The 70,774-nt window shown below is 45.8% G+C and overlaps 5 protein-coding genes across 7 annotated transcripts; 3 read left to right on the plus strand and 2 right to left on the minus strand.

The window, feature by feature from the left end:
• Positions 1-7,738: 7,738 nt before the first annotated feature.
• Positions 7,739-11,933, minus strand: ak6 (adenylate kinase 6). The gene is made up of 5 exons (XM_084456804.1): positions 11,681-11,933; positions 10,864-10,956; positions 10,286-10,344; positions 8,891-9,036; positions 7,739-8,283 (listed from the first exon to the last, which is right to left on the minus strand). The coding sequence occupies exons 1-5, from the start codon at positions 11,715-11,717 to the stop codon at positions 8,094-8,096; spliced, it is 525 nt and encodes a 174-aa protein (XP_084312930.1). The 5' UTR covers positions 11,718-11,933; the 3' UTR covers positions 7,739-8,093.
• Positions 11,934-11,989: 56 nt separating this feature from the next.
• On the plus strand, positions 11,990-34,464 carry rad17 (RAD17 checkpoint clamp loader component). 2 transcript variants are annotated; one of them, XM_084456801.1, is made up of 17 exons: positions 11,990-12,103; positions 12,447-12,548; positions 12,731-13,024; positions 14,021-14,095; positions 14,397-14,562; positions 14,697-14,833; positions 14,936-14,988; positions 15,194-15,319; positions 16,286-16,355; positions 16,515-16,626; positions 16,948-17,145; positions 21,062-21,162; positions 27,698-27,844; positions 29,660-29,788; positions 30,531-30,651; positions 32,109-32,166; positions 33,560-34,464. In XM_084456801.1, exons 2-17 carry the CDS (start codon positions 12,507-12,509, stop codon positions 33,825-33,827), a joined length of 2,097 nt encoding a protein of 698 aa, XP_084312927.1. In that variant the 5' UTR covers positions 11,990-12,103; positions 12,447-12,506; the 3' UTR covers positions 33,828-34,464. The 2 variants fall into 2 exon arrangements, with proteins under 2 accessions (XP_084312927.1, XP_084312928.1); XM_084456802.1 differs by having other exon boundaries at positions 11,997-12,103; positions 12,461-12,548.
• Positions 34,465-35,214: 750 nt separating this feature from the next.
• Positions 35,215-43,924, plus strand: ccdc125 (coiled-coil domain containing 125; the record flags this gene model as incomplete). Its single annotated transcript, XM_084456859.1, has 11 exons — positions 35,215-35,512; positions 36,020-36,078; positions 36,709-36,795; positions 37,499-37,576; positions 40,265-40,350; positions 40,622-40,704; positions 40,958-41,070; positions 42,095-42,199; positions 42,955-43,108; positions 43,318-43,433; positions 43,574-43,924. The coding sequence occupies 11 exons, from the start codon at positions 35,215-35,217 to the stop codon at positions 43,922-43,924; spliced, it is 1,530 nt and encodes a 509-aa protein (XP_084312985.1).
• Positions 43,925-50,532: 6,608 nt separating this feature from the next.
• Positions 50,533-55,568, plus strand: fam151b (family with sequence similarity 151 member B). Of its 2 annotated transcripts, XR_014630991.1 has the most exons (7): positions 50,533-50,667; positions 50,894-51,019; positions 51,390-51,549; positions 51,646-51,863; positions 52,055-52,190; positions 53,109-54,521; positions 54,560-55,568. XR_014630991.1 is itself a non-coding variant. In XM_084457020.1 (6 exons), exons 1-6 carry the CDS (start codon positions 50,547-50,549, stop codon positions 53,257-53,259), a joined length of 912 nt encoding a protein of 303 aa, XP_084313146.1. In that variant the 5' UTR covers positions 50,533-50,546; the 3' UTR covers positions 53,260-55,568. The 2 variants fall into 2 exon arrangements, 1 of the variants encoding a protein (XP_084313146.1); XM_084457020.1 differs by having other exon boundaries at positions 53,109-55,568.
• Positions 55,569-61,690: 6,122 nt separating this feature from the next.
• On the minus strand, positions 61,691-64,049 carry ankrd34bb (ankyrin repeat domain 34Bb; the record flags this gene model as incomplete). Its single annotated transcript, XM_084456980.1, has 2 exons — positions 63,830-64,049; positions 61,691-63,182 (listed from the first exon to the last, which is right to left on the minus strand). Exons 1-2 carry the CDS (start codon positions 64,030-64,032, stop codon positions 61,691-61,693), a joined length of 1,695 nt encoding a protein of 564 aa, XP_084313106.1. The 5' UTR covers positions 64,033-64,049.
• Between the last annotated feature and the right edge of the window lie 6,725 nt (positions 64,050-70,774).

Genomic DNA, 70,774 nt, shown 5'->3' on the forward strand with positions numbered 1-70,774 from the left:
GGAGTGGAGGCACTGGCTGGAGGGGACCAAGCAGCCGTTCGTTGTATGGTCGGACCACAAGAACCTGACCTACATACGGACGGCCAAGCGGCTTGGTCCCCGACAGGCGCGCTGGGCACTCTTCGGACGTTTCAACTTCACCCTCACCTACCGCCCGGGTTCGGCCAATGTCCGCGCTGACGCCCTCTCTCGACTGTTCCCCGAGGAGGGCACGGCCGGCAGCTCTGACGCCCCGGTCTCCATCCTGCCGCCCGCCCGGGTGGTAGGGGTGGTCACATGGGCCATCGAGGCGGCTGTCGGAGCAGCCCAGCGCGCCCAGCCCATCCCAGCCGGCGGTCCCCGCAACCGCCTTTATGTCCCCGACGCCCTGAGGTCCCGGGTCCTGCAGTGGGGGCATGCCAGCGCTTTCGCCTGCCACCCAGGCGTAACGCGCACTGTGGAGATGGTCCGGAGGCGGTTTTGGTGGCCCTCCATCTGGGCGGACGCTAGTGAGTTTGTGGCCGCCTGCGATGTCTGTGCCCGCAGCAAGGCCACCCACCGCCCTCCTGCAAGCCTCCTCCATCCCCTCCCCATTCCCGGTCGACCATGGTCTCATGTGGCCCTGGATTTTGTCACCGGTCTCCCTGTCTCCCAGGGCTACAACACCATCTTGACTGTGGTCGACCGGTTCTCTAAGGCGGCCCATTTTATCCCTCTCCAAACTCCCCTCGGCAGCTGAAACGGCAGAGCTCCTGGTCCAGCATGTGGTTCGGCTCCATGGGATACCCCAGGACGTCATCTCTGACCGTGGTCCCCAGTTCACCTCCAGGGTGTGGCAGGCCTTCTGCAAGGGAATTGGGGCCACGGTCAGCCTGACGTCCGGGTACCACCCCCAGTCCAACGGGCAGGCGGAGCGGGCGAACCAGGCACTGGAGGCAGCCCTACGCTGCGTGACCACCCGCAACCCCGCCTCCTGGAGTCAGCACCTCCCCTGGGTTGAGTACGCCAACAACACCTCGGTGAGTGTGGCTACTGGCTTGTCCCCTTTCCAGTGTTCACTCGGCTACCAGCCCCCCCTGTTTCCCAGCCAGTCGAGATCGCTGTCCCCTCCACCCGGGCCCACCTCCGTCGGTGTCATCGCGTGTGGAAGACTGCCAGGGCCGCTCTCCAGAAGGCCTCCGAGCGGGCCCGGCGCGACGCCAACCGACGGCGGGTGCCCGCGCCTGCCTACCAACCGGGACAGCGGGTCTGGCTCCTGGCCCGGGATCTCCCGTTGCCAGCCACCCCACGCAAGCTGGCACCTCGTTACGTGGGCCCCTACACGGTGGACCGAGTGATCAACCCCTCTGCTGTTCGTCTCCTCCTACCCCCCTCTCTGAGGGTCCACCCCGTCTTCCATGTGTCCCAGCTCAAGCCAGTAGCCGCCAGTGCCCCGTCTCCGCCTGCCCAGGTTCCTCCGCCGCCCCGGGTCCTCGACGGCGGCGACATGGTGTGGGACGTAGACCGTCTCCTCGGGGTTCGCCGTCGGGGCCGGGGGTTCCAGTACCTGGTGGACTGGGTGGGGTACGGGCCCGAGGACCGGAGCTGGGTTCCCCGCTCCTACCTGGCGGACTCTGCCCTCCTTGAGGAGTTCTACCGGACCCATCCAGGTGCTATCGGACGGTCGCCCGGTGTCTCCCGTAGGTGGGGGGGTCCTGTTGTGGAGCCGAGCCGCGCACGGGTCGCGCTCGCCCCGGGAGAGTCGGGTCCCGCGCTACTGCAGGTGCCGGCGATCAACAATCAAGCGCACCTGCCCTCATCAGTCCGCCCTACTACAAGAGGACGCCGGCACCTGCATTCGGCGCTTAGACGTTTCCCAGCCCTCCTAGGGGTATGTTATAGTCAAGCCGGCGATAGCCCAGCTAGGTGGTTGTGCGACTGTCGTTGTTTTGCTAATCCGTGATCTGTTTCCCTTCGTCCCTGGAAGGTCCAGCGTCCTCTCCGCTCTCTGGCTCCGCGTCCTCCCGGCCTCCGCGCCGCGTCTCCGGCTCCCACGCCCTCGACTCTCCGCTCCCGGACTCCGCTCCCCCGTGTTCCTCCCCGGATTTCCCTCGCCACCTTCCCCGCTCCGTGGCTTCACCGCCGCTCCGCCTCCTCTCAGCCACCGCGGTCACAGAACTTCCCCCGCCTGGTCCAGCGTCCTCTCCCCTCTCTGGCTCCGCGTCCTCCCGGCCGCGTCTCCGGCTCCCACGCCCTCGACTCTCCGCTCCCGGACTCCGCTCCCCTGTGTTCCTCCCTGGATTTCCCTCGCCGCCTTCCCCGCTCCGTGGCTTCACCGCCGCTCCGCCACCTCTCGGCCACCAGAGGCCACCGCGGTCACAGAACTTCCCCCCGCCTGGTAGGGCCTTGCAGTGCATTTACAACACACCTCCACTGATACCCATACGGCACCACGTTGCATCCACGCACCCCCTTCTGTTCCACATCCCATTTACACTACACACACGCATCCATACATTCCCCCCATTAGTTTGCACCTCCCCCATTATTTTGTGGCAACTGTTTTCCCCATTTTATTATTAAACGGCCTGCTGGCCAAACTCTCCCCTGGTTTCCGTCTGTCTGGGGGTCTAGCCACACGGGTCCTTGGCCACCTGAGCCAGTCGTTCACAACAGAAGTGTTTCAATTACATGCTACCTATAGATTATTAAAACCATGTTACCTTTTATTAATAAAAGCATAATTATATTTGACAGGTTTTGGACATTGTAAGAGGTTGATCTGGTAAGGATGTTGCATTTTTAATAAGGCTGAAAACGTTTATGAAGGTGATAGGCAGGCCTATTATGAATTGCATAATGAAAAGGGGCAGCATCTTTAAAAGGCGCATGACCTCTGAACTGCAATACCATTGGTGGAGATCTAGGCTTTTTTAATATATATATATATATTGAAGTTTATGCGCAGAACAGTAGGCTTAGGCTATTTACCTGGCACGTCTACGGGACTTGGGGCGGGGAGTGGGCAACGCGGTCAAGTGTGTTTTGGGTCTGCTGAAATTCAATCCCTCAAGCTTTTGCGGGTCCACCTTTGTTCGGGACATGTCCTTCCAAGCGTTTCGCTTAGAGGTGCTTGCAACCGGTTCTGTCCCTGCTTGGCCCCGTCGCACGGACAACTCAACCTGGCACATGATGGCTGCAGCATGGCTACAACATGAAGCCAACCTACAGGATACATTAGTAAGGTGGCTTTTCATTGTTGAACTTAATTATCTTGGACCAACACTAGCCTACTCTTGTCACTTACCCAGCCATGTGCAGTTGGCTGTCAGGATCCAGCCAATGTATTTGTGTACATACATCCATGCGTCGTAAGGCTGCGTTTTTTGACCCTGCCGTTGGCTGGGTAGAACACCTGCTCTCAAGACACAAAACTTACCGGCATCGTAAAATTTGATTTTATTTACATGACTAGACCACATAGTACATAGTTCACTGCGTCCAGCGACTTGTGTGCCTGTAAACTCTTGCGCGTATAGGTTAGTGTTTAATTTATTTCAAAGTAGGCCTACACATGCACACTGCACTTCTGTTTGTTGCAACAGGTCAAATAAAAAAAAAGATTAAAACTTTTAAAAGTTTCTAAGCGTGTTAGCGCAGAGAATGTGAGCCGGAGAATAGCCAGTCTGTGCGCTGGCCTGTGCGCATGCGTGCTGGAGCAAGTGGGGAAAGGCGTGTAAAGATCATATTACAGAGGCTAAAGACCCCGTATTTGAAAACCACTACAATGCCTCGCGTTGAGGAATCTCAACTGTCGATTCATCCAATCTGATTGATGAAAACAACCGTTTAGCGGCCGAAAATAGATTTTGAGAAACTGCATTCTCGTTGCCCCGATCACCGTCATTACATGGATATACTGGCTCGCGCTGGATTTTAAATTTCTTCTACAGGCCTCCGAACTACACAAAAGTGATCTCGGTGAGTCAAACTTCTTATAATATGTCGTAAATAAGGTCCAGGTTGTCAAAAACGAGCATTGTCCTTTAAACTAGACACTAAAGGTCTCTTTTGTATTCTCCACTTCCCCACTCTCAAACAAGGTGTTCCCTGAGCCTCTGTTCACCTGGACCAAGGTATGCAGGCCTCTGCTGGACGGGAGAGAGGAGTGTGATGGGAGGGAGCGGGTGCTGGAGCCTGTACTGACTGAGCTCAATGGCTCCATGTTCCACTGCACTGCTCCATGGACGCTCACACACGACTCATAGTGTTTGGTGAATGTGTGTGTGTCTATGTATGGGGTTGTTTTTATTAGTCTATTTATTCTCTATGGCTTCAAAAACAAAGCACAAAAAGCACATGAGTCTGTAACAGACTTCAAGATGAGAAAGGGTGACTTCAGTGTGGGAGGCAAATAGTTCCTGGTAAGAATCTAGAGGCTATGTGTCTGAGAATCAAAGGAAGTATAATAAATTTATACAAGTAATAAAATAAACCCACAGAAGATGATCTAAGACTTCTCTCGCTACATTAGCTGATGCAACGTGATGTAAGGAGATGCCAGGCTTGACCACCATGCTGCTCTTTCTGACCCTCACAATGAGGCTGACCTGATCAGGAAATGGAGGGCCATTTTCAGGGGTGCCGTTAGAAATGTTGGGCCCTGTACAAGAATATAATATTGGGCCCCCCAAACCAAGACCTTATGATAATAATATTAATAATAATCATCATCATTATCATCATCATTAAAAAAAATAAAACAATCATAATAATGGTTTATGGGGGCCCCTGGAAGTGCAGGGCCCTTGGAATCGTTCTAACCTCGCCCCTCCTTACAGCTCCAGTACAAGAACTAAAAGAGCACAATATTCATCCTTAGTATGACAACTTCCATGTTGTCATACTGCCTTTGGGATTAACTTTAGCTGGGCTAGTGTTGTCTGAGCTCGCAGCATTAATAGTTCAAAGGTTACACAAGCACAAATGTAAATTTGGACAGAACAACCAGAAGGTCTTCTGAATGAAATCACACCCCATCTAGTCAATATACCTTGAATATGTTTTCAATGGCCCTGTGGTAATTTAATTGTAGCAGTAAAGCTGGCAGATGGTTCTCTTTTTTCAACATTTTTTACATTATGCGGGCTGGCCCACTAGTCTATCACATATTTATGTGCTATTCGAAGGGCAAGAAATGCACTATCATGAAGTCCTTGAATAAAGAATGAATACTGTATGACATGGATGTAAAGTCTGATGCTTTAGTTTATTTGAGATATAATTTTGCTTCGGTGTGAACTTGAATTTCAAGATTCCAAGTCAATCAAGATTTCCAAATTTGGACTTTGTGTTGATGGATGCTGGTCTCACTAGCCTTTTTAGAGACTTTTGAGAAGGGGCGAACCTTTGCTCCACGGTGACAGCTCTTCTTCAGGTCTTTGGCAATGCCCGCATGCAGTTCAAAGGCTTTCACACACATCATTACTTGTTTGGGAGAACCCCAGTTGTCGTGAGAATTATTTTGTCTCAGATTTCCTACTAAAGCCTTTTTCTGTGCTTTAGTTGCAGCTGAGCTGTTCTTTTTTTTGGAATCTGCAGGTTTTCTAAGAGGTTTCTTTGGGCTGGTGAGTTTCAGTCCACGTTCAATCATTGCACGTTTCTCTTCAAAGCTCAACTGCAGTGTCTCGGTGGATGGCGTAGATGTGACTTCACGAGGCCTGCTGCTTACACTCTCACTGTTGGGCAGTTGGTCAGTAACGTGAGACTGGTTGGACTCCAGTAGGTCCCTGTACTCAAGAGAGATGACTGGTGTCTCCATACCTTGGGAGTACAGATGACATGGTGGTCGTGAGACTGATGATACCTTTTCAGCTGGACTGTCTTTCAATCCTGACCCGATTTTGGAATCTGGTGATTTTCTAAGAGGTTTCTCTGGGCCGGTGAGTATGAGTCCACGTTCAAACATCTCACGCTTCTCTTCAAAGCTCAGTTGCAGTGCCTCTGGGGATGGCGTAGGTCTGACTTCACGAGGCCTGCTGCTTTCACTCTCACTGTTGTGCAGTTGGACAGTAACGTGAGGCTGGTTATCTGTTTTGGTGGTATTCTGGGTTTGGGCTGTAAAGGCTCTCACAGGCCGGGATGACTTGATGCTAGATTCCAGTAGGTCCCTGTGCTCACGAGAGATCAACGGTGTCTCCATACTTTGGGAGTACAGATGACATGGTGGTCGTGAGACTGATGAGCCCTTTTCAACTGGACTGTCTTTCAATCTTGACCCAATTTTGGAATCTGGAGGTTTTCCAAGAGGTTTCTTTGGGCTGGTGAGTATCAGTTCACGTTCAAACATCTCACGCTTCTCTTCAAAGCTCAGTTGCAGTGCCTCTGGGGATGGCGTAGGTCTGACTTCACGAGGCCTGATGCTTTCACTCTTACTGTTGGGCAGTTGGTCAGTAACGTGAGGCTGGTTATCTGTTTTGGTGGTATTCTGGGTTTGGGCTGTAAAGGCTCTCACAGGCCGGGATGACTTGATGCTAGACTCCAGTAGGTCCATCGAAGTGCAGAGTTGCAACGAAAGGATGTTACCGAGATGCCATCTTGCGCGACCCCTCACATGGCTGACGTAGGCTACTCGCCGTTTAGGCCTGGTTCATAGTCAACGCAAGCTACGCTGACGCGGCTGTGAATGTGTATCTATGATCCAAGTATTTTGGTTCACTCTGAGCGCCCGGGGGTTGCTGCCTTGCGTCAGAGTCCCTATCGGTTTGTCCACTTCTAAAACCAAGTCTAAACGGGGGCCAGTGTCGAGTCTCTGCAGTAGAAGAAATAGTTTCTGTTTACAAAACATTCTAGGTGCGGACATTCTTCAACTAAATCATATCAAACTAGAAAAACCGCCTAGCGGCTAAATGCCTCCGCCCAAAAATGCCAGTTAACCTAACTAACCCTATCCCTAACCCTGACTAACTGGTAACCTAACCCTAGCTAGCTAACGCTAATGCTAACGCTAGCTAGCTACAGCTAGCATTAGTGTTAGAATTAACGTTAGCTAGCTAGCATTATCATTAGGATTAGCGTTAGTGTTCAAAAGTGCCTTTTGTGATGTCACGGTGACCTTGACCTTTGACATTTGAATACCAAAATCAAATTAATCTAATTAAGTCCAACTGGACATTTGGCCAAATATGTACAAAATCTGTCAAGCCGTTATTGAGATATCGTGTTCAGCCAAAAACACCTTTTGTGAGGTCAGTGACCCTTGACCTTTGATCCCCACAATGTAATCAGTTAATCCTTGAGTCCAACTGAACATTTTACCCAAATATGAACAAATTCCGTTAAGCCGTTGAGATATTGTGTTCATCAGGCCAAAAACAAATTTTGTGAGTTCACAGTGACCTTGAACTTTGACCCCCACGATCTAAGGAGTTCATCCTTGAGTGCCAGTGAACATTTGTACCAAAGTTGAAGAAATTCCATCAATGCGTTCCCGAGATATTGCATTAACAAACATCGGCCAGACGGACGGACGGCCATACGGACGGACGGCCATACGGACGGACAACCCAAAACCATAATGCCTCCGGCCAGGCTATCGCCTAGCGGAGGCATAAAAAGACAAAAGGATATGGGTGCAAAGTAAGTTTTGTGTTTTAGATTCAGATAAATATTGGAATGGAACAAATGCAAAAAGACTCACCCCTCAAGTTTGTGCAAGTGCCAATATGCTGTAACCAATCAATGGCACAGACTATGCAGCATTTCACGTTTTTATGCCAGGTATTGCATTAACATTATTTTTTCTGTCTCAAAAATAGATACAAGAACATGTGTATTTTGAATTTACCCAAATCTTGTGATTGCGTAGCATTACGGAATAGTTGCATCCATAACAAGCTTCACACTGCTCACACCATGACTGCCCTAAAAGAAAGTACATACAATAACGGGGCAGGTGACCTCTAGTGCATGTGTGTGTATGATAGAGAGAGAAAGGAAGAGAGTGTCTTAATGGTACACCATGTGTCTGTATGCCACTCTTCACCTGTACCACAATGTACCAGTATAGGTCCTCAATGGTGTTACTAGTGTATGAGCATCCATCACACCAGGTACTAGTCCCTCCCATGCTCAGACTAGTTATTGTCCTTCATCCACTGCTCTATCCACTGGACTATCTGCTCCAGGTTGCATTCCATGTCCTCAGGCTCATTGCTGGCCAGCTGGTGGACAATCTCCTCCTTGTACGCCTCCATGGCTTCCTCGTAGATGGTCTGGAAGATCTCACACTGCACGTTGTCCTGTAGCTTCTTCCCTGAGTAGCCCCTTCAGGAATCAGAGAGACGTTTAAACACACTTTGATTCAAGAAACTAAGTACAAGGGTATTACAAGGACTGAAAGAGAGTGAAACAGAGTGTGAGTAAGTGATTGCAAAAGAAAGAGAGATAGAGTACGTCAGTGAGTGTCTGAGTTCAAATGGTGCCATCAAGTGCTTCAGAGTTGACTCGCAACTAGGGATGAGACGGTATACCGTAAAACCGTGAACTGCGGTATAAAATGTCCACAGTATTAGAACCGTGACATTCCCTGTGTTTACGGTATTACACAATAATACGCTGAAACTTCACATTTCAAGTTGCTTGCAACAGTTAATTTTGTAATTTAATATAAGCTTGCTATTAATAAACTGAGCTTAATTACAATAGTGTGTATTTTCCTCACGTGTTGCACTGTAGTTCCTTCAAAGTAAAATACTTGTTGTTTTTTTTATGTGTGTTGGGGAGGTGAAATGCCGTATACCGTAAACCATAAAAATACCGTAAACCGTACCGTGTAACTAGATACCGAACCGTAATGCAAAAATCCATACCGTCTCATCCCTACTCGCAACACTGCGACTCAGCTTGGACAGTCTGTGAGGTTTGAGCCCACCTGCTCTCTAGCCTGCTGTACAGGTTGGTGTTGTCGGTGCGGAGCACGAAGACGATGTGGAACCAGCGCTCTGGGAAGAAGTCACAGCCATGATAGTCCACTATCACCCCTCCATCCCCCATCCTGTCCTCCAGTTCATCCACCACCTGCAACAAGACCATCGAATGACAGAGGGTGAGGCTGCCTGCCATCTGCATCAGACCATGTCTGCTGTGGGAAATATCAGTGGGGAATGGAAGACTAGTACAGTGGATGCCAAGTCAAGACAGAAAAACAACAGTGAGTGAGACAGAGCCATGTAGCCCCAGCAGTGTAACATAGAACAAAGTGTTGTTCCACTAGCACACTTGGCCGGACAAGATATTTAAACTACAGATCATGACATTAAAGGAGAATGCTCGTTTTTGACAACCTGGACCTTATTTACGGCATATTGTAAGACGTTTGACTCACCGAGATAACTTTGGTGTAATTCGGAGGCCTGCAGAAGAAATGTAAAACCCAGCGCGAGCCAAGTATATCCATGTAATGGCGGCGGACGGGGAACTGAGAATGCAGCTTCTAAAAAAATCTATTTTCTGCCGCGACACGGTTGTTTTCATCAATCTGTCTTTATGAATCGCTAGTTGTGCTTACATAGAGCGAGGGCTTGTTGTGGTTTTTCACATGCCTCTGTAAAATGATCTTTAGAAACGTCTTTAGAAACGTCTTTAGAAACGTCTTTAGAAACGAAATAGCTTCCCCACTTGCTCAAGCACGCATGCGCACAGCGCGCAAACTGGCTATTCTCCGTCTGTAGGCTACACTCGCAGCTCACTTTCTCTACACTACGATCGGCGTCCATCATATTCTAAGTCATCTTCTATATCCTCAAAATCTGATAAATATTCAGGCATATTGCACACCGATCGTAGAGTAGAGAATGTGAGCCGCGAGTGTAGCCTACAGACGTAACGGAGAATAGCCTGTCTGCGCGCTCTGTGCATGCGTGCTGGAGCAAGTGGGGAAGCTATTTCGTTTCTAAAGACGTTTCTAAAGACGTTTCTAAAGATCATATTACAGAGGCATGTGAAAAACCACAACAAGCCCTCGCTCTATGTAAGCACAACTAGCGATTCATGAAGACAGATTGATGAAAACCGGCGGCAGAAAATATTTTTTAGAAGCTGCATTCTCAGTGCCCCGTCCGCCGCCATTACATGGATATACTTGGCTCGCGCTGGATTTTAAATTTCTTCTACAGGCCTCCGAATTACACCAAAGTTATCTCGGTGAGTCAAACGTCTTATAATATGCCGTAAATAAGGTTCAGGTTGTCAAAAATGAGCATTCTCCTTTAAGGCTGTGTATGGTTCCTGTTTGAAGTGGCCTGAAGGGAACACATAGGCCACTCACTCTGTCCTCATCCAGAACAGGGCACTGGTACTCTTCGTCAAAACCGTCAAAAAGCTGGCCTGGAGAAACAAAATGCAAATCATCATCTGATTAGATATTTATTGTCTGTCCTATTACTGCAATGATGCACTCAAGAGAATAAGACTCTGAACAGTAGGCCTAATCATAACACACAAATGCATCCATTTAGTTTGATAAGAAAATACTTTAGGGGTGACTTTCCCAAAGGTTCCATACTGTAGAAACCCTCCAGGCAGTGGCGGGGATCTGTATCCAACTTTGGGGGGGACATTTACATTGACATTTTGCAAGAGTGTTTTTTTGGAGGGATATCTTCCTACGCGGCTGTATGGTAATTTGAATGCCACTATTACCCCAATCTAAATAATGAGGGGGACAATTTTAATGATCTCAAATATTGGGGAGGCCATGTCCCCCCTGACCCCCCCAGGATCCCCGCCCCTGCCTCCAGGTGTGGGGTCCATTAAACAATATCCAGTCTCCTGTAGACAAACTCATAATAAGTCACCAGATATAGCTAAATTTAGCCTGCCTGTGTGTGTGTGTGTGTTGCCTACCCTCTTGGGCCAGGTCGCCTACATTGACATAGGCGAGTCCTGTCCGCTGTGCAAGCTCTTTCCCAAGGGTGGTCTTTCCAACGCCAGGAGTACCTGATACACACACAAACCACCACCATCAACATTCTACCTGATACACACCCAAACCACCACCATCAACATTCTACCTGATACACACCCAAACCACCACCATCAACATTCTACCTGATACACACCCAAACCACCACCATCAACATTCTACCTGATACACACCCAAACCACCACCATCAACATTCTACCTGATACACACCCAAACCACCACCGTCAACATTCTACCTGATACACACCCAAACCACCACCGTCAACATTCTACCTGATACACACCCAAACCACCACCGTCAACATTCTACCTGATACACACCCAAACCACCACCATCAACATTCTACCTGATACACACCCAAACCACCACCATCAACATTCTACCTGATACACACCCAAACCACCACCATCAACATTCTACCTGATACACACCCAAACCACCACCATCAACATTCTACCTGATACACACCCAAACCACCACCATCAACATTCTACCTGATACACACCCAAACCACCACCATCAACATTCTACCTGATACACACCCAAACCACCACCATCAACATTCGTATGCAATACATTAACATTAGATATCGAGATTCGAGATTGATCAGACCACATTCAAACTGCATTTTAATTCCACTTTACTTCTAGACAGCCTCCCCAAATCCTTCATATCATTCGTAGTTTTTCTGAATATTTAACATGTCGCGGGTATCATGGCGTGTCGATCTGCTCACCTGTCAGAAGAATGTTAGGTCTTTTCATGATTTTCATCTCTGTGACTTTCGGGTAACTCTACACGTGACCAACAGGGTAGCAAGGAACTGTTCTCCTAACTAGCTCTTTCGGTATTATAGACGTTGTAGGCAAAAGATGCTATTGGTTTGGTATCTAAGACTCACGTGATCACATGCATATAAGAAAATAATATCACAAAAGTAAAGAAAATTGAGTAGTTGCTGAACACGCGCTACATGTGAGATGCGTTTCACGGCTAGGCTCTCTGATGGTTGTGAACAGAAATGTGACGTCAGTTTAATGCGCCACTGATCCTGAAGGACCTCTATTTTAAAGGGATATTTTGAACATAGCAACTGTCGTTTATTAGCTAACCAGCTACTGCAAAACGATCTCAAAATAGTTTTTGAAATACACCAGAGGTAGCTAGCTATGCCATTATGCAAAGTTTCAGTGCTTGTTTTGTCATCTTGCTAGCTAGTGGTGCGCAGTTACAGCGTTACGTTAGCTAGCTGACGTGGCTAGCTATTTGGTTTGTGCAGAATTTCTGATTAGCTCAGTAGCTATTATATGTATTATTGTGTACTGGACTGGTCTCGTTCTTTGTAGTTTGTCTAGTTAGTTAGTCAGCTAGCTAGCTATTTCCCCCCAGCTTGGGCTAGCTAGACATGGTAATATATATTGGTGTTTGTGTCATCATTGGTGTGATGCCAATATTGGAGTGATTCTATCATTGTTTACAATGCTGTTTTGATCACATTTCAGCTTTCTGTGTCTAGCATCGACTAGCTGAGCTTGTATCAATGTGGATCGTCACAGCTTAGGATGTCAAAGCTTTCACTGGGAGGAAAACTATCGTCTAGCAAAGTGAGTATGAGGTTGCCACATTCGTTTGTAGCGTGTGTGTGTTTGCAGGGGTGGATGAATGTCTGAGAGAGAAGTCAGTTGCAGTTGTCTGGTGTTGCAGTGCAGCATTTGTTTTAGCACAAGACAAAAGCAAAGCCGTCTGATACCCCTCCCGTGCCCCTCCCGTGCCCTACCTTCTACAGCTGAATCGTTGGGTGGAGCCGTCGTTCGGTGACCTATTTGGAGGCGCCAACCTCCCACTCCCCTCTGGCAGTGGAGGATTACGCACTGGACAGAACAAAGGGGTCAAGGCAGCCTCCTCTACCACCGATCCCAGCGGCAGCAAACGACCCCGGAAGAGGAAGGTAGACCCCAACAGCTCAGAGCTCCAGACCCCCTCACTCTCCTCCTCCTCCTCTCCTTCCTCCTCCTCCAGAGAATCGACACAGAGGGACCAGGATGACCCCTGGGTGGACACCCATGCACCTCGCTCACAGGTAACAAACTGGATGACATGATCTCCCAAGAGAAACGTGGTGGGGTCAAGTGGCCCTGCATGTACAGCTGCTGCATGAGTGACTGCTCTCCACACGCCTGAGCATTGGACAGCACCTGCATCCTGTACATTATATTAGTCATTTAGCAGGCGCTTTTCTCCAAACGGACTTACAAAGCAACTTACATATGGGCAAATAAACCACCTTGAATCCGTATTGTAGATGTGGCATTAGACCTGCGCTCAGTCTGTCCCAAGTTAAGCACACTTGTTTTGTTTTTTTGCTAAAACACAAAGGCTCAAATCCACAAAGAATTGATTGCTCCTGCTAATAGCTCGATATTTTGCTCAGCAATTGCAACGGCAATATGCTCCAGTTTAGCACAATATCCACAAAAGATTTAGCTCTAATGATATGCCCAGGCAAACGCCCATAAATTGGCCAACTGTGTGCAATTGGCGCCCATGATTGCAATTAGCAATGTACAGTACGCGTTCTTGCGCATGCCTGGCATGACGGTGCCTTCGTCTGGCTACAATAACTGCTGCCATGATCCCTGGAGAGCCCAGGCATGTCAGCCCCTATATGTGTTGCACTTACCACCAGCTGAATGCAATTTGTTCTTGGATATAGTCAGATCTTTCCCCAGTGTTTCAAGCTTTTCTCCATATTTCAAGACAAAGATGGGATCATAATGAAAACGACAGATGCACTGTTTTGCAGTAAATATCAGTTCTGTTTGTTTCTGTGCATCGCAGCTGGCAGAACTTATTTTTAAATGCCCCTCTATATATATTTTCCCCTTAATATCATTCAATATCATCCAAACTTCACAAGTTCTGAGGAGAGACAGAAGGAGAGAGTGCACACTGACTGCTGCAGTTAATACCACCCATATCAGCCCTCCGGAACCTGGAGATAGTTAATATTCACTGCCTGTATTCAGCATTGCCTGAGAAGCACCACACTAAAACATTTGTTGTGTCTTTCCTTTAGGCCGAGCTGGCCGTTCACAAGAAGAAGATTGAGGAGGTGGAGAGCTGGATGAGAGCCCATGCTAACACATCTAAGGTTTGGAAGTCTTCTATCTCAGCCCACAGGGTTGTGAGCAATTTCATCTGCGATGTCTGAACAGTTAGAGGCTATTTTCAGCAGTCAAAGATTATCCGTTAACTCAACCTTCTAGCTCTGACCTCCTACTCTCCTTGTAGATCTGGGAGAATTGGATAGATACTGTATACAGATTTCACCAGGCACAACCTAAGCCGACCCAGTCAAATCTCTACTCTCAGATCTATGCCAGATCTACGCCAGTGCCAGTGACTATTTGAGATGGGGTGTCAACTGAATACACTTGGTCCTATTTGCCCAGGGTGGCGCTGTGTTGCTGCTGACTGGCCCGTCAGGCTGTGGGAAGAGTGCCACGGTCCAGGTGCTGGCCCAGGAGCTGGGCTTCAGGGTGCAGGAGTGGGCCAACCCCACCAGCCAATCAGAGTACTGCTCAGATCCTCACGCCTACAGGCAGACCTTCGACCCTGGTGAGCAAAACCTGGTCTGAGGGTTCTCTCTTTAAATCATGGGATGCTTTTGGTGTAAGTTAAATCTACTTTAAAAGGTTCTCTGGCCCTTATGTCTCCCCTTAACACTTTGTCTTATCTTCAATGAACCCCAGACTCCAGGTTCAGTGGTTTCTACAGTAGCTCCCAGACTGGCTTGTTCCAGGAGTTCCTCCTCCGAGCCAACAAGTACAACCGCCTGGAGATGAGCGGAGAGGGAGGGGCCACCGACAGGAAGCTCATACTCGTGGAGGTACCCAATTGGACGTTGACTTGGCGACTAAGCACTTTTGTCATTATTGTTATTGCCTGTCGTTATTGGTGTGTTTCTCCTCTGACTGGCATCCTCTTTCAGGACTTCCCAAACCAGTTCTACAGGCAGCCAACGAGCCTGCATAACATACTGAGGTACGTTAAATCATTTAATGTTCACCAGCCCACTGTACTTGGGTACATTCTGAACCTCAGGGAAAACATCACAGAAAGAAAGCTTCCTCATTTCCGTGTGTGTGTGTGTGTGTGTGTGGGTGTGGGTGTGGGTGTGGGTGTGGGTGTGGGTGTGGGTGTGGGTGTGGGTGTGGGTGTGGGTGTGTGTGTGTGTGTGTTATCCCAGGCGTTTTGTGAGGACAGGCAGGCGTCCGCTGGTCTTCATCGTGTCAGACAGCCTGAGTGGGGACAGCAGTTCCAGACTTCTGTTCCCTAAGGATGTGCAGGAGGAGCTGTCCATCTACAACATCAGGTCACACACACACACACATTACATAAGTCATTTAGCTGACGCTTTTATCCAAAGCGACTTACAATAATTTAATTTAACATAGGAAAAGTCAGTGTTCTACTACTTGCCATAACTCACAAGTGCATCTCCTTTCTAAAACAAGTGACTAAGAGCATAATCTAATGCTGAAGGCAAAGTGCTAGAATAGCAAACTAAGAATTCAATAGGTGCTTAAGAGGGAAGATCCTGGTAGTACTTCTTGAAGAGGTGAGTTTTGAGCCTGCGGTGAAAGATGGGCAGCGACTGCTGTCCTGAAGTCAGTGGGCAGTTCGTTCCACCACTGTGGGGCCAGGACAGAGAAGAGCTGTGACCGTTTTGATCGACCACAGGGGCTTCGGAGTGACGGGGCAACCAGTCGCCCCGAGGTAGCAGAGCATTGTGGGCGGGGGGCGGGGTGTAGGATTTAACCGTGGCCTCGAGGTAGGAGGAAGATGTTCCTTTCATTTCCCTGTAAGATAGTACCAGAGTTTTAAACTGGATACAAGCTGCTACAGGGAGCCAGTGAAGAGAGCGGAGAAGGGAAGTTGTGTGGGAGAACATGGAGTCGTTGAACACCAGGCCAGCAGCAGCTTTCTGGACAAGTTCCAGGGGTTTAATGATTGACGCTGGGGCCCCAGCAAGGAGGGAGTTGCTGTAGTCCAGGCGGGAGATGACCAGGGCCTGGATGAGCACCTGCGCCATTTCATCAGTGTAGAAAGGGCGAATCCTCCTGATGTTGTAGAACAGGAATCACACACACACACACATTTTGCAGATGTGTTTAGTCATTCTCCATTCTGCACACACAGAATTCAGTTGCATTTCACTCGCTCTCTGTAGACTACATTCTCAGCCCTGCACATTCGGTAGAGAGCCACAGTATTTGGAAGGTCATGTGATATAATGTTCCTGCCACTAACACTGTGTGTGTGTGTTTTGCTCCTTCAGTTTCAACCCCGTGGCCCCCACCAGTATGATGAAGGTTCTGAGTCGCATCGTGACCCTGGAGGCAGGAAAGGTGTGTTTACTGGTATATAGACGTTCAATTGTCTGTGTGTGTGTGTGTGTGTGTTTGTGACGCATGTGCACATCTGTTCATCTCTCTCTCTTTTTCTCTCTCTGTCTCTCTCTCTCTCTCTCTCTCTCTCTCCCTCCCTCCCACCATCCATCCATCCAGAGTGGAGGTAGGATCTCTGTGCCTGACAAGGCTTCCCTGGAGCTGCTGTGTTCCGGGAGCTCGGGGGACGTTCGCAGCGCCATCAACAGCCTGCAGTTCTCCTCTCTCACAGGTGGGGGCGCCAGACAGCAAAAAACCACCCCACTCTACACCATTAGTAGTCATCATAGATATCGAACCCGAAGTCAGGTTTACTGATTGGAGCTGATTGGATTGGAGCTACTGGGCGTGCTAGTTTAACACCAAACTAAGTACGAACACATCTGAATCAGTTAGTCAAGGTTTTGTTGAGCAGTTGGACCATTAAATCGGGCTAGTTCTGGGCTAGAACTAAAACTAAGGATGATTACTCGTTCTATGAGGTTTTACAGGTGTGCTGTGTGAGGGGAGTTGTGTCTAATAGCTTAATTTCCCGCCCGCTGTGACTTTCCAGATCGCTCATTGGAGAATGGCGTGTGGGCAGTGAAAAAGGGCAAACCAGCGACCTCGTTGGGAAAAGCCGCTTCCAAAGCAACGCGGGGAAAGTGGAAGTCAAAAGACTGCGAGAGGCAGGGCGACGGTCAGGCGATCGGGGGGAAGGACGCCTCCCTCTTTCTCTTCCGAGCCCTTGGCAAGATCCTATACTGCAAGAGTGAGTGACATCAGTGTGATACTGTGTGTGCTGGTCTGGGTTCTGAATACCATGGGGGGCGCTCAGAAGACCTACATGCTTCAAATGTTTTACACTAATTCTTTTTTTATGCCAGGCATTATGGTTTCGGGTTGTCCGTCCGTCCGTTCGTCCGATGTTTGTTAATGCAATATCTCGGGAACGCATTGATGGAATTTCTTCCTTCTTCCATCTTCCATCTTCCTTAGCATTAGGGTTAGGTTAGCAGTTAGTCAGGGTTAGGGTTAGGGTTAGTTAGGTTAACTGCAACTGGCACTGAAATGAAAAAAGCATTATTATTATTGGTTCACATAATTGGTCATAGTGTTCACCTATTCAACGATGTATGCCAAAAATATTACTAAATTCTACTTTTGTTGTAATCTTATATCAAAGTATATAATTTCTTACTTCCTGGAAAACGGTAGGTCACGTGCAATGACGACAACAGGTACCTTAGATTTTAGGCCAATAATCTCACGACATCCACCCATCAATCAACGCTATCCTTCTATCGAATCTCTCTAAAGTTCTTAAAACCCGTCCACTTGTCAATGTTCCAATCAAATTCCTCTAAACATATGTCCCACACTCAGCTTGTTTGCGTCGGAAATACGTCAAACTACGGAAGTTAGATGATCTCAAACGTCCGTTTCAGTGCGACTTTAAGTTTTTATTGGAAAAAACAATTTACATTCAAGTCGAACCATTAAATCACCATAATTCCTTCACAAGCTGTTCCATATTTTTTGTAACCATAGATGAAAAAAACAATAAAAGAAAAACAACAACCTAATAACAGAAAAAGTAAAAAAAAAATAGAAAAAAAAGGAAAGAAAACAGGGAGTTATATAGGATGTGTCTTATTCAAATGAAATCAATAGGTTACATGCATTACATTTTTCAATGCAATCATTTATAGCACAAATAGACCAGGTTCAATAGACTCGGCAAACTCAATCCATTTACCCCAGTATCTGCAAAATCTCTCCTTTCGTATTCTCAAAGAAAATGTAATTCTCTCCATAACAAAAATATCTTTCATTATATCCAGAAAATCCTTTAAAGCCGGTGAAATAGGCTGCAACCACCTCGTTACGGCTTTTTTACTTGCCAACAGAAATATTTGAAACATATCCTTTGATGTGACTATATTCTCAGGCATGTTCCCTAGATAAACAACATCAAAACTATACGGAATCTTAACAGTTAACACTTCATCTAGGGCTTTTTGTATTTCTCGCCAAAAGTGTTGGACTACCGGGCAACCCCAAAAGATATGATAATGGTTGGCATTTATTTTGCCACAATTTCTCCAGCACATCGAGCCCCCTGAAAAGTGTTTCTTCTGAGCTGGTGTAATAAAGAACCTTGTTAAATTCTTCTAGCAGAACTCCCGCCAGATATTAGATGTTGATTTCCATTGAATAGTACAGATATTGTCCCATTCCTCCTCAGATATTATTATACTTTCCTGTTTCCACTTTAGTTTTATATACAGTGAAGACCCAATCTTGTGAGCCAAAAAAGCATTGTAGAATGTAGAAACAATTTTGGCACAACTATGCGATGCATAGGCCGAGAAAAATTGTTGTAGAATACAACGATGTCTCATTTGTAAATATCTGTAAAAGTCCCTTTGTTCCAATTCAAAACTTCCTTTTATGGTTTGGAAATCCTGTAATTCGCCATTGGTTGTGATACTACAATAAGCAGAAATCCCTTCTCCCATAATTTAAATCTATTATCTAAAGTATTAGGAATAAATTCTGTATCAACAGAACACCACCATAGAATCTTAACAAGGCTCTTTAGGTTATAGGCTTCGATAACATTATCCCATATCTTCAGAGTAAGGCCCATCCACGGATTATCGCTATCTGAAAGGTGAAACCTCTATTTCTTATCCGCTATCATTGCTTGGATTGGGACACCCTCTGACAGAGAAATCTCAATGTCTTTCCAGCGAGCTGAGTAACTGGGATTACACCAGCATATGAGTGCTCTCAATTGAGCGGCAGCATAATAGTCCCTTAAACAAGGTAGAGCCATTCCTCCCTTATTTTTTGATAGTTGGAGTGTTTTATACCTTACGCTTGGTTTTTTCCCTTAAAAACTATACCTTGCCACAAATATCTTGAAATTATTTTATCCCATTCAAGAAATTGCTTATCAGGGATCTCTATCGGAAGTGTCTGAAAAAGATATAGGAGTTTAGGTAAAATGCTAATTTTCACCGATTCTAAGCCTAAAAATGGAACTAGACTCCATCTAGCAATATCTGCTTTTATTTTTATAATCAGACTGACATAATTTATAGGTCTCAATTTATCTAAATCTTTAGGTAAAAGCACTTCAAGGTATTTCATTGAATCAGCCTGCCAGTCCAATTTGTATTGTTTTCTAATGTCATGCGCGGGGTCATAATTGTAGGAGAGTACTTGTGTTTTTTGAATATTCAGTCTGTAGCCGGTAAAAGACCCAAAGCTCTGGAGTAATGTCATCAATGCAGGAAGAGAAGACGAAGGATTATTAAAATAAATCATAAAATCATCAGCAAAAAGGGACATTTTGTGTTTAGTGTCCGCTACTTATACCCTTTATTGTGTCACTCTGTTTAACCCATTGACTTAGTGGCTCAATATACAAGGCAAAGAGCAGGGGTGACAAGGGGCACCCCTGCCTTGTGCCTCTCTCTAAAGAGATCGAATTTGACAAATTATCATTAATTGTAATTCTGGCAGAGGGTTCATCATATATACATTTAATCGCTTTAATAAAATCATTGTGAAACCCAAACCTTCCCAAGACCCTGAATAAATAAGTCCAACTCACCGAATCAAATACTTTCTCAGCATCTAAACCCAATATGATTGATTCAATTTTATGTCTATGTATGCATCTCATAATATGGAGAGTTCTACGTATACTATGTTGTGTTTGCCTTTCCTTTATAAAGCCTGTTTGATCATGAGCTATGAGCAAATTTTCCATCCTCCTTGCCATTATAGAAGTATACAATTTATAGTCAACATTAAGGACCCAAATGGGTCTATATGATGTACTTTCGCTTCTATCCTTCCCCTCCTTTGGGATTACGGAGATGATAGCTTCTCTCCAGGAAGGCGGTAATTCTCCTTTCTCCATTACCCAATTAAATGTTTTAAGTAGACTCGGTGTGAGTTGCTCTTTAACTGCCATATACCATTCAGAGGTGAATCCATCTGCACCAGGTGATTTATTAACCTTAAGTCTAGAAATTGCTAGGTGTACCTCCTCTTCTGTTATTTCTGACCTAAGGGCTTCATTTTGAGCCTCAGTGACCGAGGGAAGATTAATAGATTGCAAGAAGGAATGAATCTCACTGTCATTCTGACCCTGTGGTACAGAGTATAGATTTTTATAATAAGATTCAAATTTACTTTGGATCTCAGGTAGCTTATGGTAAAGTACTTTGGATATTGGATCCCTTATTTTGTATATAGTTGAATCTGCTTCCTGTTTCCTTAATTTTCTTGCTAATGCTTTCATTGATTTGCCAACAGTTGCATGGTATCTTTGCTTTAGGAACACAAGTTTCTTTTGTATCTCTTGAGTGCATAGGCTATCAATCTCATTTTGTAGCTTTCTAATTTCTTGCCGCCCTTCTGTTTATGTTGCTCTTGAAGTTCTTTCAATTTGAGCTGACATTGAGCTTCTGTTGTTTTACACTAATTCATCAACATGGTATTTTCCTACACATTATGAGAATCAGATTTAATGCAAGGCAATTTTTGTCTCCAATACTCAACACTTATTATGTACAGTACACCCCAAGAAATAGCCCCTTGTAATGTTAGAGGGCGGTACACTGGTGCTGCTGATATATATCATTGGCTGGGGGCTTTGTGATTGACAGGAGAGAGCTCTGACAGGGAAGGATCTGACGGATCACTACAGCCCAGTCTGCCTGCACACCTGTCAGAGCACCACCGAGACAGACTACTGGTGAACCCTGAGGTACACACACACACACAGATCACTCTCTCGACCTTTACCTCTCTCTCTCTCACACACACACACACACACACACACACACACACACACACACACACACACACACACACACAGATCACTCTCTCGACCTTTACCTCTCTCTCTCTCTCTCACACACATACACACACACACACACACACAGATCACTCTCTCGACCTTTACCTCTCTCTCTCTCTCTCTCACACACACACACACACACACACACACACACACACACACAGATCACTCTCTCAACCTTTACCTCTCTCTCTCTCTCTCTCTCTCTCACACACACACACACACACAGATCACTCTCTTGCCCTTTACCTCTCTCTCTCTCTCTCTCTCTCACACACACACATACAGATCACTCTCTCGCCCTTTAACTCTCTCTCTCTCTCTCTCTCTCTCTCACACACACACACACACACACATCACTCTCTCGCCCTTTACCTCTCTCTCTCTCTCTCTCTCTCTCTCTCTCTCACACACACACAGATCACTCTCTCGCCCTTTACCTTTCTCTCTCTCTCTCTCTCACACACACACACACACATATCACTCTCTCGCCCTTTACCTCTCTCTCTCTCTCTCTCTCTCTCTCTCTCTCACACACACACACATATCACTCTCTCGCCCTTTACCTCTCTCTCTCTCTCTCTCTCTCTCTCACACACACACACACACAGATCACTCTCTTGCCCTTTATCTCTCACACACATCTGCCTTGATAGATAATCATAATCTCAATTGATTATATAAAAATATCATAACAATGCATTCCAATTGCATTCTCTTGTCCCTCTCTCTCTATTTAATTAAACTCATTGTGCCTTATTGTCAGTGTGTGTGACTGCGTGTGTGACTGCGTGTGTGACTGCGTGTGTGTGCGTGCGTGCGTTCGTGCGTGCGTGCGTGTGTGTGTGTGTGTATATGTTACGGTCAATGTGAGAAAACGGGGAATGTGAGCTTTTCCCGGTTATTGCGCACATTCCCCGACCTCGCGGGGAATGTAGGAGAAACATGTTCGTTTCTCACATCTCCCGGGTAATGTGCACATTCCCCGACCTTGCGGGAGATGTGAGGAATTGGTTAGTATTTCTCACATCTCCCGCAAGGTCGGGGATTGTGCAGATTAACCGGGAAATGCTTGCAATTCCCGACCTTGCGGTAAATCTAGCAAAGTCCAACCGTATGCAAAACTTCTGCGCAGCCGGGTGGTGGGAGGGGGATGCTACCGTAGGCTTATGCCAAAAGACAAGTGTGAAAATCCGCATTGTTCACCAGTCTAACGTTATTTATCTTAGTAGGTGTCCAACAAAGCCCGTTGAACACTGAAAACGTTACTGTTCTGGGAACATCTGTCAGTTGCGGTGATATAAGAAATCGAGCGGAATACCACTGCAATAACTGATTATTAGTCAGATCAATTAAATCATTATAGCTCATTTCATATACAAAGGCAACACAATACGTTTTACAGAAAGGGGCTGGGGATGTAGTCTACATATAGGCTAGCCTACTGATCCTACTAATATGTGGCAGACTGCATGCGTAGCGCAGCGATTCAACATAATCGATGAGTTTGGAGAGACAGAGGGCCGTGCACCAAGAGGGGATGCTACAAGGCTTATGCCAAAAGACAAGAGTTTGATGCATCCTCAACTAGATCATTTACAGTTAATAATAACAGTCCAGGGATGACTTTTTGTCATATATTTATTCTAGAAAACACAACCTATTCTCGTAGAAACGTTCACTCAGTTCTCACATTCCTCGATTTTGGAGCAGACAGCCACGCAGGCAGGAAGCCAACATTTAGACTACATGTAATTGTCTTTTTGTATGCTCACCTCCTGTAATAAACAGCTTTTGAATGTCGATCAAATCCCGTGTTGGAGAGACTCATTTTTGGAATACATCTGAAGTGAATGGACACTGACACTGTGGTATAGTGGGAGATTGGTTGCAGACTTTTATTGAAAAAAACACAACGCAGAGCTTAAAGCAGCTCATAAAAGACTACGAAAGTCAACAGTGGGAACCTCCAAAGGAACTCAGTGGCTGAAAACCCAGTACAGTGTTGAGGAGCTGTGTACCTCACTTTGAAATATTGAATACATGGATTTGTTGTACACAAAATAAAATATGAAAAAGGGGTGGTAGTGCGCAAACCAACTCATCCCTTATTACAACAGGTAGTGCTACCATGACATTTGCTATTGCATAGCAGACCTTTTTTCTTACAAAGGCACCTGTTAGTGGTACAGCGCATGCCAGTAGTGCAGTTGCACCGCAGGAACCCTTGGCCATGTCCATCTGATAGTACTGCTGCTGTCTGGCGTAATGACACTTCCTTGTCTATGGGGACCTCTGCAATACTGAGGAATGACTCAATGCAAGGTTCAAACTGGTTCCGTGCATACAGTTGCTTGAGGACTCCATTCTTGGTCCCCAGTCTGTAACATCCATCCTCAGTTACCTGTGACAATACAGACAGCACAACCCTTAAACACAGTAAAGCATCTAGGCCTTTTTTTTCTCCCACTGTTTCAATTTCTGTCTGTGTGCAATCATACTTCTCGGACCGAGTGGCAATTTTCCTACTCTAAAGTGTGGGCTAGGCTACCCAAAGAGTGATGTCAAATACACTTGACTGAGTAAAACTAGCTACAGCTGGTCACAGCACTAAACTAGTTATCACATAACTAAGCAAAATATAGCCTATTCATTACACTAGATGAGCATCTCCTTGACCTGATTGGTTACCTCAAGCACAACAGCCAGGACGTTGCGGGGATCTGTCTTCCCACGGTCCACCTCTGGAACTGGGACTCGGATACACTGGCCAACCTCTGCCGCTTTGAAGTGCTTGGCAGAGAGCTCCTTCATCCTTTGGGCTTGGTCTTCCTGCTTCCTCTTTGCTGCTCTCTGTTGCTCTTGTCGATTCTGAGCATTCCGGCAGTGAGAGCACATCACAGGTGCCCCATAACCTTCCTCTTCACCCATGGCAATGCTGCAGGGTTGGATAGCATGACAGATCTTGCCACAGACTGCACACTTGTGCGCTCCAGAGGTTGGCTGCTGGCAGTACACACATGTCAAACAGGAACCATCAGCTTGCTCCCTATCCTCCACATCGGACACAGTTTGGTCTGACTGGCCACATGGCTCGGTCAGCTCTTCCTCTGTGGTCACACCTGAGGAGAAAATCAACACTGTGCCTGTAAACTTTCTGTTTCTCCAAACATCGTGGAGGCATGTTTTTCTCTCATTCATGTCATGCAAATAATTAGGTGTATCCCGAGACTAGTAAATCAGGATAGATCAGAGATAGTATGGTTAGGTCATATAGATCAGAGATAGTATGGTTAGGTCAATATAGATCAGAGATAGTATGGTTAGGTCATATAGATCAGAGATATTATGGTTAGGTCATATAGATCAGAGATAGTATGGTTAGGTCATATAGATCAGAGATAGTATGGTTAGGTCATATAGATCAGAGACAGTATGGTTAGGTCATATAGATCAGAGACAGTATGGTTAGGTCAGGATGTATGAGAGATAATATGGTTAGGTAGTTGAATCATGTTGGATATATTGAATGTATTTAAGGTCATGCAGCCTGTTGAACAGGGCCCTTTGACTGCTTTGGCAACAGTAGATTTGTGTTATGTGTGTAAAACTCTCTTTCCAGAAAGGTATTGATGTTTACTTTGTTTAGGATTTAAAACCGTCAATTACCCACCTTGGTCAGACTGACCACATGGCTCTGCCAGCTGTTCCTCTGGCTCTGTCAGCTGTTCCTCTGGCTCTGTCAGCTGTTCCTCTGGCTCTGTCAGCTGTTCCTCTGGCTCTGTCAGCTGTTCCTCTGGCTCTGTCAGCTGTTCCTCTGGCTCTGCCAGCTGTTCCTCTGGCTCTGTCAGCTGTTCCTCTGGCTCTGTCAGCTCTGTGGTCATACCTGAGTGGAAAATCAGGTGAATAAATATTTTGTTCTTATGAAAATTGAATATCCGATCTTGATGTTTACTTTATGATTTAAAATATAATCCATTGCACACCTTGGTTAGCGTGATGACCACACGCCTCGATCAGCTGTTCCTCTGTGGTGACATTAGAGATGGTCTCTTTGGATAGGCCTAGCTGCAGTCCATCTAGTCCGACTGTCATTGGCCTGCCATACATGGCCTCATATGGACTCCGCCCTATGCCTGAGTGGAAGCGTCTGTTCTTCGCATACTGGACAAACCACAGTCCATCAGCCCACTGGGTGGTCTGGTTGTCTCTCTGCCACATCATTAGAATGTCCTGGATGTCACGATTTGCACGTTCGACTGATCCCTGAGACTGGGAATGTCGAGGCTTACCATGCACAAGTTTACACTCCGGCCACATTGAAACCAACTCCTCTATTATCTTGTTAGCAAATTCTCTGCCGTTGTCAGATTGTAAAGTGTGTGGTGCCCCCTTGTCACTAAATATGTGCAACAAATGATAGGACACCTCTTCAGCGGTTTTTGTTTTCAGAGGGCGGAGACAGACGAATTTGGTGAGGTGATCTTGATATACCATTATAAAACGGTATTCCCTATCTGCTTTGCTTTGCATGTCAATGAGGTCTACCTGGCAGCGTGAGTTCATGTGGTTCGAGATGATCGGCTTGACTACAACCCTTTTTCTCACTTTTGAGTGTTTGAGCTGACAGTCCTCACAAAGGTTCAGGAAAAGTGTGATGTTCTCCAGGGTCACATTGCAGTAAGACTGTCGCAGCTCCTTGTCCAGTATATTACGTCCTCCATGTCCTGTTTTTATGTGGGCCTCAGCGATCACATCAAACAAGTCCTCTTTCGCCACAAGAAAAGTGTCCAACCCTCTTTTGGCGATTTTCCTCCCACTATTGTTGTCAATAAGAGTATATCTTTTCATCCACTTGTATTCCTGCGAGGATCGCGGGTTCTCACCTTCACGATTGACTCTGACGAGTGTAGCTAATATCTCACCGTACTTCTTGCGGTCGATGGTCACGGTGTTAGCATGTTTCTCATTAAGAGCAGCATCTAGCTTCTCGTTAAAGAGGTCTCTCTTACTCCTACTGTTACTCATGTTTCGAGTCAACCCCCACGTTAGCTAGCCGAAAGACAGAAAAATCTCTCACACTGGTGTGCGCCAATAACGTTAGCCAAACTGCCGTGGGTGCCTCTTTGGTGTGCGCGCCCTCTGAGGCTTCACATGAGCCCTCTCCCACCACCCGGCTGCGCAGAAGTTTTGCATACGGTTGGACTTTGCTAGATTTACCGCAAGGTCGGGAATTGCAAGCATTTCCCGGTTAATCTGCACAATCCCCGACCTTGCGGGAGATGTGAGAAATACTAACCAATTCCTCACATCTCCCGCAAGGTCGGGGAATGTGCACATTACCCGGGAGATGTGAGAAACGAACATGTTTCTCCTACATTCCCCGCGAGGTCGGGGAATGTGCGCAATAACCGGGAAAAGCTCACATTCCCCGTTTTCTCACATTGACCGTAACATATACACTATATTGCCAAAAGTATTTGCTAATCTGCCTTTACAAGCATATGAACTTAAGTGACATCCCATTCTTAATCCATAGGGTTTAATATGACGTCGGCCCACCCTTTGCAGCTATAACAGCTTCAACTCTTCTGGGAAGGCTTTCCACAAGGTTTAGGAGTGTGTTTATGGGAATCTTTGACCGTTCTTCCAGAAGCGCATTTGTGAGGTCAGACACTGATGTTGGACAAGAAGGCCTGGCTCGCAGTCTCCGCTCTAATTCATCCCAAAGGTGTTCTATCGGGTTGAGGTCAGGACTCTGCAGGTCAGTCAAGTTCTTCCACACCAAACTCGCTCATCCATGTCTTTATGGACCTTGCTTTGTGCACGGGTGCGCAGTCATGTTGGAACAGGAAGGGGCCATCCCCAAACTGTTCCCACAAAGTTGGGAGCATGGAATTGTCCAGAATCACTTGGTATGCTGAAGCATTCAGAGTTCCTTTCACTGGAACTAAGGGGCCAAGCCCAGGTCCTGAAAAACAACCCCACACCATAATCCCCCCTCCACCAAACTTCACACTTGGCAGAATGCAATCAGACAAGTACCGTTCTCCTGGCAACCGCCAAACCCAGACTCGTCCATCAGATTGCCAGATGGAGAAGCGTGATTTGTCATTTACAGAGAACGCGTCTCCACTGCTCTCGAGTCCAGTGGCGGTGTGCTTTACACCACTGCATCCGACACTTTGCATTGCACTTGGTGATGTATGGCTTGGATGCAGCTGCTCGGCCATGGAAACCCATTCTCTCTCTACGCACTGTTCTTGAGCTAATCTGAAGGCCATATGAAGTTTGGAGGTCTGTAGCGATTGACTCTGCTCTGTCATCTGTTGGATGGGTGAGTGAATACTTTTGGCAATATAGTGTGTGTGCGTGTGTGCGTGCGTGTGTGTGTGTGTGTGTGTGTGCATGCTTTTATATCTCCTCTCTGCGTCCCTCTCAGCTGGTGGTGGAGCGCTCCCACATGTCGGGGGAGTTCTTCAGCCTCTACCTGCACCAGAACTACTTGGACTTCTTCTCTGATGTGGAGGACGTAGCTCGGGCCAGCGAGTACCTGTCTGACGCAGACTTCCTCACCGCTGAGTGGACCGTGAGTCCATGCGCTTCCTGATTGAGTTCAACATGCTAAATGTTACTGTCCTCAGAGTTTGTAAAATTGGCTTTAGCTTCACAATGATTTTGGATGATATCAAATGGCAAATGAAGATTTTGACTGGAAGGTTATTTCACATAATTTGTTCAGAATGTACAAAAATGTAAATGAAATCATAAGAAATTAAAACACGCCTACACTTGAATCTAAACACCTAATCCCATATGATGGCCATAATGTTATTTAATTGCACTGCCTTCATTCCTGGGACCAGCATTGTTTAGTCTATATATGCTGCCGCTGGGAAATGTCTAATTTCATCTGTCAACAGACGTCAGATCATTCAGAATGCTGCTGCGTGTCTTTTAATGAAAACAAGGAAGAGAGAGCACATCTCACCTGTCCTGAGGTCCTTACACGGGCTACCTGTAAAATTCAGAATAGATTTTAAAATGTTATTGCTGGTGTTTAAAGCAATACATAGCGTTTTCTCCGGTTTTCTCGGAACTGCGCCCCCACAGGCTCTGCGAGTAAGTGCACTGTCGTACTGTCGTAAAGTTATCAGATTGTCTTTTTCTTTTCTGGCTTCCTCCGTGATGTTTCGCTTCGGTTTTCTCACCTCCGCCATGATATCATTAAGCTAAAAAACGCATGATATCCATAGACGCCGGAATAGTTAGCTACTACTGTGTTGTTTAAGCACAACGTAGCGCATGCGCACTTCGACTTCGAGTTTTAAAAGGTAATAAATGTCAATGTATTATCTTTCTGAGTAGACTGTTTGGACGATTCAGCTTACTTTTAGTAAATCTAATTGAGAATTAGCACCAGACATGTTTGTAAAGGTCCAAATATCGCGATGTATTGCTTTAAATGCCTAGCACCTGAATATCTTTCAGACATGCTAGTGTCATATAATCCCCCTAGACCCCTCAGATCCTCTGGCACTGCCCTCCTGGTTGTCCCTCAGGTGATGACAAATAAGTATGGGGCGGCGGCATTTAGTGTCCATGGCCCTCGCCTCTGGACCAGCCTGCCAGAGGATCTGAGGGCACCACAGACTGTACGGACTTTTAAAAGTAAACTGAAGACGTATATTTTTAGCCTTGCATTCCAGTAAACCCTGTCCCCTTCATATTTTATTCATTACTATTTTTTTTTTGTATTGTATTATTGTGTTCATTTTTATATTGTACCTTGTTTGTTTATTTTTTTCTATTGTCAAAACACTTTGAATTGCTTTTGTGTACGAAAGGTGCAATATAAATAAATGTTGATTTGATTGATTTGATTTGATTTGATGGACACAGACTTAGTCCATGATCGAAGGGGATGAGTAGATCAGGATGATGCTAGACTGCCAGACTACAGATAGTAAATGACCAGTTTGGGAACCTTTAAATGTCTAGCTGAGTACACAGTGCTAGGACTGGAGGAACTGATTAGTACTGATAAGATACTGTAAGGACAAGCGATGACAAGAATTACAATTACCTGTACTTGTTAAACTTGTTAAACACTCGTTAAACTTTCTATTCTATTGGTAAATGGTAAATGGACTGCACTTATATAGCGCTTATCCAAAACACTTTACAATGCTAGCCTGCTCATTGGGAGCAATTTGGGGTTCAGTGTCCTGCCCAAGGACACTTCGACATGTGGACAGGAGGAGGCGGGATTCTATTCTATTCTAACATGTCATGTCAAACATTGTGATCTTATACTAAGCCAATGGTGAGCATGTCCAAGGGTAAATAGAAATGTAGTTATTGTTTTCCTAACCCTGTTTTCTGTGTTGGTTGCTCTGTGTAGTCTCGGACCACCATGGGGGAGTATGGCTCTTCCGTGGCCACCAGGGGGCTCCTGCACTCCAACTCTGCACACGTGACAGCTGTCTTCAGACCCCTGCACAAACCCAACTGGCTACTGGTCAACAAGAGGGTAAAGGACAACACGCACGCAGATGCCTGCGCAGCCTGTCACTGAACAAAACTAAAATGTGTTTTGGGTGATCAGATTGCAATCGGACAGTATTAAACCATATGGAAGTACAGGTGGAAATGCACCCAGAACGTCTTGAAGACAGATTGTGATCTGATCAGCCAAACCACCTCCGGAGGTGGTCAGGGACGCATTCTGACCACATTCAACACAAGGGTAAACACATGCGTTTACTATCCCCATACAGGAGTGTGAGAGCGTTGGGTTGTTTGAGCTGGATAGAGCAGACTGATCTGCGAGCTCACCAGGTGTTACTACCAGGTGTTACTACCAGGTGTGAATGTGATCAGGTTCAATATAGAGACACAGTCTGGATACTAGAGGCGTGTTCATGTCAGGTGTGAAGGGGGGAGACGGTGTAAAGCAGCTCATATCTTAGTATGGGGGAAAATGGCTTGTGTCATTGATATGCTGTAGCACCCAGTTCATCATGCGTAAGCAAGCATGCCAGTGCGTGTGTGTGTGTTTGCGTGTGTGCGTGCGTGCGTGCGTGCGTGTGTGTGCGTGTGTGCATGTGTGTGTGCGTGCGTGTGTGCGTGCGTGTGTGCATGTGTGCGTGTGCGTGTGTGTGTGTGTGTGCGTGCATGTGTGCGTGTGTGCGTGCGTGCGCGTGTGTGTGTGTGTGCGTGTGTGTGTGTGCGTGTTTGTGTGTGTCAGTCTGATGTTGGGTCTCTCTCTCCAGCACCGGGAGAACTGTCTTGCAGCCCAGTCGCTCTTCCTCAGTTTCTGCCTCCCGCCTGTGAGCCTCCAGACTGAACTACTGCCCTACCTGGCCCTGCTCTCCAACCCTATGAGGAACCAGGGTAACACACACACACACACACACACACACCTATACTTACCTGGCCCTGCTCTCCAACCCTATGAGGAACCAGGGTAACACACACACACACACACACACACCTATACTTACCTGGCCCTGCTCTCCAACCCTATGAGGAACCAGGGTAACACACACACACACACACACACACACACACACACACACACACACACACACACCTATACTTACCTGGCCCTGCTCTCCAACCCTATGAGGACCAGGGTAACACACACACACACACACCTATACTTACCTGGCCCTGCTCTCCAACCCTATGAGGAACCAGGGTAACACACACACACACACACACACACCTATACTTACCTGGCCCTGCTCTCCAACCCTATGAGGAACCAGGGTAACACACACACACACACACACACACACCTATACTTACCTGGCCCTGCTCTCCAACCCTATGAGGAACCAGGGTAACACACACACACACACACATACACACACCTATACTTACCTGGCCCTGCTCTCCAACCATATGAGGAACCCGGGTAACACACACACACACACACACACCTATACTTACCTGGCCCTGCTCTCCAACCCTATGAGGAACCCGGGTAACACACACACACACACCTCTATACTTACCTGGCTCAGCTCTCCAACCCTATGAGGAACCAAGGTGACACACACACACCTATACTTACCTGGCCCTGCTCTCCAACCCTATGAGGAACCAAGGTGACACACACACACACCTATACCTACCTGGGCCCTTAGAAACCAAAATATCGGCATGCACACCCTGGTTTAGCCTCCGTACTGTACATTCAACATTGAGTTACAAACTGCATACAAAGAAGTCACAGAAACAGCTAAAGGTCTCCTTGATACATGACCACGAAAATGTCCTCAAGGTTGGAATTGAAGTGGCCGTCATCCACCTCCGAGCTGATGGACCTCGTCCCTTCTTCCTCTAGTCAGTGTGCTCATGCAAATTAGATTCAAATAAAGGACAGCGTGCACTCGACCAAAATGGCCACGCTTCCATTTGCATCACAGTTTGCCACACTTGAATGTCTTTCTCTACACTAGATCTAATGTACCATGAAGCACTGCTTGTTACTGAATACCAACAAACTGCATTCAGTGTTTAGTTTCAAGTGTTGGATCAAGGTTACAAAAAGAGAGATTTGTATGCTGATTGTGATACACAAATGCACTTGTTGCACATCATGCAACCGAGCTACAGTAGGTTTCCTTTGAGACTAATTCAAAGCAGCCATTAGTTTAGATTACAAGGGGCTGACAGTAGTTGGTGTATCCAACAGTAAATGAGTAGATCAGTGACACCAGGCCAGTGACTGTGAGGAGAAGCGCTCAAGTAAGCATGTCATTGTGCATGGTGCCTGTGTCCTGCATGACAAATACAACTACTAGTTGAAGTTGAAGAAGTGTTTGTGTCTCTCGCCCACACAGCCCAGATAGCCTTCATTCAGGACGTGGGTCGTCTGCCCCTCAGGAAGTTCCCTGGCAGGTGGGAGAGCGTCCAGCCCTTTACCTCTGTCCTCACCTCTGTCCTCACCTCTGTCCTCACCTCTGTCCTCACCTCTGTCCTCACCTCTGTCCTCACCTCTGTCCTCACCTCTGTCCTCACCTCTGTCCTCACGTCTGTCCTCACGTCTGTCCTCACCTCTGTCCTCACCTCTGTCCTCACGTCTGTCCTCACGTCTGTCCTCACCTCTGTCCTCACCTCTGTCCTCACCTCTGTCCTCACCTCTGTCCTCACCTCTGTCCTCACCTCTGTCCTCACCTCTGTCCTCACCTCTGTCCTCACGTCTGTCCTCACGTCTGTCCTCACCTCTGTCCTCACCTCTGTCCTCATCTCTGTCTTCATCTCTGTCCTCACCTCTGTCCTCACCTCTGTCCTCACCTCTGTCCTCATCTCTGTCCTCACCTCTGTCCTCACCTCTGTCCTCACCTCTGTCCTCATCTCTGTCCTCATCTCTGTCCTCACCTGTGTCCTCATCTCTGTCCTCACGTCTGTCCTCACCTCTGTCCTCATGTATGTCCTCACCTCCGTCCTCACCTCCGTCCTCACCTCTGTCCTCATCTCTGTCCTCACCTCTGTCCTCATGTATGTCCTCACCTCCGTCCTCACCTCCGTCCTCACCTCTGTCCTCACCTCTGTCCTCATCTCTGTCCTCACCTCTGTCCTCACCTCTGTCCTCACCTCTGTCCTCATCTCTGTCCTCACCTCTGTCCTCACCTCTGTCCTCATCTCTGTCCTCACCTCTGTCCTCACCTCTGTCTTCATCTCTGTCCTCACCTCTGTCCTCACCTCTGTCCTCACCTCTGTCCTCACCTCTGTCCTCATCTCTGTCCTCACCTCTGTCCTCACCTCTGTCCTCACCTCTGTCCTCACCTCCGTCCTCACCTCCGTCCTCACCTCTGTCCTCATCTCTGTCCTCATCTCTGTCCTCATCTCTGTCTTCATCTCTGTCCTCATCTCTGTCTTCATCTCTGTCCTCACCTCTGTCCTCACCTCTGTCCTCACCTCTGTCCTCACCTCTGTCCTCACCTCTGTCCTCACCTCTGTCCTCACCTCTGTCCTCATCTCTGTCCTCACCTCTGTCCTCATGTATGTCCTCACCTCTGTCCTCACCTCCGTCCTCACCTCTGTCCTCACCTCTGTCCTCACCTCTGTCCTCATCTCTGTCCTCATCTCTGTCCTCATCTCTGTCCTCACCTCTGTCCTCACGTCTGTCCTCACCTCTGTCCTCACCTCTGTCCTCACCTCTGTCCTCATCTCTGGCCGCACACGTTCAGACCTGTGGAATGGCTCTTTGGTTCTGTGCGTCATTCACAAGCCCCTGATCTGGCCAAGCCGCCTGTCCCACTGTTGTCTTTTCTCCCCTGTCTTTCCCCAGGTTGAAACTAGAGGCCCTGACGGACAAAGACCCAGGGACCCTGGAGACGGACAGCGAGGAGGAGGGCCCAGTCTCCTGGGAAGCCAACCCAGCCTCGGGCAGCGCCTCCGGGGAAGCGGGAGAGCAGGTGAACCCCTCTGTGGAGCCTCCTCTGCCAGACAGCCAAGGAGCAGGGGGAGAACTCCCGGCCAGCCAGCCTCAACCAACCACCGCTGAAGCTCTTATGGAGGTGGAAGACTTGCTCATAGAGGAATATGACAGTGATTGACAGAGCCATTACGCCAATCACAGGGCTTGAAGAAAAACATGAACCCATGCTCCAATCACATGGCCCTAAAGACTTCTGACACCTTCATACCGCCACCGCCTTACTTAACTGTGACTTACAGAACATGACAGAAGTGTGTTATAGGATTTTTTTGTCACTGTAATTGTTTTTGTTTGCTGTGGTGATGTTTATCATTGCTGGGCATTTCTGGTATTTATTGGTGTTTCGTCTCACAGGGTTGCTGTCAGTCCCATAGTCAGTGTTTGTCAATAGGTCTTTTCGATAGGTGGAATGTTTCTATAGGTAGCTAAACAGCTTGTGTGACTTGAATTGAAACGTTGATAAGACGCTGACATGGGAACCCCGCCAAACACAGCCCACTGGTCTTAATTACCATTTGAAACATTATCTATTTATTTGTGTTACGTTAAACATGCCCTTTTCAGCGCTTGCCCGTGATATTTCAAAACTTTTTGTTGTGATAAAACTGTTTTCGGTTATAGAGAGATAATAATTTGTGTCTAGCATACATTTTCTCACAGGACTTTAGATTATAGTTTATGCTTAACACAAATTAGACGAACAAGCCAAATTGATCCACATCCACTTATTTTGAAGAAGATATGATGGCTTTTAGTTGGACAATAAGCAATGTATTTGAATGGAGTGTTGTCTTCTCTCTGAACATAATAAAAAGATATTTTGTTTAATTAAAATAAAAGGAATTATTTTTAAATCTAGCTCATGTCAAAGGCATCTGTTTCTTGTGCAACATGAGATCACGATCTTGTTCCTGTTTCTCAACTACGTCGCGTGCGGAACAAATAGCAGCAGCAGCACACAGCGCGCGCGTGCTACCAAATCGGCTGCTCGTTTTTTCCGTATTGGGTCGCAAAAATTGAACTCTATACGAAATTACGAATGACCCTAATCATCTTGAAGATTCATACAGCGATGGAGTTATATATTTTCTCATTCGTTTTGGGGCTTTCCTCTAGCGTCGTCTTTTGATTGAACTAAACCGGGTTTGTTTTCTCGAATTTTCCGGTAGTTTAAAAGCCTGACGCGCGTAGGTGCGCACCTGTCTCAGTCACTATAATGCTGAATAATCGTAGCCTACTTTTGTGGATTCCTACAGGGATATATTCGAGAAGCGCGGTTGGCATTACTTGTATTGCTGTAGTATGTATTAGAGTTTCCTGGCTACAGTCTGCCAACTTTGTAGAAGAGGGAGGGAGCATAGATGTACCTTGTTATGCTTTTCATTCATTTTTTACTCGAGAGTCTTGTCAATGTTTTTGACATTACCCTGGCCTGTATACAGCTGTCTGTGTACTAGCCTACTGTGACTCGCGGTTTCCGTGTCTATGCTGTGTCTAGGACCAGGATGCAGAGGCCGGTGGAACAAGCTCCTGAGCTCAATGGGGGTGGCACCGGCGAGGATGACATGGCTGAGGGAGACCTTGGAGACGGGATGGGTAGACCAGGGACTGTCCCCACCAGGAAGAAGCACCTAGGCAGGGGGAATGGCGACGAGCTGCTGCCCAAATACGGGCTCCGTAGGTTGGGCAGTGAGGGAGGCGACTCAGCCTTCGCCTGGACGTCTTGCAGCAGCCTGTACTCCACGTTCAGAGAGGAGCTGGAGGGAGAGCAGATGTCCCTGCGCTGGAGGGTCAGAGAAACGGGTAGGTGCGGCCCGCGTATTTGAAGCATAAATCTTAGTAAGATAGACATTTTCTAATAATCATGGATTGAAAATACAGTATACATAATTGGTTTCACCAGCACAATCAAATGACCACTTCCTGGTTCAACAAACTAAGTTTAGCCTTTAGCCTAGTTAACGCTTAATATATATTTTTAAAGAAAGGCAAATTTCTCTCCTTTGGTGAGTGTATAATATGGAGACCTCTTCCAGCGACTTTTAGTTTGCTCTCTCTGTTGACTTTGGTGTGACAGGTGAAACCAGGATAGAAGGCCAAACAGCTGTCACCTTCACCCTGACCTAGCACACAGCATGCCCGCTGGAGAGGCCCACACACACACACACACATGTACACACACTCACTCACTCACACGCACGCACACATGCGCGCACATAGACACTCACAAACGACAGTTACGACACTCAAGAGTTTCCATGTAATTTATGTACTAAGATATGCTGTTTATTTCCTGTCCCTCTGTCCCAGAGTCCCTGAGTGACCTGTCCAGCGAGGAGCTGAGGGAGCGTCTGCAGGACGTGTCTGAGGTGAGGAACCTACGGCTCTTTAAGTCTCAGCTTAAAACGCACTTGTTTTCACTGGCTTTTGAGGCCTGATAGCCTTCATCCCCTGTCCGGTTTTGTGTCCTGTCCTTTTATTGTTCTGTGATTATGTGCACTTTATTCTGTTTTTTGTTTTAGTTTATTTTATATATTGTACAGCACTTTGGTGCAACTTCGGTTGATTTTAAACATGCTTTATAAATAAAGTTGACCTTGACCTTGACCTTGGGCGTCTGAGGTGAGGCAGATGTCTGGACGTCCAGAACTGGCAGCTTTTCCCAGTAGCTGAACGCAAACCCACTGTAGATCATTGAACATGAAGAGGAAGAATAGAATAGAACGTTTATTTTGCCATATGTAAAAAGTACGGGTACAGGTACAGTACATTGGAATTCTTGTAATCACCTAGATAGTCAGCTAGATATTTAAAGGTTCCCAAACTGGCAATTTACTATACTATCCATCGTCTGGGACTCTTGTTGAGATGTTCACTTGATCTAATGATAATGGTTCAGGGAAAAGTGAGATACTGCAGCAGGAACACACCTTTTGCTCTCATTGGTGAATGAGTTGACGGAGCCGTCTTTCTCACTCCCACACATGCTGGTGGTCTAGGAGGTGGAGCTGCTGCGCTGTGAGCTGGAGGTCAAGCATCGACACCTGGAGGGAAAGCATGAAGCCCTGAAGATCCTCCAGGGACAGGTACTCACTCACTAGTACTCACTTCCATAACAGATATTAACATTGCTGTTATGGCCGATAGCCCATATTTACCGATGTCGATATGTTCTGTATAAAAAAGTTTCTATGATATTCAAATGTAATACATACTGAAAAACACATGTAAACACTGTCTCTATTTCCAAAACATTTGGAAAAGCTGATAAATCTTTCAAAAACCACACACGACAGCAGCTAGACAGAAATAATTATCAGCTGTTCACATTGGCCCTGTTTTGCACATCGGACCGATACCGATATATCATAGGTGATACTGATATGATTGCCGATATATCGTGCACCCCTAGTCTGCACACACACTTTCCCCCTAGTCTGTCCACACACTCTCCCCTGAACGCTGTCCACACACTCTCCCCTGAACGCTGTCCACACACTCTCCCCTGAACGCTGTCCACACACTCTCCCCTGAACGCTGTCCACACACTCTCCCCTGAACGCTGTCCACACACTCTCCCCTGAACGCTGTCCACACACTCTCCCTTGAGCACTGTCCACACACTTTCTATTATGACTCGATAGCAGAGGTAATATACTTAACTTGTCCTTTCACTTTTGAGCATCTTTTCCCTTTTATATTCGAAGAATACATGTCGGAGACTTCTCCAAAGATTTCTCTCAGAGAGAAATGTGTTTATTGACACACCTACGCCACTGTTTCTCCCAGGCTATCCTTGACAAAGCGACCGCGCACACCAAAAGCCTGCTTCAGAAGAGCGAGGAGAGGACCAAGGCCTTAGAGAAGGTAAACTGTGTGTGTTTGTGTTTATTTAGGGCTGTTGCTAACCAGGCCAGGTCCAGCCTGGCTTACTGTATGTGCGTGGCTGGCTTGTTTCTGTTCAGGACTGGTAGGACGGAAGCTAGTCATGCCACTGAAATAGCTGTGAATTTAAATTACATGAAATTATGTCTGATAAATTAAGATGTGTCCAGGCAACAAGACCTATCAGCTCCAATGCTTCCAAAGCTAATCCTGCACAATAAGAGCGAGATAGCCAGTTAGCTCATGAGCTCACAACAACTAGCAGCAGCTCCCATAACATTAATGGTAGCGGTCAGTGGCTAAAGCAGTTACACTGATGATTCCTGTAAGTTAGCTATTTTGCTGCAATTGGTTCAACTTCTGTTTCTGGATAAAGGTAAGGGATAAACCCAGATAACACAAGGCTTGCAGACCTACAGCGGGTCTCCGATGGATGCTCCACCACCATTCCACCAGTAGTTAATTGTCTATATCCTAGGCCCATTGGCCGTGGGGTCCGTGGCGTGGTGGCGAGACTCCGCTCCCTCGCATCAGAGCGTTTCGGGTGTAGTGCAGTTACTTCCGGGCAATCTCCATACACCCACTGGTGAAAACTGTGTGTCTCTGAATTGTGGAGTTCATGGCATGAATAGTGGCGTGGTGGCGAGACTCTGCCCGCTTGGGTCTGAGCTGATTGAGCACAGTACAGTGACTTCTGGGCAATCTCCTTGCACCCACTGGCGAAGACCGTGGGTCTCTAGCCCACTCAGGGGCTGAGTTGTGGGATCCTTGGCGTGGATAGTGGCGTGATGGCGAGACTCCGCCCCCTCAGGTCAGAGCTGGTCGTGGACAGTGTACCTCTCTCCGGGCCCTCGCGTCATATTAGGTCGGGGGCAGTGGAGCCCTCTCCGGGCTACCCACCTGCCCCCACCGGTGAAGACTGTGTTTCTCTAGCCCTCTCAGGGGCTGATTTGTGGGGTCTGTGGCGTGGACAGTGGTGTGGTGGCAAGACTCCGCCCCCTCACGTCCGGGCCACTCACCTTCGCCCACCAGTGAAGACCCTGTGTCTCTAGCCCACTCAAGGGCTGAGTTGTGGGGTCCATGGTGTGGTGCCGACCCCTCATGTCATATTGGTCGGGGGCAGTGGAGCCCTCTCCGGGCTACCCACCTGCCCCCACCGGTGAAGACAAGTGTGTCTCTAGCCCAATCAGGGGCTGAGTTGTGGGGTCTGTGGCGTGGACAGTGGCCTGGTGGCAAGACTCCGCCCCCTTGCGTCCTGTTGGGTCGGGGGCTGTGGACCTCTCTCTTGGCTACCCACCTGCCCCCGCCGGTTGCCAAAATGCGCCCGCACACTTAATTGTTTACCAACAGTAAAAGGGTCTATATATAATGGGTAATTACTGAGACACATATTGTCCGGGTTTCCCGAACCAGTTAAAGGAGTATTAAAGGGAAAATGCATGTTTAGCCCTGTTTTAAGGTTACTTATGATCATATACAATGGTTCAGATCAAAACATTGACAAAACTAGCACTTTTGAGAAAGTCTGATATTGCTCTACCACCGTTTAAGTCATACAATGGATGTGGGTGGGCACCTTGAAAAATCATTCAAAAACATGTTAAACTCTCGATTTCAAAGACAAGTAGCTCACCGAAGGGGTAATTGGTGTCCGTTGGTGTTCTGACATCAAATTCGAATCCTGTAGGGTTTTATTGATCATTTTATGAAATCCATTGACTTGTATTGAAGCGACCGTTGTAGATGTGTAGATCAATCCGCAGAGGGGATTCAGGAAGCGGAACTACTTACGGTAGCTATTGTTATTGTTTATGTTGCTAGGCTACCTAGTTTGCGGAAGTTTACACACGTATGTGCTGCGACTAAATAGTTCTATGCTAAATATTTAAAAGTTTTGTCAAATCGTTGCAACTCTCAATTTCAAAGCAAAGCATTGTGTGGATTTTCATCTATCCCTCAGTTTCAAGTCAGCATCTGAAAACCCTGGTTTTGGAGGGCTGTTTGAACGTCCACTAGCCCTCGATATGCTCCCTAGTCCTAGAAGCTAGTAAAGGAATGGGACACACCAAGGGCTAGGGCTAAGGGGGGGTATTGGGATTGGGCTATAGTCTTCTTTAGGACCAATGCATATGATGAAGTGTGTGTGAATAGTATAGTCTTCATTAGGACCAATGCACATGATGAAGTGTGTGGGAATAGTATAGTAGGAGAGGATGAGAGCTCCTATGGTGAGCAGGTTATTATTGTTGATTGTTGTTGGCAGTAGGCCTAATGTGTGTATTGCTAATAAAAATGTGTTATTTCAAAATGTTCTTTGCGCTCCTAAATTTCTTTCTGTGCTCCACATGTGCTCCTAGTGAAAAATGTTAGCTGAGAGCCCTGTTACAGCCACACACAAAAACCCACAGGGTAGCTCAAATAAAGGCTTGGTCTGTTGACTTTTAACAGTGTACCTGACATTCAGTCACCTGGTGAGCTGATACACAGCCTGGGGCTAGTGGCCAGTACACACTGTAGCTCTCCTACTTTCTGTGATCATTGAATTAAATAGAAATAACAATGGTGTAAATTCAGCAGATGTACATACAGGGCATCCCATCACATGTTCACCTGTTTCCTGTGGGCAGTCAGTCAAAGTCATGTTTTCATTGTTTATTGTCGCCCGTACAGGAAGTGAATTCCCTGCAGTGGGAGATCACTTTCAACCAGGTGCAGTTCAAGAACTTTGAGCAGTCCTGGGAGAAGAAGTATGACAGGTGAGAGGGTCCTCCTTGTAAGTTATTTGTGTGTGTGTGCGTGTGCGTATGGCATCCGCGTGGGCGCTCGTGTGTGTGCTGTTATTATTGGAAAATCTCTGGATTACTTGATTAAGTTGAATGTACATACACGTGCATACTGTAGAATGTTTCCTGTTTGAGAGTCAGGGTTTTGGTGTGATCTGGTTTATCGGTTTGATTCGTCTGTTCATATGTAATTGTTGGTTTTGACTGGTGTTAGTATCAGTATGTTGTTTGTGTGTGTGGGCAGGGTTTGCAGCGAGAACAAGGCCCTGAGTGACAGCCTGGAGGAGAGGGTCACAGAGCTGCAAGACCTGAGGTCAGAGAACGCTGGTAAGTGCTACTGTTCATGACCTCATCAACCAGCCCCACAACAAGGAATGTTGAGAATGTCAATTTTGATGTTGTGTGTGTGTGTGTGCGCGTGTGTGTACCCATGCAAGCGTGTACCCATGCGTGTGTGTGTGTGCGTGCGTGCGTGCGTGTGTGTGTATCCGTGCATGCGTGTACCCATGCGTGTGTGTTTGTGCGTGCGTGTGTGTGTGTACCTGTGTATGCGTGTACCCATGCGTGTGTGTGTGTGTAGCTCTGAGTCAGCAGTGTCTGGAGCTCCTGGCCATGCTGAGTGTCAAGGAGCAGAGAGCCTTTCAGGGGACCAAGCTCCCCGGCAGCCTGGCGAGAGAGGGAACAGTCCTGGAGGTGAGGAAAAGAGACTACATGATCAGAGTAGAGCGAATGTTTATTATTAGCTGTAATTACATGGCATATCACATAGGAATTGCCCTGGGCAAGAAAGTCATAACACTGTTTAATCATAGATGGTACCTAACTATTAGCAAGTGGCTTATAAACAGTTATAGATGATCAGTAAAGTATTAGTAATTCTACAATGGAGAGTTTGGATACTTGATTCTGATTGGCTAGCATCAATAGCCTCGTCAATGAGATTGACGTCGCATTAATACTAATTGTTATGCGGTCGCAGCCGTGGGCTAAAGTATTTTACCACGGCTGCGACCGCATAACAATTAGTATTAATGTGCCGTCAATCTCATTGACGAGGCTATTGATGAGATCAAGCGGTAGGCGGCAACCTCGCCTTTTTCGTATCCTCTTACAAAAACGCACTCATCAGTCCGACTCCAACACTTCCACACCCCTACCAGCAAAAACGAGTGCTCTGGAGAACTGTTTTAATAACTGCACCATAGCTGGAAATATTCACGTAAATGTGAACCACCCGAATTATGCCTTATGGTTTATGCGAACAAGGCCAACCCAAATAGGCGAGATAGCCTGCTGTTGCCTGGCAACCATTTAATTCAGAACTATAGCCTATCGCAGAAGATTTTGTAAATACTACAATGATAAGAATGATCGGTAAATAAATGATTGAATGTTACTACTGAGTGTTTTTTGTGAATATATATATGTAGTAACCGTTGTCGAAAAGCAATTGACCACGAGAGGCAGTGGGTTACAGGGGATTTTACCTCAGCTACGGGGCGTTGTTATCCTGTGTAACCCACTGCCTCTCGTGGTCAATTGCTTAAATATAAAATATTAAACAAATGCTTCAGAATAATTACTGACCTTTATTTATTTATTTTAGCAATTTACAAACTATCTGTTAATCGTTTGTGCCACATACTCTATGTCCAGTATTTTACCGTCTCTGTTGTTCTTCTTTTCTCCTTGTCTCCTGCGCTGGTGTGCGCCCTAGCTGGCCGTGTTGGGAGCCTGTCAGTGTCCCGGCCAGAGAGAGGCCTGCCCATGTGCCAGGAGCGCTGCAGCCAGCCGGAAGCACCTCCTCCAGCTCCGACAGGAGGTAGAGACCCAGCGCCCCCCTAGTCCTCAGAACCAGCGCCCCCCTAGTCCTCCAGCTCAGACAGGAGGTAGAGACCCAGCGCCCCCCTAGTCCTCAGAACCAGCGCCCCTCTAGTCCTCAGACAGGAGGTAGAGACCCAGCGCCCCCCTAGTCCTCAGAACCAGCGCCCCTCTAGTCCTCAGACAGGAGGTAGAGACCCAGCGCCCCCCTAGTCCTCAGACAGGAGGTAGAGACCCAGCGCCCCCCTAGTCCCTCTCCAGACTCAGTCGCTGCGCTCCGCATGCTACATAATAGAGTCTGTGCCACTTCGCCGACCAAGCTGGTGTTCTGAGGGCGTATCGGCGGGTCAAAATTGAAAGAGTGACAGGTCGTAGCAGCAAATGAGAGATGCCAGGTTAGATGGGCGGGGCATATCTCTAGGTGGGACCGCCTGATCGCGAAAGCCATTACTGATTAATGTTGCCATGTTTCCGGCGCTACAGTACCAATGAATTGCCAGGATTTGAACACCAGATTTTTGCATGAAGTGTCCCGGACCCATAGAAAGATCTGCATCATGCAGTAATGTAGTTAGCGTATCAGCAAAAGAACTCACGTGTCTGGCGTTGAGACTAGCGCCCCCCAAACCTCCATGTTCTCTCTTGATCGGTGTTCGACTATCAATATCCTAGATCCCATTCAATGAGTTTATATATCCGTGTGTGTGTGTGTATGTGTGCGTGTGTGTGTGTGTGTGTGTGTGTGTGTGCGTGCAGCTAGAGGTCCAGCGGAGGAGAAAGGAGGAAGCATGGATGGTGGCAGACGCGTTTCGAATCGCCTTTGAACAGCAGCTTAGGAGGAGGAGTGACCACTTCCTTCTTCTGGCAGCGACTGACGGGCATCTTTCCCACCCACACAAGACTGAAGGAGGTGTGGTCTAACTTCCATGTTTTTACATAATTTCTCTGCATATCCATTGTTAACGTTATGTACAATACTATACAGGAGAGAGCATTTATTATGTTTACTTGCCTGTACTCAGTAAGGTTATGTGTTTACTTGCCTGTACTCAGTAAGGTTATGTGTTTACTTGCCTGTACTCAGTAAGGTTATGTGTTTCCTGCGTTTGTTTCTTCCAGGTGATAAGAGGAGCTCAGTCAGTGTGGCCCAGAGACTAAGAGCGATGCTGCCCTCCAACACAGAGGTCAAGATGTTGGACGACCCCACAGAGACTCTGCATAGGCTCCTGGATCTGGTTGGTTGCCTAATATCAGATTATCAGGCCATATTGGGAAAATTATTTTTAATTTAAAGAATACTTTTAGTATCTGTATTTCTTATTGGCTGGATTTGCCTCTGACACCTCTTTGTCTCCTAACCTCTCTTTCCCTGTAGTTGAATGATAAAGAGGTGGCCCTGGCCCACCAGAGGAAGGTTAGCCTCATGCTAGCCCGCAGTGCGGAGGAGCTGGAGAGACGGCTGCAGACAGACATGCTGCAGACAGACAGGCTGGAGATGCAGGACAAAGGACATAACTGTCTAGATCATTCCAGCCATGTCCAGAAGGGGGCAGCAAAATTCCAGTGTCAGGCTGCAACATCTGAATCCAAAGACCCAGACCTCCAGCTCACCAAGGTTCAAGAGGCCAAGACAGAAGCCGTATTAGCTCAGATACAGTGCCTCACTGTGGGGGATTCACTCACAGAGAGAGGGGTAGCTGATGATGGCGGTGGAGAGGATGTATAGAGGATTTGTTAATTAGAGACCTATTGGAAAAGGCCACACAGCACAAAGTAGAGAATGAAAGTAGTAGTAGTATAATAGTAACTAGAAATGGTGCTTGGTGAGCATAGACCTCCACCATTGAATGCATGTTGTGGCTCTGTGCATGTGCCTGCGTGTGTAAGCAGGACATGTTTGTTATTGCTGCATTCGTTAGGTCGAGAGCTTTATGCCAGTTCAAACCCCATGTCTCTGTGACCTTCCCATGTCGAGATATGGGAAATATGTGGGAATATCAATGATATTCATCCTTAATTAGGGCCCGAGCACTGGCGGTGCGGTGCGAGGCCCTATTGAAATTGGAAGGATTATTATTATTAGGGCCCAAGCACTGGCGGTGCGAGGCCCTATTGAAATTGTAAGGATTACTAGGGCTGCGAGCAGCAGTGAGCGGGCCCTCGCACCCCACGCGTATCGGGGTGTGGCGCCGTTAAATGGTGTGCTATTTCGGTGTCCAGTACTGAGAGAAACTTCCTGTCACCAGTAGGTGGCGCTCTAAGCGTGACTCAATACTGACTCATAGATGTGTTCAGGACGGTACCTTGATGAAGCGTGAAAAATGTTGTGTAAATCGGACAATGTATGTAGGAGTTATGATGACTTCCTGCTTGACCTGTAGGCGGCGCTATAAGTATGACTCAATACTGACCTACAGATGTGTTCAGGACGCGACCTTCATCAAGCGTGAGCAATTTGGTGTAAATTGGATAATGTATGTAGGAGTTATGAGGACTTCCTGTAAGCAGTAGGTGGCGCTATAAGTATGACTCAATGCTGACGCACAGATGTGTTCAGGATGCGACCTTCATCAAGCGTGAGCAATTTGGAGTAAATCGGATAACGTATGTAGGAGTTATGAGAACTTCCTGTTTCGCCAGTAGGTGGCGCTGTAGGTATGACGCAATACTGACTTACAGATGTGTTCAAGATGCGACCTTCTTCAAGCATGAGCAATTTGGAGTAAATCGGATAAGGTATGTAGGAGATATGAGTACTTCCTGTTTCACCAGTAGGTGGCGCTGTAAGTATGACTCAATACCGACGCATAGATGTGTTCAGAATGCGACCTTCATGAAGCGTCAGCAATTTGGTGCAAATCGGATAATGTATGTAGGAGTATTGAGGATTTTCCAGGGGGCGAGAAATATCTAATTTTTCACCGGGACTGACGTATCTGCAAAGTTTCATGCGTTTTCATCAATATTTAGGCTGCCAAAAAGGCATTTGTTTGGGGAGAAGAAGGTAGGAGAAGGTAGAAGGGAGAATAATAATCCTTATTAAAGCTGCAAGCAGCGTTGTGGGGGCCAAGCTGACCACGCGAAAGATTAAGCGAATACGACTGATGTTTTGAAGGCTTTAGAGATATGCTTGTCGGACTGCAACTACACTGCCCCCCCTGAGTGGCCAGCCCAACTCTGTTTGTTTGTTTTTTAAAGAATTTGAGCAAACAAAAACTTTTCTTTTTTCTTTTACTAATTAACACAATTATTAAATACATAATTGTGGTTTGTACCAGTTTGTGTTAGGTCATCATTCATTTTAAGTGTATTTATTACTTAAACTAGGCTACCTTTAAAAAATATATATATTCATAATCCACCAATGGCACAACTCGTCCGTCGACCTCAACTATTTCCGGTTTGATCTGTTACCGCAAAAAATGAGATCTGACTGTAGGCCTACTGCTCAGTGCTCAACAAGCTACAACTAGCCAACCTGCTCACAATGGCGAAAAGAGCTATAAAAACAATTGACCACTTCTTCATAAAAAAAATAAAACTGGCAATGCTAATGAAGAAGCTACCACTCGAAATGACACAGCAGCAGGTGCAATCGAATGCAGAAGTGCTCCAGAGGCTATCGAAGCTAGCACTAGCACTAGCAACATCACCATCGGCGAGGAAGCTAGCACCAGCAGGCAGTTGCAGTTTGATGTTGTGATGTTGGGTATGGCCTAGTGCTCGGTCATAAAGTCATATTGACATGCTTGTGGTGTCTAGATGAAATTTGATGCGCTGTGAATATTGAATTGTCATATGGTTTTCTTATTAGGATACTGTTCACAACTGGCATTCTTTTTAAATAGATGGGACGGGACGGCAGAATGTTGCCCCCCCTACTCTCAGAGGGTAAAATCGCCTATGACTGCACACTTATGAACACTGCAAACTTTATAACCACTCCAAACTTCAACCAGTGCAAACTATGAAAATAATTCAGCTCCATTAAACAAGAAAAGTACGCTGGTCTAATACTCAACACTCGTGGGCAGCGGATGAGAGCTAAAGTCTTTCCCACACCCGTGTGGCCAGCTCGTGGTAGCCGCCGCGGAGGACCGGTTATATTATATATATGTATTATATTGTATATATGTCTATTTTGATATTGTCTTTCTGTTGTGTGTGTTGTGCACTCGGCCCCACGGAAAATGAGGGTCTACTTCAGTTGGGCTTCCAAGTTTAAATAAAGGTTTGAAATGAAATAAAAGCATCTGCTCAATGACAAATGTACTACCAGAACCCAGCACATGTTAAAGAGCTTAAAATCATGAACATTTTAAAGTTTGAATTAAGTTTCTAGCACAAAGTATGAAGAAGTCGTTAAGGAGACAATAACTGGGGAGAACTAGAATAAGAAAGAAAGAAAGAAATAGTGGGAATATCACAAGTTCGGCCTCACACGACTGCTAACCTGACGGACTAGCAGTCCCTTATACCCCATTAGCGAAATCAGGTTCAATGGTCACTCCGCCTGGTTCTGGGATCAAAACTACTCGATAAAGTATCGCAGAGAAATTTCAAAGGTAGACTACTCACAGAAGCAGGAGGGTTGCGTCTTCAAAAACGCATGGTTTTGAAAGAAATGCGCTGGTAATAAACATGTTCAATCTTACGCTCAAAAACCGGCTAATATTTTCACAAAATGAATCACTGGCAAACGCTTTTCTTCTTCTACACTGCTGTCATGGGTGGTGCGCTGTGATTGGACGGAAGCACGCAGCAGCGTAGAAGAAGACAAGCGGCAAATTAAATAGAAAACACGGTACCTTCGGTACCATGGAAAAACGGGTACCGTCAGTACCGCAGCAATGTAAGTACCGAATTAGAACCGAAGTACCGAGTACCGTGACAAGCCTATTACTGAGATATGAACCAAGTTCCTGTTTTGCAGCTTTTCTGCCGATTTTGATTGGCTGTCACGAGCGAACGCAATGGATAATCAAAAATCCCTGTAAATCTTTTGTAGACATTGGTCTATAGATGACATCCGCCGAGTTTCGTGCAGAGTGGTGAAAGTTCCGGAGATACATTTTAAGGGTTTTGCACATCATTCAAAATGGCGGAGAATCCAAGATGGCCACAATGACATCATAGAGTGCATTGAATCCGGCTTGAGCCAAGGAATAGGCTCTGTGCACCAGCTCCACTACTTCCTGAAAGTCACTTGGCATCTTTATTTCCTGTCCTATATGATTGGATTAAGTGATTAATCAGGTGTGCGCTGGGTCTGCCGCACACCTGATTAATCACTTAATCCAATCATATAGGACAGGAAATAAAGATGCCAAATGACTTTCAGGAAGTAGTGGAGCTGGTGCACAGAGCCTATTGAAGGACACCTGAAGTTTGAAATTTGGACTTGTTGAAGAAAAGCTGCATGCATATATGCACCTCCAACTTTGACACGTTGGTGGCGCTAGAGAGGGTGAGGTGTGGACATGAAACTTGGTGAGGAGGGTCAAGGCACTGTCCCGAATGAGTATGCCAACTTTTGACCATACGGTTCTATAGGCTGCCATAGACTCCATGGCAGAAGAAAGAAAGAAAGAGGAAAGAAAGAAGAAAATGTACAAACACAATGGGTGCTGCAGCAGCTGTGCTGCTTGGCCCCCAATTAGGGCCTGAGCACTGGCGGTGCGAGGCACTATTGAAATTGTAAGGATTACTAGGGCTGCGAGCAGCAGTAAGCGGGCCCTCGCACCCCACACGTGTCGGGGTGCGGCGCCGTTAAAGGGTGTGCTATTTCGGCGTCCAGTATTGAGAGAAACTTCCTGTCACCAGTAGGTGGCACTCTAAGCGTGACTCAATAAAGACACTTGGATGTGTTCAGGACAGTACCTTGATGAAGCGTGAGAAATGTTGTATAAATCGGACAATGTATGTAGGAGTTATGATGACTTACTGCTTGACCTGTAGGCAGCGCTATAAGTAAGACTCAATACTGACCTACAGATGTGTTCAGGACGCGACCTTTATCAAGCGTGAGCAATTTGGTGTAAATCGGATAAAGTATGTAGGAGTTATGAGGACTTCCTGTAAGCAGTAGGTGGCACTATAAGTATGACTCAATGCTGACACAGATGTGTTCAGGATGCGACCTTCATCAACCTTGAGCAATTTGGAGTAAATCGGATAACGTATGTAGGAGTTATGAGGACTTCCTGTTTCACTAGTACAGTAGGTGGCGCTGTAGATATGACGCGGTACTGAATTACAGATGTGTTCAAGATGCGACCTTCATCAAGCATGAGCAATTTGGAGTAAATCGGATAACGTATGTAGGAGTTATGAGTACTTCCTGTTTCACCAGTAGGTGGTGCTATAAGTATGACGCAATACTGACACATAGATGTGTTCAGGACAGAACTTTCATGAAGCGTGAGAAATAATGGACAAATTGGATAATGTATGGAGGAGTTATGAGTACTTCCTGTTTTATGGCGAAATGTCCAAATTTGGCGGGGCGCAACGGCAAGGGTGTTTAGTGAAAACTAAATTTTCTTTATAACTTTTGATCACAAAGGTCTTAAGATGAAGCTGACCGAATATGAAGTTGATCGGATTAAATCTGCTCCAGAAGGAGTATCTACTTAGAGACAACTTGGGTGGGTCAGAACATCAGCACCAAAGAGGGGGCAGTGACAAGCGGCACATCATCACCGACATCTGCAAGCGCAAAGGTCAGTACACGCGCACACACACCAATGTTCTGTTAGCCTTTAGCCTTCTTACATGTCTGTACATAAATACAGCTACATCATCTCGACTGCCATTTGCTTCAGTAGATGCCTTGACCTCCTTACCCACCAACCTTGCTCAATGTCTTGTCACCAGGCACCACGGAACCCAGTAGACCCCAGGTGACAGGGCGAGTAAAGATGAAGCTGGAGGTAGAAGGCAGCAAGTCTCAGAACTGAACAGACACTGGGACATTGAACAGAAAAGATATGAATGAAATAAAATGCGTACCAAGTTCCTGTTCTGTTTCTCAATGGTAAAAGTGCCTATTTATGCCCTCACTGTCTCCTGTGGGTAACAATGAATCCATTGTCATAGATGCCATAGGGTACACCTTTCAGTTCTATAAAGTGGAGTAATTAAAGGGTTAGTCTAGGATGAGTCTTCCGAAGGTTACTTTGTAATAAGCAGCTGGTGAAAATGGACACTTATGTACTGTATGTCCTTTCATACCCTCTTGTTGTACCCCATCACTTATGGGGTGCACACAACCTGCTGAATTGGGCTGTCAACTAAGAATAATTCAACTTGCAGTAAGACAGACAAGTACCCTTCCCCCCAGTCAATTACTTGACTAAGTGACCATGGCTAGCCTGCTGCGCTGTGGTAAAAAAAAAAAAAAAGAAAGAAAAAAAAAAAAAGAGGACACTTTTATAACAGTGCTTGTTTATGCAGTAAAATATAAATGCATTTTTGCTGGGTAGCACTCATATCATGGTAGGTTCTCCAGTAACACCTGCAAATCTTAGTCTGAACAAGTCAACACACCATCCATTCCTCAACTGCACTCTGCAACCCTGGAGGACAACAGCACAGGTGAGACCACAAGCATGGTGTTCCTCACAGTAAAATGCTTCTAACACCCCTAGAATGAGTATGAATGTATCAGCTGAGAATTTAGGGGACATTGTGTTTACAAGTCTAAAATTCAGAGTGCATTGACATCACATCAGCCATACTTGGGCTAAGGTGCCCATATGAAGGTGAATTGAGCATCTACCGTAGTTGTAGAAGATACATTTGACTCCCATTATTTATTTTAATTGTATTGGGAACCTATATGGTGTGATCAAAATCTCCTGTAGCCTACTTCATACAAAAGGGCAACAAAAAAGACAAGGTCTGGACTTCAATTAATCCCCTAACAAAATAAGAAACCGAAGCTGAGTGACGGAACCAAAAAAAACGTGCACACTCATTGGTTGGAGCTGCCTTGTAATCTGATTGGCTGGAGATGAGGCAGGGTAGATTTTTTCCGATTTTTTCTGAAGTATCATAATAGATTTGTGGTTCGTGTCTAGGGTGCAAGTAAATACAAGCAGTGCCCATGTTTGTGAGTTTGAAATATATTTGTGAACCACAAAAATACATTTGTGAAACAAGAATTTATTTGTGAATCACACAAATGTATTTGTGAAAAAACATTTCTGAAACGTGGTGTATATTGACAGGTTTTAAAACAGATCTAACCCCATAGCTATACCCAGTCGCGGGTTCTGAACTACTAATCCCACAAAGCCACGCGCTCACATGTTCAGGAAGTCTGCCAGTCAACGCGTTTGTTTTATATGTCTAGTTTAGGCATAACTCGTTTCTTTCGTTTTCGTATTATTGCTGTTATCTTGGCCGGGGGAGTTTTATTATGTCTTGTTAGGAATTTTAGATCAAAGCCTACCATTTCCACAAAAGGTAAGCTATAGCAGTCAGCTAGCTAGCTAATAACATTAGCCTAGGTTTAGCAAGCTACTGTGCTACTCGAGATGTCTTGAACTACTATCAGTAGTATGATTATGCTAGATAACATTATTTTACGATTTGAGTTTGAATCAGTCTTTGTTCAGTGAAATCTACAGCTCAGCTAATTGATTACATTAAGCACACAAAAGGAAGCCAGAACATGTTTCACTGTCTACAGCCTCGATGGGTGACCAGACGCTGGAGTACTTTCTCAGCCTACAGAAAATACACGTGAAGGATGCAGCTGATATCGAGTGGTTCCACGCTGCCAACAACAAGTCCAAAACTGCTGAGGCACTGACAGGTGATAGATATGGTCTGGAATGGACACCTGATGATAATGTATTTAAATCAGGTCTCAGTGTTAGCGTTCCCTCAGTTGATTACAGGCCTGGTGTTCATTGAATAACGATGGAATCAAGGAATTGTCCTGTGATAAAGTGGCATGAATTTATACTAGATGAATCAACACTGAAACCAATACTTGTATTTCTATTTCTTGTTGTTCACTTTAATGGTAACAATGCTATAGTGACAGTGGGCTGAAGAATATTTATTCTTCAATAAAATATATATTTTTTTTTTTTACACCATTCACTGCGCTTGGTCTGTTTGTAGGTAACAGCAGTGCTTCTGCTTGCTCATCATATTTCTCTGTTCAACGTTTTCCATAGGCTCCACCCACATGATTGAGGCAGACATACTTATGAGGGGACACGACCCTGAGGAGCCAATCATGGCTCACCCCCCAGAGACCGACAGTGACATCACACTGTATGAATGGCTGAAGGAGGTCCTGGCGTCAGACAAGGGGATAAAACTAGACTTCAAAAGGTAGCTTCAGACACATCTTTGCAAATCAAATGGTAGCCTACAGTGACCAGCTATTCAGTCAGCTGATGAAACACCTAAAGGTTATTTCTAACTAAGCCTCCCAGTGGTGGCTCCTTCCATGGCAGTGTTGGAGGAAGTCCGGGCCCAGCTGGGCCGTCCCGTGTGGCTCAATGCAGATATCCTGCCGGGCCCGGGGGGAGAGGCCACTCCCCTCCACCCTCAAACCTTCTTGGATGCTGTGGGCTCAGCTTCACATGATGACGTACTCTCACTAGGCTGGACAACAGGCTGGCTGGCAGATACAGATAACCCAGGTGAGGTTAGTTGTCATGGACATAACTGAACACCTTTTGGCCATCATTAAAGGTTGCATGCTAGTAGGCTTAAACCAAATTTGAACACAAATGTGTCACTACAGAATAGTTTGCCACACTGTTCCATGTAGAACATAACCCTGCTCAAATGCAAGTCTGTCCATCTCCCCTATATTTATTTTCTACCCAAGGCTATAGCTGGGAGATGGTGCGCAAAATGGAGGAAGTGTGTCGGACCTTGAAGCAACCGGTCACCTTCCCAGTTCGAGCTGCCCTCCTGGGCCAATCTTTCCCCCAGCTGTACTGGCTTCTACAGCAGTCAGACAGGTATGGCTTTCACACTTAGATACCACTCTGAGGCCGGGGTCACACTCAGAGATGATTTCAGACCACAACCACCCTTTGGCAATTTTACCAAACAGGTCCCTATGGCCGTTCCAGTTAGTTGGACCCTACCCAGACCCCTATGGCTGTTCCAGTTACAGTAGGTGGACCCTACCCAGACCCCTATGGCCGTCCCAGTTAGGTGGACCCTACCCAGACCCCTATGGCCGTCCCAGTTAGGTGGACCCCACCCAGACCCCTATGGTTTCTGGATTCTGGAATTGATATTGATATAGAAGGGAAGCGGCTGAAATGAAAAGCTGTCCGTCTTTGCAAAAACGCTGCAGAGTAGTGTTTTGTGCTGCCCTAGGGGCACCTCAAATTGAAATTAATAAAATTTTGACCATTATGGAGGAACAAAAAGTGCTTAATGTGACTACAGCCTAAGTAAGTATTAGTCTCTAGTCAGATGGACCTCACTTTGATAACCTTTGAGTAAATATTCCCTAGGGCAGCTACTCAAGTCCTACTTAATCCCTGAGGCGCAGAGCTCCTCATCCATCTGCTGCCCACTTCACTGTTCCCTTAAATTGATTCTGCAAGTTAACGTCTCCCTCAATGCCTTGCATATTTGAACAAGATGTCTTCCTAGGAGAACCGTGTTTTGGCACCAGGTTGTGTGTAGGAATACAGGCCTGATATACTGGAGGCTTCACTGCTCAAAGCAGTTTTGGAAGTCTGGTTCAGTTCCTACAGTGTAAATGACCAACATTTATGTATAAAACATGACACATGTTTGTGCCATCTTTGACGGAAAGACACACACACACACCTTATTTTCCAATTTACCTGCTGAATGTTTTTTGCTATATCCACCTGACTGATATGATGCTATCTCCACTGTTGTTTTCACTCTGGCAGGTACAGCCTGACGGTATGGACAGGCCAGAGGGATATGTTTGCTGTCAAGGACCTGCTGCCCTACAGAAGAGCTATTGACAAGAGCAGGATCTACTATGATCTATCAGACTCTCAAATGTCAGCTCTCAGATCCTCGCCAGGCTTCTCCTGAAAGGACCCTCTGATTCAACACTGGAAGGACAGTTGCTAAGCAGAACAGACTGAGATGACAGACTGGTTCTCAACAGACCTCAGGTTGTATAACGTCGGTTTGTACTGTCCATAGAGAAGAATGATTCATAGCCTACCTTCCAAGGATTATTGCAAGTGCTAGATAATGCAGTGTGCCAGCTGAATAGAGAATGTTCTATCGATGCAGAACAGTGATGTTGCCATTGGCAACTCTGATGTTGCACCACCAGTCGGTCAATTAATGTTTTGAAAAGAAATTTCACCTTGAATACATTGCACAAACTAATTCAGTTTATCAAAATGATGAATTTGAAAAAAAAAGTGTTGTGTAGTCAGTATTAGAAAGAGCAGCAGAAATAACCCAACATATTATATAATGTTCAGAGTTTGAAGACAAGTCTAAGTTATAGCCATTCCCTGTAAAATAAATAAATAAATAATTAAAGCTGCTACGCAGCGATTAGCCGGGGCAAGGCAATTTCAGACAAGTTTAGGAGCAATAAGCGAGAGAATAGGAAGACAACAAGAAAGTTGACATTCCAATGTTCATTTTGCATCAGTTGAGGATTGAACTTGTAACCTCTGACACCAAGCAACATCCTCTATCTCACTGAGCTAATTAGCAACAACTCATGTTTGGCTTCACAAATTGACTAATCTTTCATCATAAAACACTGAACGTGTGGTGTATGTAAAAGCCCACATGAAAATATGTTTGTTGATTAAAGTATACACACTGAAACAAAGGATATAACAATAGAAGTTGCATCATATATTGATGGTATGCCCTTCAAAATGTGGATGAGTGGCTGAAGTGATCAGAGTCTCATAATATACAACAAAGGAAAGAGAAAGCTGTTGACAGTACTGTGTATTGTAAAACATTTAATGCATTGTAAGCTCAATTTTGATAATTCAACAATCTGGTCAATTAGTTTGTGAATGACAGTCTGAATATCCAGTGTAGCAAGTTTGGTGTTAATTGATTGAAAAATGTGGGATGAGATGTGTTTATTCATTTTTACAGGTTTTGTTTGCTTTTCTTCATAATTGAACATTAACTTCAGCAGCTGTGTGTTCAGTCAGTGGCCAATGAATTTAGTCATTAGCTGAATCCCAAATCGCGCATTAGGTGAAAGTGCAGAGCACTCGCGGCCTTGTGGCCTTACATGCGCGTTTCCACTAAGTCCACAAGGGCTCAGGGTCCCAAAACGGAATTGCTAGGTCCACAAGTGCGCCACTGCCGCCATTTTGCGCACTTTAACCGCACTTACCGAAAGTCCGCAATTTCGCGGACTTAGGAGCAGAAAATACCCACAGTCCACCACGTCTCATGTGACACAGTGCTTGAGTACATCCGAGTCATGATCCGAGTGCATCACACATAAATTATGACATTTGCCGATAACACAACATTGATCTTGAAATCCACATGCTGCAAGCATATCCCACCCAACATCATTTTTAAATTAAAACAGAAGTCAGTCGGTCAATTTGCAGAGCCGAGCAGAGAGCTGAGGAGCGCGTCAGAGCAGCCTCTGCCTCGGAGGGACGCAGCAGCCAATGAAAACAAAGTGGGAGGGGCATTGAGCTAAACTGGCTTTGGAATCGTTGGCGCGCAGCTGGAAGTGCTGTCCCATTTAATTCACGGCCCTGCACTCTCTGGCCCTTCCAGCTGACGTCATTTAAGTGCTCAGGCCGCAAGTGCGAGGGGCCGCAAGGGTGGTTTGCGCACTCAGATTGGGATTCAGCTATTGTAATCCTCTGCGGGGGCTGGGTAGGGTTGCCAACAGCGATGTCTCCGATTGGTGGAGCTTGCGTTGGATTGTGGGTAGTGTAGTTTTCCCAGTATGAAGTGTTGGTTTCAGAGGACAGAATTAAACATATTTTCAAAAATTCATTTTTTGAGATAAAATTCTGAAAAACATGACACTACATCTACCATGTCATGACAATTTTGCCCTGATTTTTCATGAACACTGGACATTTATTAAGTGAGAAATTGTAAAGTAGTAAATGTACAGTATTGCTAATAATAAAATATTGATGCATCATGCGCTCAGTTTTTGATATTTCAAAAATCTGTCAGGATCGTTTGGTGTGGGCTGTCTGATGATGCAGTGTGTGCATTTTGGTGGCAATTGAAAAAAATGTGGGAGGAGCTAGGTTTAGATATGTTCTTTTTTCATTGACCGTTTTAAGGTATAATTCAGAATATTGTAAAAAAAAATATATATATATATATTTTTACATAAAATTCTGAAAAAAATCACACTACATCTTGGATATGTTGTCGATGTCACTTTTTATGAGGATGATCAGACATTGATTTGGCGAGAATTCGTAGGAACTGTATACAGAACTGTTAACAGTAAAATATTTTGATGCGCTGTGGGCTCAATTTTTCATATTTCAAAAATCTGTGAGGATCATTTGGTAAGGACAGTCTGAAGATGCAGTATATCAATTTTGGTGTCAATTGAACAAAAAATGTGGGAGGAGGTAGGTTTGATAGGTTTTACAGTTTATGAAAAAGTCAGAGTGATGGACTTCAAAATTCCTGCAAGGTCAGAGCATATGAAAGTTTTGGCTCACTTGGCACTACGTTCACATGGTGGTTTTACAGTGATGGCACCTATGGCTGATTTGTTATGATTTGCTGTAGCGCCACCTTCAGGTTTATTGACGTACAATGCAGGTTGAGGACTTTGGGTATAGGACTGAAGCTATGTGCAAAGTTTGGTGATTTCTTGTCCATTTTTTGTCAGACTTCAGAGGGAGATGGAGAATAATAATAAATATAGCGGCAAGCAGCAATGTACGCACGACCAGCTCATTAAAGACAAGAAGCGAAACACACCAATCAAATCCCTACCGCAGTTTTGAAAACCGGGAATACGGTACAGAATAAACGCATTTCCAACTTTGACAGGTTGGTGGCGCTAGAGAGTTTAAGGTGTCGACATAGACTTGGTGACAGGGGTCACGATACTGTCCCCGATGAGTGTGCCTAATGTGGTTATGATACATCAAAACGTTACTGAGATCTGACCACACTTCCTGTTTGGCGGCTTGGACGCCAATTCGATTGGCTGTAGCGGACGAACGCTTTAGAGAATGCAAAATCCCTGTACAACTTTTGTGGACATTGGTCTAGAGAATGTGTATACCGAGTTTCGTGCAGATTGCTCGAAATTCCTAGGAGGAGATACAATTTAAGTGTTTTTCATAAAATCCAAAATGGCGGGAAATCCAATAAGGTGGAAAATGATGTCATGGGGTGCATTGAACTCGGCTTGAGCCAAGGAATCCAACGGTACCTCAATTTTGAAAATCGGGCTTAGAGGTCAAAAGTTGCATGCACAAACACACCTCCAAATTTGACACGTTGGTGGCGCTAGAGGGTTCGAGCTGGGGACATGGGTCTTGGTCAAAAGACTCAGGGGACTGTCATGAATGAGTGTGCCAATTTTCACAACTTTTTACCATACGGTTCTATGGGCTGCCATAGACTCCAATGGCAGAAGAATAAATAAATAATAAGAAAAGGTACAAGAACAATGGAGGCCTTTGCAGCTTCACTGCTTGGCCCCCCAAAAAAGAAATAAAAATATACCTGCAAGCAGGGATGTGGGGGCCAAGCAGTTTAGCTTCAAGCAGCCAAGGAATCAGCTAGACTGACGTGGCGACATGAGACATGTTTGACGAGGGTCAAGGATGGTTCCGAGAATTTCGAAAGTCGGACATATGGTTGAACGGGATTCGATCTCTGTACCTGCAGCTTGCAAGGCCGACATGCTAACCACTGTGCTATGCTGGATGTTGGGAAGGTGAATCACCCTAGTCCACAAGGCATGTCAGCCTTCGCTAACCCCCTAAACCTATTAGCTGAATCCCAATCTCTGAGTCCTGAGCACTTAATTAATGTCAGCTGGAAGGGTTGCTTCCTTTCGGTTGAGTGAGAGGAAGGGGGGGGGGTGTCGTCGTTTAAATTGGCACATGGCGAAAAGTATACATAGCATAGCTCAACTATTTACTTCTTCAGAATCCAGACAATCATGCAAACATTTCCATGTATAATATGTCATTCGGCCTTCAGAAGTGTAGGAGAGGTGACGAGTTATAAAAATCAACACTGATTCTGTCATTTTCTAGAGTGTGGCTCCATTGTTTTCAATGGAGGGGGGGAGTCGTCGTTCGAACTGTCACACAGTGAAAAATATACATCGGAGAGCTTAGCTTTTTTGATTTTATGAATCACAAGAGTCGTGTTGAACGTTTTGATATATAATATTTGTATGAGCTGTGAGAATTGGAAGAGGGATGGCAGTTTAGAAAATGTGACTTTCCAAAATGCGCCTTTAACCATTCTGAAACTGGTGAAATTGTGCAGAAGACCAAAAGTGTTCCTTGCATTCTGCAATCAAACAAATGAAGTAATAATGAAACCATGGGGTGTTTTGAACTCAACATGAGCCAGGGAATCCATTGCTACCATAATTTTGAAGATTGGACATAAAGTTCAAAAGTTACTGGCATAAACGCAACTCCAACTTTGATACGTTGGTGGCGCAAGAGTGCACGAGATGTCAACATGAGGCTTAGTGACAGATGTCATGGGTGTGTACCGGAGGAGTGTGCCAAATGTGGTTTTGATAGATTAAAACATTACTGAGATATGACCCCAGTTCCTGTTTTGCAGCTTTTCTGCCAATTTTGATTGGCTGTCACGAGCAAACGCATAAATAATCAAAAATCCCTGTACAACCTTTGTGGACATTGGCCTAGAGATCAAAACGTTGACAAAACTAGCACTTTTGATAAAGTCTGATAATTGCTCTACCACCGTTTTGGTCAGCTGCCACCACTCTAAAAACATAATGATACTGAACATTCCACCAGCAGTTTCAATGGCACAAAAATTACTAGTAAAAGTTAAATTATAAAAACAACTGCAAGCAGCAGTGAGCGGGCCCTCGTACCCCACGCATGTCGGGGTGCGGTACTGTTAAAGGGTGTGCTATTTCGGTGTCCAGTACTGAGAGAAACTTCCTGTCACCAGTAGGTGGCACTCTAAGCGTGACTCAATACTGACGCAAAGATGTGTTCAGGACGAAACCTTGATCAAGCGTGAACAATTTGGAGTAAATGGGATAACGTATGTAGGAGTTATGAGGACTTCCTGTTTTACCAGTAGGTGGCGCTGTAGGTATGACACAATACTGACTTACAGATGTGTTCAAGATGTGACCTTCATCAAGCATGAGCAATTTGGAGTAAATCGGATAACGTATGTAGGAGTTATGAGTACTTCCGGTTTCACCAGTACTGCCACCACTCTAAAAACATAATGATACTGAACATTCCACCAGCAGTTTCAATGGCACAAAAATTACTATTAAAAGTTAAATTACTAAAAACCTATAAAAACTGCTGGCAGTTTCATGCGTTTTCATCGATGTTTAGGCTGCCAAAAAGGCATTTGTTTGGGGAGAATAATAATAATAATAATCCTTACAATTTCAATAGGGCCTCGCACCGCCAGTGCTCGGGCCCTAAATATCAAAAATTTGAATGTATCCCTGAAACAGCTAAACATCATGAACATTTTAAAGTTTGAATGAAGTTTCTAGCACAAAGTATTTAGAACTAGTTAAGGTTAAAAAAATTGGGGAGAACTATAATAAGAAAGAAAGAAAGAAATAGTGGGAATATCACAAGTTGGGCTAGCTTCTACAGGTTTGCCCACCTAATAATATTGGCAAATACAATAGGGTTCCAGCTAGGGATGGATATTGATAAGATTTTAGCGATTCCGATTCCATTTTCGATTCTGCTAATCGATACGATTCTTTATCGGTTCTCTTATCGATTCTCATTGGGCAAAAGAGTACAAACAGGTTTGTTAACATTAATTTTCTTTCATATATACTTTGAACATGCCAATTACAGTGAGTTTTTTTTTTAACGTGTATTCACCTTGAACTAAAAATAAAACTGACAAACAAATCTGTATTTTTTCCATAGAAAAAGATAAATAAAACATGAATAATTCTGTTGAATTTTAAATCCAATAACAGTCTAACATGTTACTAGTCAAAATTACAATGCTCCTTCCATTTAAAAAGGGTATATGAGCTGAGCTGACAAAAATAAAACTAGCAGCGGCAACTGGCAATAAATGCAATCAAGTGAAGTCCAAATGGAACTGAGTAGGTCTGCAACCATCAACTGTATGGAGAATTAACAATCTACAAGAAGTAGCCTCTGACCCAGACCGACTACCACGAGCCTGACTCTGAACATCATCATCTAAATTACATGGATGGAAATGGAGATTATTCATATAGTGAAAGCTGGTTTACACAATTAAACAAATGGCACTAACACAATAGACAGGGACTCTGGAGGAGTTTACCTTCGACTACACTAACGTTAGCTGCGCTGCTGTCGTCACTCCGGAGCGCATCAAAAACGGGACATATTCCTGCAAAGCTATCGCATGCTGTGTGGCCAAATGTTTTTGCATATTTGTAGTATTTCCCCCCTTTGATGATATAGGTTTTTTGCAAGCATTGCAAGTGGCTGTGTTGTCATCTTGTCACGTGAAATGTACACTTTCGAACGTTTATGCCTAGACGACATGATGCTGGCCTCTTCTACCGCGGTCTAATAAAACAAACAAGGCATCGTGCGTGCGACGTCATCGCGCATGCGCAGCAACGACAGGAATCTATAGCGGAATCGTTAAGGATTTTTGCTAACGATTCCAGGGATCCATCCATCCATCCATCCGTCTTCATCCGCTTATCCGGGGTCGGGTCGCAGAGTCAGCAGTTCCAGCAGGGGGCCCCAGACATCCCTTTCCCTAGCAGCATCAACCAGCTCTGCCTGGGGAATCTTTAGCCGCTAGATCACTAGATGCTCGAACCACCTCAACTGGCTCCTTTCGACGCAAAGGAGCAGCGGCTCTACTCTGATTCTCTCCCGGATGACTGAACTTCTCACCCGATCTCTCAAGGAGACCCCAGCCACCCTCCGGAGACCTAAAAACACTAATTTTTATCATCTCCCATCATGAATTAAATGCCGAATACTCAATTGTATTTCTGTCAAAAACCACAAATGTTTGAAATGTCAACTATGTTTACATAGTATGATCTTTGATGCATGTTATATTCTGTACAATACAACTGTTTCACCTGTTATGAGAACAACTCATGTCTCTTATTTCTCAGTCCTCCCATGGCATTACATTCGCATGTTCCAAAGTAAACCAGTAAACCATCGGTCTGCCAGTGTATCTGCTAAGCTTGTTTTATGTTGAATTTGATGAATTCAGTTGTTTTAATGTGATGAATTTGTAAACAGTTAAGGTGGGCAGAAAGCTGTAGGAAACATTAACATGGAATCCACCTCAACAGCCGTACAAAAACAGGGTATGAACTGGTACAGTGCAGAACAGTGTAACAGAGAGAAACCATTGGTTAAAATGTCCTAAAAGCTTCTTGGGAGTGAACACTGTCCCACATATTACATATCTTGTTTGCAAGATCAGTCATCCATTGAACTCTGCCCATGGATTACATTACATTACAGGACAGTCATTTAGCTGACGCTTTTATCCAAAGCCACTTACAATAATAACACCTCGGTGACTTTCTTGTATTTGAAATTGAGAGTTTAACATGTTTTTTGAATGATTTTTCAAGGTGCCCACCCACATCCATTGTATGACCAAAACGGTGGTAGAGCAATTATCAAACTTTCTAAAAAAAATGCTAGTTTTGTCAACGTTTTGATCTGAACCATTGTATATGTTCATAAGTAACCTTAAAACAGGGCTAAACATGCATTTTCCCTTTACTACTCCTTTAAATCAAAGATTTAGGTTGACTTACGTCCAATGGAGATCGATCAATACATTCAATAAGAAAGCAGCTTGTCCAGTCCGTGCCCCAACCATTCCTTTCTTGGAAATTGCAATAGTGTTTAATTGGCCCAAGCAGAGGCATCGGGTTTGAAGGGTTTTTGTATCTCATATCCACACATCTGAAAACTCTTATGATTTGATAGTCTGAGTGTCAGCTTATATATTGACACCAGAGCAATGGATAGCTCCATAAAACATCCTTCTCATACCCTTGACTTGGTATCAGATCAGTACCGTCTTAAAAGTTGCCTCAAAAACACACCAAGGCAACTCCTACACCTAGCATCTTTTAAGCTGCATTTACCTAACATCCTTAAAGCTGCATTAACCAAGCATCCTTAAAACTGCATTAACCTAGCATTAAGCATCCTTAAAGCTGCTTAGCAAAACACGTGGTCAGAACAATTTCTCATACGTAGCGTTCTTGGAAATACAGTGAAAAAGCAGCAGTGCTTAACAAAACACGCAGTGTTGATTCTCACTGACCAAAAAGCACCTCAAAGTTGGCCAGCTGCTTGATTTGCTCCGTCTGCATGGAATGGCGCCTCAGCAGGGCACTCTTAGCCTTGGGGTCCCTTGGGAACAGCGGGGCGCACGGGACCAGGGGCTTGGGCCCCGGAACACCCCCATTCAGAGCCTTGTTGCTCCCACTCATGGGGCAGGTGGAGGCAGGGCTGACCCCAATGTCGGGTATGGGTGCGTGGGGGTTCAGTGGGGGCAGGTACCCTGGCCGGGTGTGGGCGATGTGGTCCAGGAGAAGTGCTCCGGAGCCTCTGCGCTCCAGCGCCGCTGGGCCCCTCCTCTGGACCGCGCCCTCCAGAGACTCCCTGGAGCCGGATAGCGTGGAGGACCGGCTGATGACCAGCTTGCGCTTCTCTGGCCCTCCTCCTCCGACGCCTCTGGCACCGTCCTCGGGGTGGCCGGCGCCGAACTGTAGAAGCTGCGAGTCGGAGCTGTAGTGAACCATGCCGATGTTGCGCCGGCGGACGACGTTCCGTAGGCTGGACACGGCCAGGTTCGGGAGGCAGTCGCTGGAGCATTTATCCATGGGGACAGGCTCGTGGGCACAGAGGACGCTTGCGTCGCGATGCATGAGGTTTGGGTGCGAGGAAGACTGCGGCGAAGTAGCCACACTGTCGTAAGACATCTTCCTCCCCGTGTCTTTCCTTCCACCGGCCTCACTCTCCGCCACCTGCTCCAGAGCTCTCAGGAGCCCGCTTGCGTCCTTCACATCGATGCTCTGGTGGCGGGCAACAGCTGACGACCTCCAACAAAAGCCCGGACCGTTCACCCTGAAGGAGAGCTCCTCCTCCGGGGTAATGCCCAGCGTCTCCTCGGTTAAGGACGAGGACTTGCTCTGCTGCAGTAGCAGGGACTTGGGGAACTTCAGCCAGGGCTCTGAATGCAGACGGTGGAAGTGAAGGAGCTTGGCCATGCCGCAACCTCGTGAAGGACCGGGGTCTCGGGTCGGGGACCCCGGTGGGGAGGTGGCAGAACCAGCGACCGAACCCAGGGGGTCCCTGAGACCGAGGAGGGGGCTGCCAGGCTGGGGCGAGGTGTTCGGCGAAGACGATTGTGGCGGCGCGTGGAGCTGGATCTCCGAGGGAGACATGCAGCAGGGGGCGGAGCAGTGATGCAGACGCTCCTCCGGGTCAGGCGGCGGGGGCACGTTGAGGTACTGCTTCGTCATGTGGCGGCCAGAGGGCAGCTTGTCCGTGGTGATGATGATGACCTCCTTACCCTTGGCCTTGCAGGCGTCCAGCAGAACCCTCAGGGCGTGCTTGTCGCCCGCGTTGACTGCGTAGACCAGCACCGACGAGCCTGAATGGTCCTCCAGGCTGGGATCGGCACTGCTGCCCAGCAGTAGCGTCAGGACCTCAGCTCCAGCCTGCTCAAGACAGGCGTGCATCAAGGCCGTCTTCCCAGTCTTGTCCTGGATGTTTGGGTCTGCACCACACTCCAGCAGATATCTGTTGGGAGGATCAAATCACAGGAAAAACTTGAGATGTCCTGAGCAGCATCTTACTTTATAGTTATAGACACCTCCTATGGCAGGGATAATCAAGTAAAGTTCTAAGTTTGACTAAATTGCCTCAAGCCAGGGTCCGGTTGTGATGCATGCATTTTTTATGCCCTCAGGCCTCAACACATTTGTTTCCTTGCATATTCCTATCAAATTATTGTATTTGCTGTATGTTACTGTGCAATATGCATGTGAAGTTAAAATATTGTTCACTCTGATCATGCAGTGTCCAACTCCAACTAACGTTAGCGAGGAATCGCTGTGATTACAGTAACGTTAACGATAGCTAGGCTGACACGTGTAGACTGGGTGACGTCAGGCAGTGAACATGCAGATTCGATTGGCTAGCGATGCGTGAGATAGTAAACAAATGCCATAAAATACTACAAAGGCTGTGCAGGCTCAAACTAGTTGCCTACGCTCCATCAAAAGGGAGAAATTCTCATTGATTTATCGGGTTAAAGACGAGGTCCGGATTGTACGGCTTCTGGGTCCGGATCTGGACCGTGGTCCGCCTGTTGATGATATACCTGTAGGTCCTATGGTGTCCTTGTCCTAACGGTAACATCATGGCTTATAGACTTCTGCACGTACCTGACCATCTTGGGTTTGGGGACGCTCTGTGCGTCAGAGTGGCGTGTCTTGCAGGCCACCATCAGGGGTGTCTCGCCGCGTTCATTGCTCTCGTTGATGTAGGCCCCGCCCTCCAGCAGCAGACGGGTCAGACGCAGACGTCTCAGGTAGATGGCCTTCAGCAGGGAGTTGCCGTCTGTCCGCACCTCTGTCACATCCTCCATGGCTGAGAGACTAGAGGTTTTTGTGAGTCTCAGAAGATCATCAGCAGTGTGCCCGTGGCCCTGTAGGAATGCACACGAATATGAGTGCAGCGATTACCGTTCCAAACATTTAGAGAGTTCTGTCCTTTGGAGAACAGCGCTTATTTGATGCTCTTGAGCGATTCAAATGACATGGATAATGGACAGGTTCTGGAACAGTTCATACGGTTGGCACCGTACACCTACAGAGTGTTTCCAAAGGGAAGTGAGGATGCACAAACTGCAAATGCCCAGGGAAAGATGCTTTTAAGAGATACTTTTCATTTCCAGGTGTGATTAGATTTGTCTGGCTCTTTAATCAGTGGTTATATAAATGTGTGCTGCTGTGCTCTCTGTCCTCCCCTTCAGTACGTCAGGCACTCAACAGACGGGATGTTACGCAACATTTACGTGGGCTTAAAGCCCCAGTCCTCGTCCCTGCTGGGCAGAGGGCGAGAGGAGGGGAGGTGATGGAGAAGACGGTGTAGCTGACCCATCCTGCCTCCTCCCTCTCCGACAGTGTCATAGTGATTTTGTAGAAGGGCTTGCCTGGACACAATACGTTCCTCTCTGCTGCTCTTCAGACAGCTGTTTGCATGGCCTTGTGCATTTCTCTATGCCTGGTCCTCGGAGGACAGATGGATGAAAAGAGATGTTGCATATGAGCTACAGTCCATGTGTGTAGTTGCTTAGATGACTGAACTGGAGGACAAGTGTTAAAAGGAGTCAGCTTAGTGAAGGAGTGCGGGGAATAAGGCCTTCAAAGAGATGGATCTATCACAGGAGGTGCTTCCATCCTAAAGGCGTAGGAGCCGTTGACCAGTGTTGGGTCATAGAAGTATTGGGAAGTCGCTTAAAGGACAATGCTCGTTTTTGACAACCTGGACCTTATTTACGACATATTATAAGACGTTTGACTCACCGAGATCACTTTGGTGTAGTTCGGAGGCATGTAGAAGAAATTTAAAATCCAGCGCGAGCCAGTATATCCATGTAATGGCGGTGGTCGGGGCACTTAGAATGCAGTTTCTAAAAATCTATTTTCTGCCGCGAAACGGTTGTTTTCATCAATCTGTCTTGATGAATCGCTAGTTGTGCTCATATACCTTACCTTTTCGACCTAGCCTACAATCACTAGACAGGACCTTGAGACACAGAAAGGCAGCCTCAAACCTACCTGTGAATCTTCTGTATACATTGGTATTTATCCTGCTATGCACTGTATGTATATCAAGTAGTGTACAGAAACTGGTTACCCTGAAACAGGCTTGTTCTGTTCTGACAGCTGTGTTGCTTCAATGGCTCAGTGTGCTACTAACCATTTTCAGCCTCCCCTAGTGCCTCTCTCTCTCCCTCCTACCTTCTAACCAGGTCCAGTGAATGCCCCACTGTCGCCCGCAGACCACCCTGAGTCCGATAGATACCCCCGTGTCAGCTGTGGATGTCGTAGTATTTAGTACACACATACACACACACACGTACACACAGACACACATCAGTCCACATCCGGCTTAGGCCTGGACCTGATGCTCTTAGCCTTTCTTGCTCTGAAAATTTAATTTAATGTAATTTATTGCTCTATAAATGTTCTTAGCCATCAGACAAATATATTCCAGGAGCTTGCTCCAGGTTGCCTGTTTTAAATATCTGTGTGGTTTTTATGGCTCTGTGTGCTACTAACCCTGTTCTGCCTTCCCTCTCCCTAGTGCCTCTCTCTCTCCCTCCTATCTTCTAACCAGGTCCAGTGGATGCCCCACTGTCACCAGCAGACCTCCCGGAGTCCGATAGATACCCCCGTGTCTGCTGTGGATGTCGTAGCATTTAGTTAACACACACACACACGTACACACAGACATACACCAGCCCACTTCCGGCTTTAGGCCTGAGCCATAGCAAACACACACCAGTATTTGCCATGTCTCTCCTATGATGCTTTTTTAGCCTCTCTTACTCTGAAATGTAATTTAATGTAATGTATTGCTTTATAAATGTTCTTAGCCGGTAGACAAACATACTCCAGGAGCTTGCTCGATCGCCTTGTTGAGAGGGGTCACGAAATAATTTTTTACAGCTCACTTATCTGGCCCCCGGGTGATTACTGTTTTTTTTTCTTCGCTCTGGAATATATAGAGAGTGGGTCGTATGCCCACGTCCCTTGTTCTCTGTAAAGCGCATTGTGTTGCCTCTGGGTATGAAATGTGCTATACAAATAAAGCTTTGATTGATTGATTGATTGATTGATTGATATACATGTATATACTATTATATGAACCTATATAAACATGCAGCAATGGTCTAGTCATGCAGGCGGAAGCAGTGTGGTTGTGTTTGCAGACAGCGGGTGGTCTCAGCGCTTGTGAGGGCCGCAGCTCTGCAGGGGGACATCACACCCCCTGGAGCCTGGCCTTCAAGTACAGTCAATACAGAGAGAATAGCCGATGATAGCGGCTTATTTTTACAGTGAGCCAAGAAGAAACCCAACCTATTAAAGGACACATCAAATGCACCTTTTCAACAATTTAAACTAAGTCTTTGGCATGCCCTGATGGGAGGTTTCACAGCACCAGAAGGGCGCTGAGCAGTGGCATTTTTATATGTAAAAAACATACAGGAAAACTACAGTAGCCTAGGCTACTGATGTTTTTGAACATGTCAACAAAGGCCAATAATTTGAGAACGAGGACAAGAACGAATACGAGGACAATATTTAGGCCGAAACAAGCAAGCTTTTAGGGACACACTAAATAAACTACAGAGCCCTTATATGATAACAATAGCCAAGCACCACGAAGAGGAATGACAGGATGATAAAATACACCCCCTTAGGGCACAGCACTCAATAGCCTACGCCCCTACTTCCTAGTCAGTGTTTAGGCTACTACTAGCCTATTAGGCTACTAGCCCTATTAGCCCACCGCTCCAGGAAGCAAAGTTCACACTCTTGAGTGCTGATTAAATCAAGGCAAAGCAAAACGCACAGCCATAACAACGGTAATTAATCACAAAAGACCTACCTTATATCATAACCCAAACTCGTTTATTCCACTTCATTTTGGAATCAACTTTCAACAAATACTCAAGATCTCCGTTTTCCATGTTCATTGATCGCTAGATCGCTAAAGTGGGTAATGTGATTGACAGGTGACGTGAATGATTGGATAAACCGTCCCAATGTTAAAATGTCAATGGGAATTCCAATATAAGCACTTTTAGAACTGGCTTACCCTACGCCCACTTTGAAGCATTTTGACAAATGACATTAAGTTACATTTCGACGGATGACGACATTATTCACGGTTTTGTATGTGTGGGTTAATTTGATTGGTTGATTTTTCATTCGGTCTTGATTTCCGTAAGCCAGAATCATTTTACCTGGCCTACAATGTTAAGTGAATGACGAGCTAGTAAGACAGCTGTCAACGGACCGTAACGTGGACTGTATTTTCAGGGAGACGGAGTACTACCAAAACGCTAAACACGGATGAAAATGAAGTGATATGGCAGGATACAAGACGCATTTAAGTCAAAAACAGTCTGAAAGTCGATTTTCATGCCCTCTTTCACTGAAAGGCGCAAATAAACAAGTTTTATTTGGATTTGTATGGGTAAGCCAGGCTTACCCTGGCTTATAGGAGCAATCACCACTGTCCACATCTAAACATTTGATCAATTTTACTAACCGCTAGATCAACGATAACCCTACCAATGTCCTTCACTAACGTTACATGCATCTGGGGTGAGGCTAACATGTAGTTGTTAGCTAGCTAGTACTAGGCTATAACCTAGACAAGGAGAAACAGCACAATTTACTTACACTTCCTGAATTTCCGTGGACAGTAGGTAGCGTATATGCATTCATTAACGCCCGCACTCGGGAGTGGTGGTCGTAACGCCCAAACGCAGTGACAAGACTGATTTCTGGGCTTGTGCTAGCGACATTTTAAACTGCAATGGGAAAGTAACTGACTCTCCTACAATTACATATCAGAGAGTCTACCTTCATATTTTCAGCTTATGTGCATATTTAGTCATATAAAAACAACCACAAATCATCACTATGAATTCTGTGAAGTGTCGCCCTGAAAATATTGCTTGGCGACGCCTCATCATTGTATGAGAATTCCATATTACTGTACCAACATTATTCTGAGTGGGGTAGGCTAGCTGCGGGCGTTACGCCGCACATTCTGTTGAGCCAGGAATTGCAGGGCTATCGTCAAAATTTGCAACCCAGTAAAAAAAAAACAACGCCGTTGGATTTGAATACCGGAATTGTTTAGAGGACATTTTCAGTTCCAAATTAATCTACAGTGTTATTACCCAAAAATATCTGGTTGTGTACATTTACGTTTTTAGTAAAGAATTGGTGACGCTGTCGCCTCAGAGTGGGCGTTAGCACACACACTTCCACTATAGCTTTATCATCCAGGTTGAGATGACTTGAAAATCCTGCGTTGTACTGACCCAGGTTGACAAAGCAATCTGGCAGAAAATGGTAAGCACAGACCAATAGCCTTTTAGGAACTTGAGCGGGTACGTTGCCATCAAAAATAAACTTAATCCACTCAGCTCTTCTGTCCACTGAGGTTGGGAGACGATGTAGGCCAGCAACACTGCAAACCTTTATAGCCAGGTGAGGCAGGTAGGCGGAGATATGAAAACGAGGGCGGGGTTATTATAATGAGTCAATGCTTCTGACGTCAGAAGCATAGATCGAATTCAGTCGCCCGCTGGGAGCTGGGTTTTCTGCATTTCGCCACCCACAACAAAATGAATGGGTTGTCTTACCTGATCGTTTGTGTGTTAGTAGGGCCATCAGAGACTCAAATGTATATGCAAAAACCCTGAAAATGGGAGTTTTATGTGTCATTTTATGTGTCCTTTAAAAGTTATTTCTTACCCCTGGATTAATTAGCAGCAAAAGTGACTTGGTGTGTGAAGAGATATTTACTAAATGTGAGTTTCACTGTGCAGGCGCTGGCACAGCGTAAACAAGGTGTGGGGATAGGTCTGGCTACACGAGACTACAGTGCAGGTAATATTCAAAATGTCATGTTGATACAGAGAGCGCAATCGTATTTGTCCTTGTATTCATGTGGCCGGATGAAAGAATGAGATATACATTTAGTCAAGGGAACATGATGAAACTCCTCACGCTGCCTGTTATTCATAAGCAATATTGAAATATGCAATTTATTGAAGTGCGAAGCTCCGACCGACTGACTTTGTACACACCCTTGAAAGAGGAAACAAATGACTGCCCACACAGAACACTACATATCCATTTTAGATAAAAAATGGAGTTCTCTTTGAGGAGGTTCTGGGTCAGCCATGGTGGCATTATAGGGCCTCTTTATTGGGACTAGATAAACACCAGACACCTGCTTGTCCCTCTTCCTCACACAGTACATCTGAATCCCTGTGATTAATGTAGCTCACAGATAAATGAACCAGGCCGGTTGTTATGTAACCAAATAATACAAATATTGAGCTTAAAGCTGCAGTAGAGTCACTTCTGCACTGTGATTCTGTTACGAGCCAGCGACAAGGTACAATTCTGTTTGCCAAGTTTAATTCAGTCAGCTTCAATCTCCTGGTGTGTGGGTCTGGGTCCCCATAGGGCCATAGAAGAATGCCCTGTGTTGCTGATTGGATCTCAGCATGTGTGCACACTGTGCTACACCTCCAAGCTTAAATGCTCTGGTGTCGACCTGACACCAAATTATATTACAATTATTATAACTGTTGTAGCAGAGTCAAACAGCAGCCTACAAAGATGCAATCACCCATGCCTCTCGATTTATCATGACAGTATAGCAATATTTAAATGTTTTAAATCTTACTAGAATCTTACTGAAGCTTTAAATGGTACAGCAGTTCTCTCTTCACTCTCTGCACCCGAGTCCATTCTGAGTGCATCATCACACTGATAAGTTATGCACAGCAGGCATGATGTCCATAAACTTTCAGAACACCATCTTCTGCTCAAAGTTGTCCATGTATTATTCATGTTTTATGGACAATATATGGTTCTCCAGTTGGACACTATACACAGTTGGTGTCGATACTCAGACTACATGCCCCTATGATGATCCAAAGGTGGTTATGCATATACAAGTGTGGCATTTGATGTGTGTATGATGGGGCTATGGTCAAATTAGTTTCCTTGGCAAATTTACATATAAAAAGGTACATCATTCCTAGGTGTAGACATTTTTATTTTATTTTTTTATTTTTAAATTTATTTTTTTATTTTAATTTTTTATTTTATTCCTGGGGTGTAGAAAGTAATTCTGTCACCCCTCTACCCTCCCATGTGAACATTCTGTCATCAGCCATCATGAGCAAAGTAAGACTCCGATCCCCTAGTTCACATGCAGACCTTCACCCCAGGTTAGCCTGGTCAAAGAAAATCATCGCTTGCAGCATGAAAAACAGAATTACAAACGATGACAGTGAAATGGGATTTTGCCCTCATTGTTAAAGGGTGAGGACTGGTTCTTTGAGATCTAGTAGTTGCACACAGTAATGTGTTTGTACTCACTTTTCCATCTAAGTGATGATCAGTTTTGTGATAATGGGTCTATGCCCCTGCTTCCAGATAGCATGTTATACTGTTTGCTCAGTGGACGGACTTACCTTGTATTGCGGTCACTGCAAATCCTCTCTGGTGGTTTACATCCTGATCAGACAGTTGATTGGTCACCTTTGAATGCTAAGATGC

The sequence above is a fragment of the Borostomias antarcticus genome (assembly GCF_949987555.1).
Source record: "Borostomias antarcticus genome assembly, chromosome: 23".
NCBI lineage: Eukaryota > Metazoa > Chordata > Actinopteri > Stomiiformes > Stomiidae > Borostomias > Borostomias antarcticus.

Excerpts from the sequence above, each read along its gene's own strand:
- rad17 (XM_084456801.1), top strand. The coding sequence starts at position 12,507 with ATGTCAAAGCTTTCACTGGGAGGAAAACTATCGTCTAGCAAA. Across the intron at positions 12,549-12,730 it reads GAAAACTATCGTCTAGCAAA|CTGAATCGTTGGGTGGAGCC; the intron begins GTGAGTATGAGG and ends TACCTTCTACAG. Across the intron at positions 13,025-14,020 it reads CCCATGCACCTCGCTCACAG|GCCGAGCTGGCCGTTCACAA; the intron begins GTAACAAACTGG and ends TCTTTCCTTTAG.
- fam151b (XM_084457020.1), top strand. The coding sequence starts at position 50,547 with ATGTCTAGTTTAGGCATAACTCGTTTCTTTCGTTTTCGTATTATTGCT. Across the intron at positions 50,668-50,893 it reads GCCTACCATTTCCACAAAAG|CCTCGATGGGTGACCAGACG; the intron begins GTAAGCTATAGC and ends CACTGTCTACAG. Across the intron at positions 52,191-53,108 it reads CTTCTACAGCAGTCAGACAG|GTACAGCCTGACGGTATGGA; the intron begins GTATGGCTTTCA and ends TCACTCTGGCAG.
- ak6 (XM_084456804.1), bottom strand. The coding sequence starts at position 11,717 with ATGAAAATCATGAAAAGACCTAACATTCTTCTGACAG. Across the intron at positions 10,345-10,863 it reads AGGCGACCTGGCCCAAGAGG|GCCAGCTTTTTGACGGTTTT; the intron begins GTAGGCAACACA and ends TTGTTTCTCCAG. Across the intron at positions 8,284-8,890 it reads TACAGCAGGCTAGAGAGCAG|GGGCTACTCAGGGAAGAAGC; the intron begins GTGGGCTCAAAC and ends TGATTCCTGAAG.